This window comes from Microcebus murinus, chromosome 2 (genome assembly GCF_040939455.1).
Source record: "Microcebus murinus isolate Inina chromosome 2, M.murinus_Inina_mat1.0, whole genome shotgun sequence".
In the NCBI taxonomy this organism is placed as follows: Eukaryota; Metazoa; Chordata; class Mammalia; order Primates; family Cheirogaleidae; genus Microcebus; species Microcebus murinus.
The window spans coordinates 98,732,763-98,802,463 of record NC_134105.1 but is presented as its reverse complement, the minus strand read 5'-3'; the positions used below and the strand labels follow the sequence as shown (position 1 = coordinate 98,802,463).

Below are 69,701 nucleotides of genomic sequence, written 5' to 3'. Positions count from 1 at the left end.
AATGGTGTAAAACAGATGGAATGGATTTTGAGTGGACCAACTCTCACTTAGCTGTCTTAGCTGCCCCTCCCCCAGAGCAACATATATTTTTAAAAGACATCCCCTTACTTCAATCTGCAAACAAAATGTGGGATAAAGGCGGGCGCGGTGGCTCACGCCTGTAATCCTAACTCTCTGGGAGGCCGAGGCGGGCGGATTGCTCGAGGTCGGGAGTTCGAAACCAGCCTGAGCAAGAGCGAGACCCCGCCTCTACTATAAATAGAAAGAAACTAATTGGCCAACTAATATATATAGAAAAAATTAGCCGGGCATGGTGGCGCATGCCTGTAGTCCCAGCTACTTGGGAGGCTGAGACAGAAGGATCGCTTGAGCCCAGGAGTTTGAGGTTGCTGTGAGCTAGGCTGACGCCACGGCACTCACTCTAGCCTAGGCAACAAAGCGAGACTCTGTCTCAAAAAAAAAAAAAAAAAAAAAAAAAATGTGGGATAAAAGAGCATAACCTAGTAACCTCCTCAGAGTGCATGTTTCTGGAAGTGGAGAAAGGAATGGGAGTGTGATGAACAGAGAAAATAATGAAAGACAAGAAGGGCCATGCTCAGAGCCTCTACCAGAGTGTGCCCTGAGCCAAGGGGCATGATTACCTTCATCCTATGCACCTGAGAGCTAAGAACATATATTAACTAATAAGGGACATGGAATTTCAAAAACGCTATAGGAAAACAGAAAATGTATTCAAGCAGACCAGTCTAGTGAGGAAAGGCAGGAAGAGATTTTAAAAACCAAACACCAGAAACCACACAATGCAGTAGTGGAAGTGAGAGTAGTTACTCCAATAATCCCCAGCATAACACTAATGGCTGCGAATTATAATGGATCTCAATCTCTCTGACTGAATATAAAAGGAAATTCTAGCTATAGCAGTTTGTTAGACAGAAAAGGGTTAAATATTAAGAGCAGTACAAATCTGTGCCAGGCCTATTGTAAACCAAAGAAGGAAAATGGAACATGAATACCGGACAAAGGCAAATGGCAAAAGAACACTTTACATTAGATAGAGGAGTGATATCCTAGCACCTACCCAGAATTGAATCAAATCAAATCGAATTGTTTTTCCCTGAACTGGTAGCCTTGAGTGGCCCACAAGGGTGCAGTGAAGGAAAGATATCTTGGAGTGAAATGTTCATTTATTCGCTCTTGTGTAGGTCTCTGTAAGGCGAAAGAATTTAAAAGCAACATTTGATCCTCAGCCCTTTCCAGGGACTGGAAAGAGATGTTAGGAGGAGAGAAGCCCAGTTACACCCAGATCTTCTGGAGTAACCCAGGCTCACCCCCGACAGGCCGGCTTCCCCACCCGTGGTCACTGGGTTCTGAAGGCCTGTTTGGGAAAAGAAGTGTTGTTCGTCTCAGGGTTGGCAGGTACATAGAGATGCGAAGGCAAAGAATATATCAGCAAGTGAGGAAATGAGCTTTCCAGCGTCTCAGGCCAGATGGAGGAGCAGAGACAAAAACTGTTCCTACAGAGGTTTGTTATGCGGTTGGTACAGGGTCTACTTCAGAATTAGGCTTTTTCAAGTCAGATGTTTCTTTTTTTTTTTTTTTGAGACAGAGTCTCACTCTGTTGCCCAGGCTAGAGTGAGTGCCGTGGTGTCAGCCCCACTCACAGCAACCTCAAACTCCTGGGCTCAAGCAATCCTACTGCCTCAGCCTCCTGAGTATTTTGGACTAAGGGCAGGTGCCACCATGCCCAGCTAATTTTTTCTATATATATTAGTTGGGCAATTAATTTCTTTCTATTTATAGTAGAGACAGGGTCTCGCTCTTGCTCAGGCTGGTTTTGAACTCCTGACCTCGAGCAATCCGCCCCTCTGGGCCTCCCAGAGTGCTAGGATTACAGGCTCACGTGAGCCACCAGGCCTGACCAAGTCAGATGTTTCTGTCCAAAGCCAGAACTTTGTGTGTTGCCTTGAGGTAGATCTCCTATGCGGACCTTTCGTTTGGGGGTCTGTTTGTTGTTGTTAGTTACGTTTTCTAAAATGAATACAGAGAAAATTGTAAAGCTGCTTTTTCCAAGTCTTTCTTACAAGTCTATCATTTGAAATGTAGGTATGTGTTCATCTCTGCATCATTGGTAGTTCAATAGTAGAATTCTCGCCTCCCACGCGGGAGACCCGGGTTTGATTCCCGGCCAATGCAGCTTCTCCTGTAACATGAGTGGTATGTTCACGTTTACTATGGTGCCTATAGCTCAGAGAAGGCAGGTCATTTTCAGCTTCTGCCCTTTCAGATCACCTAACCGCGGCAAGAGAAAGAAAAGAGATCCACTCTGTACCCTTTTCTGGTTGTATCTGTAAGGAAGGAAGACTTTAAAGATTTCTCTTGGCAGGGATTTTGCAGAGACAGTCTCTCCTAGAAGCAGCAAATGATTCGTTGGTTAGTGGGGTCTTGCATATTTCATCTCCAAGCCAGTGTTACTTTTCTTCTCCCTCCTGGTGGATCCAAAGAGTCATCTGTTCACTGATTCTCTTCTTGGATCTTGGACAGACCATTGGACCACCTCTCACTATGGAGTGAGGATCAAGAAATGAAATTCCCAAAAGGGGAGCAGCTGTGGGGTGTGGCCTACACCCCTTGCTGGGGAGGCGTCAGGGGCCTGGGGAAAGGGGGAGGAATCGGCCTGGAAGTGAGGGGAGCCTGGGGAAGAGGGCCTTTGGACCTTTGGAAGACCCCAGTTGTGTTGGTAAAATTAAGAATGAGCCTTGACCCAAGGTGCAGAGCAGCACGCCTCCAAAACTTATCTCTATCACCTTTGTTTTTTTATTCTCCACCAGGAAAATCTTCCCTTCAGGAGATTACTTTTCATGCTTATGGTTAGGCAGCATGGGGAGGAGGCCATGACAGTCACTAGCTCTGGAGGCTTGGAGGAGAACACTCTGGAAAAGGAAAGCCCAGGGATCATCTGGTTTGTCCACACCTGTCTTCCTCAACAAACTCTTTTCCTCAGTGAAGCGGATATGGGTTCCAGGTGTCACATGGTGGCTGCAGCACATTGGTGGATTAAGTGCCACTGATAAAATTCTTTCTTGAAGAGATAAGAAATGCAAGTGGCAAGAGCCAAACCAAAAATGCTTTTCTCTATCTTCTTCCCTCTCTGCTACCTATGAACATTAACGTCCACACACACCAGTTCAAGATATCCTTTGGCAAGTCACGATGGCTGACATCTGTAATTCTAGCACTTTGGGAGGCCAGGGTGCGAGGATCCCAGGAGCTCAAAACCTGTCTGGGCAATAGCTAGACCCCTCTCTACAAAAACAACAAAATAGACTTCCACCTCTATGGAGGCTTACACTTTTTCACAGTTCCTGTAAGCCATATTTCCTTCTTGCTTTTAGAATTCTTCCAGGGTCGATTGTGAGGAGCTGGTCAGCTGTCCAGACTAGTTCAGCATCCTGGGTCATTTGTCTGGTTTGGGTATTGGGGTAGAGCTTGCCTCATAGAACAGAGTTCAGACGTGTTCCCTCGGCTTCTAATTTTTGGAAGACCTTGCAAAGAGAATTGGCATCATTTCTTCTTTAAATGCTTGATAAAACTCACCAGTGAAACCATCTAGGGCTGGTGCTTTATTTTGGAAGGTTGTTAATTGTCCCATCAATTTCTTTAATACATACTATTTTAGTTATTTTAGTTATCTATTTTAGTTATCTCTTTCTCCTTGTGTGAGTTTTAGTAGACTGTATCTTACAAGGACTTGGTCCATTTCATCTAAGTTATCAAATTTGTGAGTAGAGAACTGTTCATAATTGTCCTCTGTTATCCTTTAAATGTCCACGAGATTAGTAGTGAGGGCCCTTCTTTTCTTTTTGATATTAGTAATTTATCTCTTCTCTGAATATTTCTTGGTTAGCCAGATAGAGGTTTATTCATTTTATTGATTGCTTGAAAGAACTAGATTTTGGTTTTGTTGATTTTCTCTATTAATCTCCTGTTTTCCATTTCATTGATTTTTATGCATTCTTTTCTTCTGATTCCTTTGGATTTAATTTGCTTTTTTCTTTTTTTTTTATTTTCCTAAAGTGTAAGCTTAGATTATTGGTTTAGATCATTTTTGTTTGCTAATATATGCATTCAGTTCTTGAAGTTCTTTCTTAGCATTACTCTTGCTGTATCCACAATTTTTTATAACTTGTTTTTTTCATTTTCGTTCAGCTCAAATATGCAGTTTCTCTTAGACTGTTGCTCGACAATTGTATTATTTAGAAGTGTGTTGTTTAGTCTACAAATGTAGGTTTTCCAGCTATACTCTATTATTGATTTCTCCTTGAGTTCCACTGTGGTCTGAGAGCATCCTTTGTATGATTTCTATTCTTTTAAATGTGTTGAAAGGTATCATATGGGCCAGAATCTGGTAGACCTTCCTTACCCACAGCCTATTTTCCTCCCTGCTACCTTCAAAAGGAGAGTCGGACATGAAAGTCCTGGTGCTCTGAGGAGCAGTGACATGCTCCTGAGGCAGCCAAGTCCCCACAAATTAGGGAGTGGTGGCCTCACCCTGGCTACAATGCAGAAGTGATCTTGAAATGCACCTTTGCAATGTGACAATGTGTTGGGAGATGGTCCCCAGAGCCTGGGCAGTGGATGAGGTTGTCAGGACAAGGTTGTCAGGATGAGGCAGGAGGGGAAGCGCCCAGGGGCAGAAGGGGACAAGCACCAACCCCTCTGTGTCCAACCTCAAAAAATGACTCAAGGGATGCAGAAATGGAGAGAGCATGGATGGAAAACTCTGTCAAGCTAGGCTTCTGAACCCTGAACTGGTCTCTGTTCTTACTCCTACAACCTGCCACACCTATAGTAGTCCCATCTTTGTTGATGGAAAATCCATCTTTCCATATGCTCGGTCCAAAAATCATAGAGTTTTCTTTGCCTGCCAATCTTCCTCTAACACCCTGTATCCAATTTGTACAGAGTTCATGTTATCCTGAACAGTCTTGTCTGGACTTAAATCTACACAACCTCCTTTATTCTGGTCTATGAACTTGGGCAAGCAATTCTTCTCATAAAGGATTGATTGAACTCAGTACCCTGGATTCACTCTAACTCCAGGGTCTCAAACCTAAATCCCTTAATTATAAGACTGTAGGATTGAGCCATGTCTGTGCCAATTCTTTGATTCTAGCCTCCAAAGCAGTCTTTCCAGACATATCCTCAAGGGGCTAGTGGAGGGCTAGACAAAATTTATGAGGAAGGGCTGCTCTTGCCCCCAAGAAGATTTAGGCAGAGTTCTGAAATCACCGGGAATTCCATTTTCCTTTATTGGATGAGAAGGTTCGTAGTTTTCCCCTAGCATTAGGCAGCACCAGATCTGAAAAAGATATCCAATAATGTTATTCCTTTGCTTCAATGTTCTTTCTCCAAAATAGCATGACTACAGTCCTCCCTAGAATCATGACCCTCTTATAAGCATCACTGTTGCTTGCTATCATCATCTTTCTTTCAGTTTGTCACCTGTTTGACCTACACTCCTTCTCATATGGCTACGCTCTCCGTTCAGGTGTGCTTTCCGAATCACAGAACGAGCAATAACCGCAGCCTTGCTAACTAACACTTCTCTTGGTCCCACCACCAGGCAAATGTCACTGGATTTGACAGGTAAAGGACTGTCCCTGTTACTTGGTGTTAGGGACTGAATTATCATCTTCAAAATTCACATACCCAAAGCCTAATCCCAATTGTGTCTGTATTAGGAGATAGAGCCTTTAATGAGGTAATTTAGGTTAATGAAGACATAATGATTTAAGTATGATATCTATCTAAGAAGAAGAAAGCCCAGAGATCTCTCTCTTTCTCCATACAGATTAAAGGCCATGGGAGAACACAGCAAGAAGGCAGCCTTCTGCAAGCCATGAAGAGAGGCCTTACCAGAAACCAACCCTGCCAGCACCTTGATCTTGGACTTCTGGCTTCCAGAACTTTGAGAATAATAAATGCTCTCTGTAATTGTATGTAATTTCATGTCTGCACGTAGTACCACAAGATCAGGCAAAACGGAAAGATGGAGAAAAAAAGAAGGTGGGAAAGATATAAAGTTCCAAAATTACATCCTCTACTGACGTGCAGACCTTAGAAACTTTTCCAGAGGAGGCTGCACCTTGTGTGTTTCAAATGTAGTCTGAGTACACAATCACTTCAAAAACTAAGGCAACTTTGCCAATTTTTCCCATCTCATGCTTGGGGAAAGAAGTATTTCAATTACCCATTCTCATATTCATTGAAGAAAATGCTCTGAGGTTGATAAAGAATGTGGTGTTTCCAGGTATTATTGCCTTTCTCTGTGCCTAGAGTGTCATCTTCACTCTGCTAGTCCATATTTGACCATAAGTTGGAATCCCAGCAAATCTTAACTGCCTCTGAGAAACCTGATATGAGATGTGGCCAATCTCAAACTGTCAAACGTGTACAGAGATTAGTATGGTATTTGAAGAGAAGCCCCATTACAAAAAGTCAACTAGAGCTATGGGCGATACTTGTAAGTTTCAGCCCTGGCCTGTACCCAGGTTCCCCTTCTGCAGCAAGTGTGTAGGCTAATGTGCATGGATCTTCCAGCTGCTCATTGTCCCTACCTCATGGCCTCAAAAGCAGTGATCAGCTAAAAGAATTTGTGTAAAGTACTGAAGGGAAAGTAGTCCAGAAATACATGAGAAGATAAAGGTTTCATAAAATAGATATGTAACCCTACATCTGTCTAAGAGGTAGAAAGCTGTTCTCACTCTAACAAGAGAAAGCTGTATGATCTGCAATGTCATACCTATTTTGGGCCCAAGAGACACTGAGGTTGCAAGGCCACATGGTCAACTGAATTCCAAAGTATGACAAAGCCCTCCACGGAGGATCAAATACATGAAACATGTCATCTTTGGGAGATAATGGAAGGAAAATAAAAGCTGAGTCCTCTCTGCTCAAAAAGCTAAGCCACAGCTGTGTAACTTTCTTTATTTGCTTTTGAAGTCTTTTACTTATCGCTCTGGCTAAATGAATGACTTTTTTCACAGTGACCTATGGTCCTATTTTGATCAAGTACTGTAAACTGTCTTTGATGTTTTTCATAAACTTCCAAAAACCAAATTCTAATGAAGCCTTTTTGATCTCAAACTAACTTTGAGAGCTTCCAGAGGGCCCCTTGGATATCTACAGAGAGTTTATTCTCTCTCCTTCTAAGGAGGGGGATATTAAAGTAGTCAGGCCTGTTTGAAATGTTCAATTTGCATGGGAAGCATTGTCAAATAAGAATGATGTTTTACCTTCTTCAAGTTATATTTGTATAGGGATATATGTTATTAATGAGTGTCCCAGAAATTGTATGAACCCCCCAAGAAACCTAACACTGTGTGATATATTAGTCATAATTCTAATTATTATCTTGCAATATTGTATGCCACAGAGGTTACCAAATTTCCTTGTCAGTTACATCATTATTTTGCTGCACTCTCATCAGATTTGTAACTATGGCCATTTTCAGTCTTGTCATCCACATAGAGTTAATTGTTTTGCTCTGATGTTTTCCTGAAAGCATTTGCAAGTAACTATAATCCTGAACTGTTTTGTCTTTGAGGAGATACATGGAAAGAATTGACAAATACAGGTTTCTAACTTCAAGATGCTACCATTAGACTGGGCAACAATATCCAGAATTCTAAGGAAGAAACTGATTAGTTCAAGATCAAGTGGCATAAGAACTAATTAATGTGGGACTAAAAGAACTGGTGAAGGCCGGGTGTGGTGGTTTACCCCTGTAATCCTAGCACTCTGGGAGGCTGAGGCAGGAGGATCGGTCAAGGTAAGGAGTTCAAAACCACCTGAGGAAGAGTGAGACCCCATCTCTACTAAAAATAGAAAGAAATTAATTGGCCAACTAAAAATATATAGAAAAAATTACCTGGGCATGGTGGCACATGCCTGTAGTCCAAGATGCTCAGGAGGCTGAGGCAAGAGGGTTGCTTGAGCCCAGAAGTATGAGGTTGCTGTGAGCTAGGCTGATGCCATGGCAGCTGGGGCAACAGAGTAAGACTGTCTCAAAAAAAAAAAAAGAACTGGTGAAGACAAATTATGGTTTCTCTATGGCCTTTTGTTGGAAACATAACTTGTTCTTAAAGTCTTGTTTTCCATATTTAAGGAAAACTTTTTCTTTTCTCTTAAGCTATCTATAGCTTATAGCAATTAGGTAAAGTATACCTTTGTGAGCAAAGATGAAACAATTACTTTTTTTCTCTCCTAGATCCTTTCAGAATTTGGTAACTAATCCTGGGTAAATTTACTTTCATGGTGAGGGGGAAATGCAAGTTTTCCGCCACTTAACAGAAACATTGTACTGGCTTGGAGGGCTGGGCAAACTGTTACAAAGTAGATCAAGCAGGTAGCAAGATAATTACTGAGGGGGATGTGGGAAATGCCCCCAGCCTCCCTTTCTTGAGTGCCTCAGCAGTTTCTTTCCTTGAAATGGGCGGCTCAAACTGGCCCTGACTGCTTTAGAGCTGCTTTTGTTGTCCTATAGTGCCCTTTAGCTAACTGTAATAGAAAACTATATCATTGGCATGACATGGGCTGCATGACAGCATGTGATGATGGTCCAGTGCCTGCCTGACTTGTTTCACTGAGAATGCTTGTTCAGTGAAGAAGATACATTGTAAAAACTTTGCATGGCTCCTTGGGAAGAGATTTAAAGCAACAGCACAGGGTGGGCAGATGCAGATATTGCTAGCAAGAAGGTCACATGGAAGATATCCTGTGCCGTCTAGGTGCAAGCACCCTTATAAATAACCTCTAATAAACTCATCTAACTCGACAAGCTGGGCTTGTCTCAGTCATTCTTTGGTCTCTCAGGTCCCTCTCAGGTTTGGGGTGGGCAGGGCAGCTTTCTATACTGTTCTGGGATTTTTCAGAAAACACATGGAAATATAGTTATTTGCATAAGTTCAGTAAGAATCTGTTTTATCGGCTGGGTGCAGTGGCTAGAGCTTGTAATCACAGCTATTTGGGAGGCCAAGGCAGAAGGATCACTGGAGGCTCAGGCATTGGAGACCAGCCTCAGCAACATAGCGAGACACCACTAAATTAGCTGGGCATCGTGGCACAGGCCTGTAGTCCCAGCTACTGGGGAGACTCAAGCAGGAGGATCCATTGAACCCAGTGGTAGAGGTTGCAGTGAGCTGTGATGGCACCACTATTGTCTAGCCCAGGCAACAGAGTGAGACCCTACATTCTCTCAAAGGTCTAAGTGCATGTTCACAGCTTCCAACAGTAGGGGAGATGGTTTCACTGTGAAAAACAAGTTGAGCAGCAATAAGCCTAATCTTGCGATCTATGAGTCCCATGCCGATAAAGACAAACCAGCCATGATGATGACAGAAAGTGGCACTTATGCCCAAATTTGGGTCAAGCTCTGATAAAGGAGAGACTAGCTAAAAGGAAGGAATTGTTACAAATATTTTTTCTTTTTAAATTGGGAGGCCGTGAGGCTGAGAAGGCCCAGGCCTTTAGGTTGCTATGTAAGCAAACTGAAGCCCAATGTAAACAGTAACACAACACTAGAGGCTTTACCAATCAGACAGCACCAACCAGCCTCTAACTAAGGACTTTCTGCTCTAACCAATCAAATATGTTTCCTTTTTTTGTTTTTGTTTTTTGAGACAGAGTCTCACTCTCTTGCCTGAGCTAGAGTGTGGTGGCATCAGCGAAGCTCACAGCCACCTCAAACTCCTGGGCTCAAGCAATCCTCCTGCCTGGCCTCCCAGACTGCTAGGATCACAGGTGTGAGCCACTGCACCTGGCCAGATATGTTTTCTTTGTCATGCTTTTGTGAACACTTTATAAAAGTTTCCTCTCTCACCCCTCCCAGAAGAGTCCTGAGCCACTTTCAGTCTGCCTGATCTTGAATCACTGAATTCACTAATAGTCTTTAAAATATGAATGTGCCTAGGTTTATGTTTTAACAATCCAAGGCCACCCTTGAGAACTTTCCTGCAAAATACATGGATTAGGCCGGGCGCTGTGGCTCACGCCTATAATCCTAGCTCTTGGGAGGCCGAGGCGGGCGGATTGCTCAAGGTCAGGAGTTCAAAACCAGCCTGAGCAAGAGCGAGACCCCGTCTCTACTATAAATAGAAAGAAATTAATTGGCCAACTGATATATATATAAAAAATTAGCCGGGCATGGTGGCGCATGCCTGTAGTCCCAGCTACCCGGGAGGCTGAGGCAGAAGGATCACTCGAGCCCAGGAGTTTGAGGTTGCTGTGAGCTAGGCTGACGCCACGGCACTCACTCTAGCCTGTGCAACAAAGTGAGACTCTGTCTCAAAAAAAAAAAAAAAAAATACATGGATTATCATTTTGAGATATAATATGGATTTTCATCTATTACACATGGAAATATTTAGTGAGGCAACATTTTGTGAACATAAATACTGTATACACCATAAAAGACCTTGGGTACACATACACTATGAGCCAGCAATGAGTGCTCTTGGGTGCCTTGACACAAGTACACTTTTTAAAAACTGTGCAATTTTTGGGTTATGATTCTTGAGAAATTGGAATGGAATGAACTTGGCCAAGTTCTCAGGAAACGCACTGTGCCTGGATAAGTATCAGAGCTCTGACTTGGGCCTCAAGAGTATGTGGTTGATTTTGACGCCACCTCTATGGTCAAGCTCCCTGGAGTGTTGCTTGTGGGGTTAAAAAGTATGCCTGGTGGCTTGGTTGGTGGGAAGTACAGCTCCTCCAGTAGACTTCTGTTTAGATAAGTCAAGGATGCGGAGCATTTGAGGGTTCCATGGTGTAATGGTGAGCACTCTGGACTCTGAATCCAGCGATCCGAGTTCAAATCTCGGTGGGACCTTTGTTCTTTAATTGGGATGAAGACTTTTTCCTTAAAAAAAAAAAAAATCCCTTAAATGGAATGTGGTTTGGGCTTCCTGGTCCCCTCCACGTCCTGGTTCCCAGGAAAGAAAAGTTTCTGTCCAGGTTCCCGCGTCCTTCCTGTGCCTGGCGACGCCTCCCGAGCACCCTGAGCTCTCTGGCCCCTTACTCGGAGGCTGGGTCCCAGAAACCGGGTTCTCACAGTGGTGAGTCTACACTGGAACCGCCGCCACATGGAGTCGGGACGACAGAGCCCGGGGCGTCCCCGTCATCGGCGAGCCCACCGGGCCTCGTGCAATGGGTCCTGGGGGCCCCACCGCCCGGGGCCCCGCGACACAGCAGGTCCCCACGTTCTGCTTGGGGACCCTCGGGCCTGGGGTGCGGGAGGGTTTCCTCCACTGAAAGAGCTGCCGCCCGGAATCCTAGACCCCGAAGTCTCTTTCACCCCGGGAATGCGGTAAGTGCACCAATTGTCTTTTCGGTACTAAACGGTGTTAATAAATAAGACTTTCGCCAGCACTAGCTCAGCCCCTGGGGACTGCGTCTTTGGGTCGATGGTCGGAGACCTCACTTGGGAGAAGTGCTGTGTTTCACTGGGATGGCCGACTTTATTGCAGATTGTAATTTATTCTGTTCTTCATATTCAGGTTTTATTCAGAATTTCTAGCTGCCCAGTCCCGACTGCGGACACTGGGGCGGGACCGCGCGGATCCTCGTCTCCCGCCCGCGCTCGGCCGCGCCGCGCAGCCGATGGAGCGCGGAGCTCCGCGACCGCGGCCGCCGGCGGCTCCTGGGGCAGCGGGCCGGGCCGCGCCTCCCTGCGTCCCCGGCGTCCGCTCCACGGAGAAGACGCCTCCGGAGGGGACCAGAGGGGAAAGTTGTCCTCTGCCCGGCGGCAACCTGAGGACGGGCTCCGTGGCGGGTTTCACTCGACTACAGTGTTCTCCAGGGGCCGCGGAGCGTCTGTCCGGCTCTGACACTTGCAGCTGAAGGCGGCTCCGAGGGACCCGAACAGCTCGCTTTGGGGAGCTCCCCTGGGAGGACGCGAATGGAGACAGGCGGGGGCCGGAGAGAGCAGCCGGGGAGGCGGCGGGGCGGGGAGGAGCAGAGGGAGGGAGGGAGGGAGGGAGAGGGCGGGGAGGGCAGGGCGGGCGGCCGAGGCCCCTCGCCCCGGAGGGCTCCGGTCCTTTACCGACCCGCCCCACGGCCCGGTGCGGTTCCGCACGGATGTCGCGCAGCGCTTGCCGGGCGTTTGTTCCTGCAAACGCGTTTCCCTTGCCGGTTCGGTCCCGAGGGGGCCCGGTGGTCTGCAGGCGAGTGGAGGCCAAGGCGGGCGCCGTGGGCTCCCTGGGAGCTGAGGGCAGCGAGGGAAACGCGCGCACTCCCCGCTTTTCCCCTTGCAGGCGGGTCTGCAGGGCCCGGGATGGAAAACTGGGAAAATCAAGGAATAATCATATTTATTTCGAGAAGAGGAGCTAAATAGGCAAACTGGCGCATGAGCTGAAAGTGGTCATTGTTAGGTCCGGAACCGAGAGACACACGCGAAGCCTCAAGTGTAGCAAAATGCTGTTTCCTTTGAGCATCTGGCTAGATGGGTGGAGGCCGCTAAGGGCGTCCAGGAGAGAAAAGGGGAGAGCTGTAGGGTTTTATAGATTTCTTTTTTCTGGGAGGAGTAAATAAATTCTTTTCAAACAACCGGGAGGGATAAGGAAAGTAAGTGTCCACGGTCACTCAGCCAGTGAAGTAGGATTTGAAGGCAGGAATTTGAACCTGAGGCAGCCTGGTTCCAGAAGACATTCTCAGAACCTCTGTGTTTCTGCATCTTTTTTTCTCCTAATAAAAGAGAAACATATATGGCAAAAATGTTTGAAAAGAAATGTAAGTCTGTATACGTCTTTTGAAGAAACTCTACATGAGAAATTATATGACAGGCATAAAACTGTTCTAAATATATTCATGGTCCTCCTGCCTCCCAGCATCCTCCTTATCTCAAAACTGCTCCCCCCCAAATCATCAACTTAAACAGAATTCCTGCCAGAACTGGGTCTTTCCACCCCTTTACCTTTTCCTATCACCTGCCCTACACCCCTTTCATACCTATTCTGTTCTTTCACTTCCGGTTCATTCCATTTAATTTCTAATTATGAAAAATAAGCTGGGTGTGGTGGCTCACGCCTGTAACCCTATCTACTCTGGAGGCTGAGGCAGGAGGATTGCTTCAGCCCAGGAGCTCACGGCTGCTGTGGGCTATGACCATGCCACTGCACTCCAGCCTGGGTGACAGAGCCAGACCCTGTCTCAAAAACAAGAACAGAAAAGTAAATAAATAAAAGAACCATCTAAGGCTAAAAATAAAGACATCAAGATCTGAGTGATTTCCTTCTTGCTCTTTAAAATCAAATTTATTAAGGTGTGATTATAAAATGGTACAATGCATTCATTTCCAGTTTAATAACACTTCTATTACTCCAAAACGTCCTCTTGCGCCCTTTGCCATCAATCCCCTCACCACCCCCTGTCCCAGGCAATCAATGATCTAGTTTCTGTCATTACACCTATAGTTTTGCCTGTTCTAGAAATTCTCCTTCTCTGGCACCACACTGCAGGTACTCTATCACTCAGCATGACATTTTTAAGATTTGTCTGGGCTGTTGTGTGTTCCAGCAATTTGTTCCATTTCACTGCAGAGTAGTATTCCTTTGGCTGAATACATCACAATATGTCCATTCACCTCTTGATGAACATTTGACTCATTTCCAGTTTGGGAACTATAAACAAAGCTGCTAAGAGCAAGTCCTTTTTGTGGACATATGTTTTATAAAGTCCATCTTAAATTTGTTATTCTTTAATACTAGCTTACTCTGTAAATGGATATTACATCCAGAAGTACAAAATTCATTGAAATGTTACAAAGGCCTCAAGCAGAAGTCTACAGTTTTCTTTGTTATAGTTCATAATTAAGGGGAAAAAACTTATCTTGGATATTGTTTCCTATCAGCAAATCCTTAATGTAAGGCACACAGTATGCTAGGCATGTTATTAGCTTTTCTCATCTAATCTGTGCAACAGCTCTATGAGGTATTTAATACTTAATATTACTATTTTCCTATAACACTTGCAAAATTGAGGCTTGGCAAATTGAAAGAGCTGGTCCATGATCAAACAGAAGGCACACGGTGGCGCCAAGGCCTTCCCAAAGGCAGACAGAAGCTAATGTCTCTGGAAGCCGAGAGCCAAGCAGTTCTGAGCCACTGCATTGGTCGGCTGCTTTCGGTCAGAAACTCCCGGATTAGGGACGCGGAGCCTAAGTTAGTGATGACAGCCCTGAGACCAAGGACATTTCTTAAACACTCTAAAGGCCCGAGTTTTCTCATCGGTAAGGCACTCAAAGTTGACTTTGGTCTTGGTTCATATAGTTTATATTTGAACAAGGAAACCTCCCGCTGCCGTGGAGAAGTACATGGCTCGTCTTCATCAAACTAGATCAGTCCTCAGGACTGACGGCTTCTACTTGCAATTTCCTGGGCGCCCTGTCGGATTTCTCAGGACCTGCCCACGGCGGCACCGCCCCCTAGTCCGCCACGGGCATGGAAACTTCTGAGTATCGAAAAGCGAAGTCCCCGGGCCTGGCAGCCACCTGGGGACGCCACGGTCTTCCCGCCACCGTCCTGCCTTCTCTGTTGGCCAGGACTTTACACATCAGAAGGCGGAGTGGGGTCAGAGAACACCGCACCGGGGCCGAGGCTGGCGAAATGCCCAGCGCGGCCAGCACGAGACCTGGGCTTTCTTCTAAACTGAGCTTCGATACTCGGGCATTTTCAGATAGGGAAAACACACATCACGAGCTGCTGGCAGTTAAAAAGATACCGTTCCTAGTGCCCTCTGAGAAGGGGTACTAAGGAAACGTCCTAATCTGGTAGGGAACAGGCTGCGGAGGCCTGTCAGCTGCGAAGTGGAGGCTGAGCGCGAGCTACTGTTTCTGTCTACGAAGGTGAAGAGCGGAGGGCCTGAGCGAAGACGCGGCTTTGGGGCGAGAAGGATGGGTCAGCGTGGTATCGAGAGTTGGCTGGCAATGGACGTAGGCTGTGGAAGCAAGACAACAGGCAGCTGTGACTTAAGAAATGAAGTCTGGGGGTACTCACCGCCGGCTGCGTCCACCAGAGCGGCGGCTAGAGCCGAGGCCCGAAGGGGTGGGCGTGGCGGCCGCGGGACCGCAGCCCCCTCTATTCCCTCTTCTCGCGGAGCGGCGCCGCGTCGCTCCCCTCCGCCACCTGCGGAGCCAGCGCCTCCGCCCCAGTCTTCGGGCAGTGACAGTGGTGGCAGTGGCGGCAGCAGCAGCAGTAGCATCAACAGCCCAGACAGGGCCAGTGGGCCAGAGGGCAGCTTAAGCCAGACCATTGCCGGATCCAGTCCTAACACCCCTCAGCCCGTGCCCGAGCGAGCAGTCTGCACTGTGCCAAGGCCCTTACTTCCACATCAACCAGACCCTGAAGGGGGCCCACTGCCAGTCTGCAGCACGGAGGACGGCCTCCGACATGATGTGCCGGCAGTTTCTTGCCTTCTGTGAAGGGACAGCGCTGTGCAGATTGGATATTTCAATTTGTGATTTGTTTTAAAAAACATTGCACACACACACAAAAATGCCTGTTTGCTTTTCGGTTTATATTTAAAATTGGTTAACAGGCAATTGTTTACTTGTGGTTTTGCTGCAGTATTGCAATTTCAAAGGGGCTTTGGAGCCTTTTTTTTATAGGATTCTTCTGAGGGAGGGTGTCAAATCCATGTCAAGGTAGTGGTATGAGGAAATCTCATCTGTGTGTTGGATCCATAGTATGTCTAATTCAGACTGATTTCCAAATCTGTCAATTAGAAATTCTACTTTATGTAAAATGGCCTTTTAAAAATGAGGGATCTTCAATTTTTTTAATTCAATAAACTAGTAAAGAGTATCTAGTTTCCATGAAAAAAAAGAAAAGTCTGAGGAAAGAGTCCATAAAAGCAGGGTGGGTAGGGAAATCGCCTGGCACTGGCCTCCCGGCTCTAAGAGGGAGACCGGTCCAGCTCCTCACAAGACGTCCCATCTCACATTCTACAGAGCCCGGCAGGGCAGGGCGCCAAGACTTGGGTGAGTCTGGGGTTCTGACCTGCACGTGGCCTCGAAAAATATCTGCAAGATCTGCAGGACGTCCAAAATGCCAACGACAGACCCGGGACACCCGACAGTCCTAAGAGATTTGCAATAGTTTTCCTCTAGAGAGTATTTTAAGCGGTTCGCGGAAACAATACCAAATACCGCTAGGACAGAATAAAAAGTTTCCCAAGAAGCCAGTGCTTGCTTAGAGAATAAGTTAAAATACGGCCTTTATCTGCACGTACAAACACATCTTTTGTTTCCATAAATACATAGAATTACTAGTGAACCTTACCTTACTAGATATTATCACTGAAAAACAACCAGGATTAACACTTTTTTCACAAAGCCCATCAAGTTGCAAGCAATTCATTACCACAGTAGTAACTTCTAAGTCTGTTTTTTAACTTCGCGAAACCAGGGGAGAGCGCGAACGCAGTCCCCCACTACCACAAATTATGCAGTCGAGTTTCCCACATTTGGGGAAATCGCAGGGGTCAGCACATCCGGAGTGCAATGGATAAGCCTCGCCCTGGGAAAACCACCTTCGTGATCATGGTATCTCCCCTGCCAGGTAAGTATGAGTTGCTCACCCCACGCCACCACACACCCTCACACGCCTCACACTGTACACACACGGTCACTTGGCGCCGCGCGCTCCCCCGGACCCCCTACCCCTCCCACACGCCCACTGCACTCGCTTCCCAGAAACGCTCCTGGACTCGCTCCCACCCACGCCAACCCGACCGCCTTTAAGCGCCAGGTGCCCACGCGGCAGCCCCCGCGCTGCCTCATCTGCATAGCAGACGCCCCATCCGTGATGTCACCCAGGCGTCCTTCCCTCCAGTCCCCTCGGGTCCGGGCAGCGCTCTCCGCCCCACCCCCACGCCGTCAGCCGGCCAACCGGCGCGCGGGCAGCCGGTGGGGGAAGTGACGTCTGCGTCTCGCTCCTTCCCTCCCGCCGCACCCGGTTAGGGCGGTGCGACCAGTCCGGGGCCTGGTCCCGCCCAGCTGAGCGTGTTCTTAAGCTGTGTCCCGCCGTGGGCGGTTTTTGGCCGCTTTCTTGAAATAATGCCTTCTCATGCGTAGAATAGACCGTTTAGGATGACGAAGGGAACTGGTTCCTTTCAAATACGGTTATCTTTTCGATGTACCACTCTGTATTTATCTTTATTTTTTAACTTATTTTTTTGAGACAGAGTCTCACTCAGTAGGCTGGGCTAGAGTGCCGTGGTGTCAGCCTAGCTCACAGCAATCCCAAACTCCTGGACTCAACTGATCCTCTTGCCTCAGCCTCCCGAGTAGCTGTTGCTGGGAGTACAGGCATGCGCCACCACATCAGAGTATTTTAAGTACTTTTTTTTTTTTTTTTTTTGAGACAGAGTCTCGCTTTGTTGCCTAGGCTAGAGTGAGTGCCATGGCGTCAGCCTAGCTCACAGCAACCTCAAACTCCTGGGCTCAAGCGATCCTTCTGTCTCAGCCTCCCAAGTAGCTGGGACTACAGGCATGAGCCACCATGCCCGGCTAATTTTTTTATATATATTAGTTGGCCTATTAGTTTCTTTCTATTTATAGTAGAGACGGGGGTCTCGCTCTTGCTCAGGCTGGTTTCGAACTCCCGACCTCGAGCAATCCACCCGCCTCAGCCTCCCAGAGAGCTAGGATTACAGGCGTGAGCCACCGCGCCCGGCCTATTTTAAGTACTTTTAATAGAGATGGGGAGGGGGGCGTCTCACCCTTGCTCAGGCTGGTCTCGAACTCCTGACCTCAAGCTATCCTCCCGCCTCAGCCTCCCAGAATTATAGGATTACAGGCATGAGCCACCCAGCCTGGCCAAGAAAGAATTGAAACCTGTGAACTAAAATAAAATCTTAAGGCATCCCCCCACAAGGGGTGACTGAATGGACTCCCTCCTGGCCAAGAGGATACCCTAAAACTGAATTGTCTGCCAGGAGGAGGGAGATCAGACATGCCTCATCATGCCTCCCTCCCTTCTTGGAGATACCCTTAGTAACTAGTTAACAGGCTTAAATCTACAAGACCTACAGGTCCTCAATTTACCCAACAAATATATGTCTCAAGTATATATACATAGCTTGTTTCTGATTACAGACTTATCTTAAAACACTCAAGCCTTTAGACAGAAGCTTCACTTTTTAACCCATTGCAAGTCAAAGAGTTTTTAAACCCACCTACAACCTGTAAATACCCTCACCCTGGAGATGTCCCACATTTTTCAGGCCAAACCAATGTGTTGATTTATGACTTTATGTGAAATTCCTGTCTCCCTGAAATATATAAAACCAAACTGTAACCCAATCACAGCATGTCCACTTGCTCAAGGTTTCTTGGGCATGGTTCTGGGCCATGGTCCTCAATTTTGGCTCAGAATAAACCTCTTTAAATTATTTTACAGAATTTGACATATTTTCCAAAGCAAACACCAAAGCACCAGAGCAAAAGGAAAGAAATTTATTAAGCAAGTACACCTCCAGACCTGGGGGGGGCAGGGGGGTTGGGGAGGGCCAGTGTCAAGAAAGATTTAGCAAGTGACAGTTTACTCCATAAGAGGGGTAGGAGTGGGCACAAGTCCCAGTGGACAGTGACTCTTGGGTCTCTTTGGGTCTCTCCTTTTCTTCCGACTTCCTCATTCTTGTGTTGCTGTCTCCCTGGCCAATGACAATGTTATCTCCTCCCATCCTTCTGCCTGGAAGTCATGGCTTCCAAAACTCAGTGGGGAAGGAGTCAAGCTGCCATGCTAACCTATGACAATGATGGTAAAATGAAGTCAGATTCATTTGAGGACTCTCTTGTTCACTGCACAGGCACCTTCCATAGGACTTTCCCCAAACACGAGCAGGAAAATGTATCTGTAATACGATGGGTACAATCGCAGCTCAACCACAGCTTTTGTTTACAATTTTGTTCCTATTGTTCTTTGCTACCTGAGTTCCTTCTGCCACCTGTGTTCTCTATCCTAATCTCTTGCCTCAATAGTATTGACTTTATGTGCATTGGGCAGCAAGCCCACCGTTCAGTAACACTCCTCCCTTGACTTATGGAAACTGCTTGTGATTGCCACGACTAGCTGAGTGAATTCACCTGTTAATGCCACACCTGACACTATAACCCGCACCCTATAACTTAGTGTAGAGCCAATCATTAATCAGTGTTATTTCTGTCAACCACTGAGAATTCCTGACAAAGAGCTTTGTGTCAGTCCACTCTGTCTCCCTTTTTTACCTTTAAAAATCCACTTGACAAAACAGCAACTCATCGGTGGCTGGGCCTGGAGGACAGCGGCAGCAGAAGCGACAAGCGGTGGTGGGAGTAGGGCGGAGAGGCCGGTGGGACCTGGGCGCCAGGTAGGGGTGAGAACAGAAGTTGACTCTTCATCACACTGAAACCATTAGGAAAAATCCTTGTGGTTAACAGCAGAGGCTTCAGAGTGTAACCTGTACTCGGGCCTAGAAATTATTTTAAATGGCGGCTGAGGTGTCTCAAGGTGAACTCGTCCATCCTAAGGCACTCCCACTTATAGTAGGAGCTCATCTGATCCACATGGACAAGTTAGGTGAAAAGGTAGAAGATAGCACGATACCGATTCGATTCGTTGAGCTGTGAATTCTACCCGGGAAACTCCTCCCAAAAGCAAGCTTGCTGAAGGGGAAGAAGAAAAGCCAGAACCAGACATGAGTTCAGAGGAATCTGTCTCCACTGTAGAAGAACACGAGAATGAAACCCTACCTGCTATATCTAGTGAGGCACAGCAGCCAAAGGGAGAACCTGAGAATGAAGAGAAGGAAGAAAGCAAGCCTTCTGAGGAAACCAAAAAGGATGAGAAAGATCAGCCTAAAGAAAAGGAGAAGAAAGTGAAAAAAACAATACCTTCTTGGGCTACCCTTTCTGCCAGCCAGCTAGCCAGAGCCCAGAAACAAACACCAATGGCTTCTTCTCCACGTCCCAACATGGATGCAATCCTAAGCAGGCCATTAAGGCATGCTTCCAGAAGAGTGGTGCATCAGTGGTTGCCATTCGAAAATATATCATCCATAAGTATCCTTCTCTGGAGCTGGAGAGAAGGAGCTATCTCCTTAAACAAGCACTGAAAAGAGAATTAAACAGAAATCATCAAACAGATAAAAGGAAAAGGTGCTTCTGGAAGTTTTGTTGTGGTTCAGAAATCAAGAAAAACACATCAGAAATCCAGAAACAGGAAGGAGCTCTGCAGTGGATCCAGAACCACAAGTAAAATTGGAGGATGTACTCCCACTGGCCTTTACTCGCCTTGTGAACCTAAAGAAGCTTCCTACAGTCTTATCGGGAAATATGTGTCTCAGTATTATCCTAAGCTTAGAGTGGACACCAGGCCTCAGCTGTTGAAGAATGCTCTGTAGAGAGAGGCCAGTTAGAACAGATAACTGGTAAAGGTGTTTCGGGAACATTCCAGCTGAAGAAATCAGGGGAGAAACCCCTGCTTGGTGGAAGCCTGATAGAATATGCAATCTTGTCTGCCATTGCTGCCATGAATAAGCCGAAGACCTGCTCTACCACTGCTCTGAAGAAGTATGTCCTGGAGAACCACCCGGGGACCAATTCTAACTATCAAATGGATTTGCTGAAGAAAACCCTGCAGAAATGCAAAAAGAACGGGTGGATGGAACAGATCTCTGGGAAAGGGTTCAGTTGCACCTTCCAGCTCTGTTTTCCCTATTACCCCCAGCCCAGGAGTTCTGTTTCCAAAGAAAGAGCCAGATGATTCTAAAGATGAAGATGGGGCCGGGCGTGGTGCCTCATGCCTGTAATCCTAGCTCTCTGGGAGGCCGAGGCGGGCGGATTGCTTGAGGTCAGGAGTTCAAAACCAGCCTGAGCAAGAGGAGACCCCGTCTCTACTATAAATAGAAAGAAATTAATTGGCCAACTAATATATATATATAAAAAATTAGCCGGGCATGGTGGCGCATGCCTGTAGTCCCAGCTACTTGGGAGGCTAAGGCAGAAGGATTGCTTGAGCCAGGAGATTGAGGTTGCTGTGAGCTAGGCTGACGCCATGGCACTCACTCTAGCCTAGGCAACAAAGCGAGACTCTGTCTCAAAAAAATAAATAAATAAATAAAGATGAAGATGAAGATGAGTCATCAGAAGACTCTGAGGATGAAGAGCCACCACCTAAGAGAAGGTTGCAGAAGAAAACCCCAGCCAAGTCCCCAGGGAAGGCTGCATCTAAAGTCTCATCTGGCCAGTGGGGGGAAACTAGGCCCCTGCCCAAGAAAGCCCCTCCTAAGGCCAAAACTCTAGCCAAGAAAGCCAGATCCTCACCCTCAGTCATCAAGAAACCTGGTGGTGGCTCTTCAAAGAAGCCTGTGGCCAATGTGAGAAAGGAAGTGAAATTGCCTGGCAAAGGCAAATCCACCATGAAGAAGACTTTCAAAGCAAAAAAGTAAATTTTATAGGAAAAAGGGTATCATGATGAAATTAAAAATCTTTATTTTCTAAAAAAAAGCAACTCAAAATACTATATTGCAAGAAAAAATGAAAATGAAAAAAATATTTAAGAAATTAAATAAAAATCTACTTGAAACTGTTGCTAATCAGTGTAAATTCAGGGCTCCTTTATCACAGTGGGTAGTTTCGAGGACAAACTGAGTGGCACACCAAGTGGCACACGGAGAGTCAGAGAATCAAAGTTTATTTGCCAGTGGGCTCAAAGGGGTCTCACCACCAATTTTGAGCCCTATCTATCCAATTTTTTGCCACTTTTATTAAGTTGGTGTGGTCTGAGGGTTGGGGTCTCATATCGCTAAGATAATAGGTTAGTTGATATGTCAGGTAATAGATTAGTATTATGTTGATATGCCAGGTAATAGATTAGTTGACGTGCCAGGTAATAGGTTTAGTGTTATGCTGATGTCCCAAGTAAAAATGGGGGTTTTCCTTATCAAATAGATTGCCACATCTTCCAGTGACCTAACTGGCCACTATGCCACAGACCTTTGCTTTATGGTCTCCAAAGGAAAACCCTCCATTAAATGTTCTGATTTGAGAAACAAAATAATCTACTTATAAATGTTCAAATAGTCTTTGAATTAGAGATCCCAATTTTGCTCTACTTTCTCAGTGTTGTGGATTATAGTTACATATAGAAAAAGGTGATCTATTTATCCATTAAGTCCTCAAATAAAATTTCCCCAAGATATTTTTGTCAAATTTGGATGATTTGCTTCTGCCTTTGCAGAATACAAAGTGTTATCATAAGATAAGCATTAAGGTATGGCCATGGAGGCCATGGAGGAGAGGACAAAGTCCCACACCATGCCTGAGAGTTGTCCAATCATCTCTGCTGGGGCAGCAGTTTTGTAAAATGCTGTATTTGCAAAAAAACCCTATAAAACTGATGAAATTAGGTAACAGTCTCTATAACACCACTAGTGGTAAAACCAGTATGGATGGCTGGTTTGCAGTCACCTGAGTGAAAGGGTGTAAATTCACTAGGTGCTCGCATAAGGTGGAGAAAGATTTCTCACACAGAGTTCAGGATATACAGAAGTTTATTTATCTTCCCAAGAAAGAAAGAGAAAAGAAGAAGTGAATGGCCATGGCACACAAATGAAGACATAGAAATGCCAAGCAGCTGAGGGAAAGCTATTTGGAGTTTTGAAGGGTAAAAGTGGCTTTTGTCCCCCTCTTCTTTAGCAAACTGATAACAGAAGCTGCAGCAAAGCTGTAGCAGATGTTCTTTACTTTCTCTCTTTTCTCTGTGAGGCTGGCTTTTCAGAGTCCTTGGAATCTGGTCCTGGGAGGAACTGAGGCAGAGACCTCCTGCCCCTATTGTCCACTTAAAGATCTTCAGGCTGAGAAAAGGAAACTTAGAGATGAGTTAGGCCGAAGGTGTTTTAATTAAACAAAGGGGGTAGTGTAGTTGTATCCATTTTCTCTTCAAAGGGGCAATTATGTTCTATGAGTTTATTTCTTTTGTTTGATAGTTTTTCTCTGTTAGGTAGATTATTAGTAAGCCACCTTTCACTGAGCCTTCTCTCTCCTTTCGTAAATGTATTTTCTCTATGACATTGGATGGCTTCAAATTTTAATTGGAATGCCACCTCACAAAGATAACCATATTTGGAAAGAACCAGTTGAAAGGACAGCCTTGCTAACAGATGTGAACTAAAATAAAATCTTAAGTCTCACAGCCCCCACTGGCTGACTGAATGGACCCCCACATGGCCAAAGAAATATCCTAAAACCAAATTGCCTACCAGGAGGTAGGCAATGCCTCCCTTCCTTCTTGAGGACATCCTTTGTAACCCATTAACAGGCCTAAGGGTATGCAAGAGAAACCTGCAGGTCCTCAATTTACATAACAAATATATATCCAGTGACTTTGATAAACAGATCCTTATGTTAAAACATTCCTTTAGACAAAGCTTCATGTCTTTAACCAATTACAAGTCAAAGAATCTCTCTTTTTTTTTTTTTGAGACAGAGTCTCACTCTGTCACCTGGGCTAGAGTACCGTGGTGTCAGCCTAGCTCACAGCAACCTCAAACTCCTGGGCTCCAGCGATCTTCTTGCCTCAGCCTCCCAAGTAGCTGGGACCACAAGCATGTGCCATCATGCCCGGCTAATTTTTTTTTTCTATGTAGTTTTAGTTAGCAATCAATTTCTTTCTATTTTTAGTAGAGACCGGGGTCTTCCTTTGGCTCAGGCTGGGTTTGAACTCCTGACCTTGAGGGATCCACCCGCCTTGGCCTCCCAGAGTGATACAATTACAGGCCTGAGCCACTGTGCCAGCCCAGCCAAATCAAAAATCTTTAAATCCACCTATGGCCCACCTTTTTGGGCCAAACCAATGTATGCCTCCCACATATGGATTTTTGACTTTACCTGTAACCTCTGTCTCCCTTTTAATGTGTAAAACCAAAGTGTAACCCAGCCACAGCGAGTCCACTTGTTCAGTGCTTCTTGGGCTTGGCTCTGGGTCATGATCCTCAAATTTGGCTCAGAAGAAATATCTTTAAAATTATTTTACAGGGTTTGGCTTTTTTCCCGTTAACACAGACTAACAAGAAAATAAATTTCTGACAGCATTTTTAAAGTGATATAAATTCTGCCTCTAACATTAGTAACATAAATATCTCTCCTACAGAGATGTTTACCAAACAATTTTAAAAAGCTGAAGAAACAAAAGAGAATAAATCCTCATTGACATTTGCCCCAGTTGGTCAATTCACGTTCTAAAAGATAGTCTTTAGGAGAGAAAACAGGTAAACAACCTGACTGTCATTAAAAAATCACTGCCTGTAAAAAGTTTTTTTTTTTTTTTAGCTTGTTTAAACATCCTTGGAGAGTTCCTAGACGGACAACATAGACACAAGTTTCCCACCTCAAGAAGAAACACCATCACGCCTTTAATCCTAGCACTCTGGGAGGCTGAGGCGGGCGGATTGCTCGCCCGTCTCTACTAAAAATAGAAAGAAATTAATTGACCAACTAAAAATATATATACAAAAAATTAGCCGGGCACAGTGGAGCATGCCTGTAGTCCCAGCTACTCGGGAGGCTGAGGCAGGAGGATCGCTTTCGTCCAGGAGATTGAGGTTGCTGTGAGCTAGGCTGACGCCATGGCACTCACTCTAGCCTGGGCAACAAAGTGAGATTGTCTCAAAAAAAAAGAAGAAGAAGAAGAAGAAGAAGAAACACCAGATGCCTCCTGCTATGAAGAAAAAAAGAAAAAAATTAATTTCTGTTATCAGTTTGCTGCATGAAAAACAAAAGAAGATGAACTCAATATTTTCTCAGCAGTCTTCTCCTAATGGGACTACGATCATAAATTTCCCCCACCCCTCCTCAGCCTGCCCTAATAAAGAGTCAGTCAGAGTCCTTTTCGTCTCAGCGCCAGCGCCTCTCTTATTTCTGGTGCTGTGCTCTCCTTTTCTTCAGAGAAAGAGTGAGATAAACTTTGTGCTTCTTTCTATCCTAAACTTTGCCTAAAAAAACCTGTCTCACCTGTGTGCAAACTGCACTCCCTAACACTGGTTCCCTTTGCCATGTTAAACATTCTAGTCTACGCAAGAAAATCGTTTACTTCACGAGGGTACACAGGCCTGACAGGCCGCCAAGAAGGCCCAGGGCAGGACACAGCTTAAGAACTCGCTCAGCTGGGCGGGACCAGACCCGAGACTCCGCGCACCGCCCCAACCGGGCGCGGCGGGAGGGAAGGAGCGAGACGCAGACGTCACTTCCCCCACCGGCTGCCCGCGCGCCGGTTGGCCGGCTGACGGCGTGGGGGTGGGGCGGAGAGCGCTGCCGGGACCCGAGGGGACTGGAGGGAAGGACGCCTGGGTGACATCACGGATGGGGCGTCTGCTATGCAGATGAGGCAGCGCGGGGGCTGCCGCGTGGGCACCTGGCGCTTAAAGGCGGTCGGGTTGGCGTGGGTGGGAGCGAGTCCAGGAGCGTTTCTGGGAAGCGAGTGCAGTGGGCGTGTGGGAGGGGTAGGGGGTCCGGGGGAGCGCGCGGCGCCAAGTGACCGTGTGTGTACAGTGTGAGGCGTGTGAGGGTGTGTGGTGGCGGGCGGCGAGCAACTCATACTTACCTGGCAGGGGAGATACCATGATCACGAAGGTGGTTTTCCCAGGGCGAGGCTTATCCATTGCACTCCGGATGTGCTGACCCCTGCGATTTCCCCAAATGTGGGAAACTCGACTGCATAATTTGTGGTAGTGGGGGACTGCGTTCGCGCTCTCCCCTGATAATGGCGGTCTGAAAAATAGACGTTAATAGCTCGAACGACGCTTGGTTAGGATTAGAGTGTGTCTGGTTGCTACTTTCAACACGGTTAGACGAAGTGATTTGTCATTGGGGTTTACTTAGTCGTTCTGTTTGAAGCTATTTAGTATGTTATTCTCTGCTTTTAAGTTTTGCAAGAATGGGGTGTTTTGTGTTTTATCATTGCTGTTTATAGTTTTTTTGTGCTTTGTTGCTTTTTTAAAGCGAGGTCTATGGTTTTGAGCCATAAAGTTTGGCTAGTTTTGTAGTATTTAATAGACATATTTGTTTTGTTTGGTCTCCTGATCTGGAGCAATCCTTCCTCCTCAGACTTCTATAGTGCTGGCATTACAGGCGGGAGCTTCGTTGAACTTCAGGGCCTTAGTCTGTGCTTGTTTTCGCGATAGAGAGCTGTGTTGCTGTGGCGGGTCTCCTAAACTGAACATTTGGATGGGCTGTCGCGGATGGTCACAAGGTGGTTTCGCTTTTGGTGGTTCGTGAAAACCTTTGTGTTTTCAGGGCTTTAAGAGTTCTCTCTTACACTTTACACCGCTGATTTTTCAGCGCAGGCTTCAGGGGAACATGTTTTTTTCAATTACAGGCTTTGGGGGTTTCCATGAATTATGGTTTCACTTGGCCGTGCCTGTTGCTTACTTTATTAGAGCTTGGTATTTTACAAATTCGATTTCTTTGTTTTGTTTTGAGACAGAGTCTCGCTTTGTTGCCCAGGCTAAAGTGAGTGCCGTGGCGTCAGCCTAGCTCACAGCAACCTCAAACTCCTGGGCTCAAGCAATCCTCCTGCCTCAGCCTCCCGAGTAGCTGGGACTACAAGCATGCGCCACCATGCCCGGCTAATTTTTTCTATTTAATTTCTTTCTATTTATAGTAGAGACGGGGTCTCGCTCTTGCTCAGGCTGGTTTTGAACTCCTGACCTCGAGCAATCCACCCGCCTCGGCCTCCCAGAGTGCTAGGATTACAGGTGTGAGCCACCTCGCCTGGCCCCTAAAGCACTCTTTAACATTTCTATTAATGTGGGAGCTTACACCAGATTGGATATAACACATCCCGGCTGGAATCCTGTGCAGACCCTCTTATGGACAAACTGGATGCGTGGAACCCACAAGAAAAGAAAGGCTAGAATCTGCCTGTGTCTCTCATCGCTTCACAACTTCCAACTTTAATGGTAGGAGAAACCTGCAGGAGATGCTCTTCCTCAAGAAGCAAAACACCCATCAGTCCTAGGTTAGAGAAGCTGAACAAAAATCCAGGAGGAGCTGCAGTTGCTGCAAGCCAGCCTGCTGCCCCATGCCCACAAGGTGAGCCAGCAGGTAAAGGACAAGATATACTATCTGTAAATAAGTCTCATGCCCTGCCCTGCCATTTCCAGGGTACAAAAGAGTAGGGCCAGCCACTTGAATTCCACCTCCCAAATGTATCCTTTGGCCCAAGCTAACCTAGAACTATGCAGGGATGGGAATCCTGGGACATGTGTGTCCAGCTTAGCAAAATTGACATGTTACCAATCCACCACAGTCCGCCTCTCATTGATTTGATATCCTCCTCCTTGTAAAACCATACTTACTTAGCTTTCAAATAAAGACAATAGTAAAATCATATTTTTCTCATTCAATGAAAATACAGCAACTCTTTCCCCAAATAGTCTCCTATTTATCTTTAGCATAAAGTCTCCTATTTATCTTTAAATGATGTTCGCTCCTTTTCTGGCCGAGTCACGTTTCACACTTGGTATCCTCTAACTTAAATACTGAGATAAAAAGTTAACTCCTAATGAACACATGTTATCTTGTAGGGGGATGGGATAGAAGAAGAGAAAAATATTGGTTAATATATACCCAAATGTATTCATCTCAAAATAAAGAAGAAATACCCATAACTATTATAGTCTTCATTTCTGCAACTGTAACTAGCAGTATGTATGTATGTATGTATGTATTTCTTTTTTTCTTTTTTTGAGACAGAGTCTCACTTTGTTTCCAGGCTAGAGTGAGTGCCATGGCATCAGCCTAGCTCACAGCAACCTCAAACTCCTGGGCTCAAGTAATGCTGCTGCCTCAGCCTCCCGAGTAGCTGGGACTACAGGCATGTGCCACCATGCCCAGCTCATTTTTTCTATATATATTAGTTGGCCAATTAATTTCTTTCTATTTATAGTAGAGACGGTCTCGCTCTTGCTGATGCTGGTTTTGAACTCCTGACCTTGAGCAATCCACCAGCCTCGGCCTCCCAGAGTGCTAGGATTACAGGCAGCCCACTGGCAGTATTTATTTTTTCCTACTCTGTCTGCTAGGGCTCAATAGAGAAAGAAAGGTTCTCTTCCCCCCCCCCCCCCACCACCACCACTTATTTTTTATTTGTATATATTCATGGAGTGCAATTGCAATTTTGCTACATTGATATATTGCATCATGGTGAAATCAGGGCCTTCAGTGCATCCAACCCTGGAGCAATGCACATTGTACCCACCAAGCAACATGTCATTTAACTGCATCAGACAAATCTGGTTAAACTTTTATGTAAGGAAGTTGTAAGATATGTTCTTACTTGCCAGGGACCTCCAGGCTTAAGATCACATAACCTGAGCATGCTCAGATGAACCAAGCGTGCAATCACACGTGGAGCCTAAATGCTCAGACCGAGGGGTGGGGGCTGAATTAAGAAGCAAACACTATATGGCAGATCCAGGATCCAATCAGAACAAGCCCTGGTATCATTCCATGGCAAGATCCTATTAGATCATGCCTCATTACTCTCTGACTATAAAACCTGCCCCAAATCCTAGCTTGGGAGAGACAGATTTGAGTCCCACTCCTGTCTCCTTGTTTTGGCTGCCTAACAGTAAACCTTTCTTGCTGCAAAAACCTGGTGCTTCAGTGTTTGGCTTTACTTAACATGCAGGCAAATGAAGCCAATTTGTTTCAGTTACACCATTGTCCACCCCCCACACACACCCATACCCCTAATCCCTCCAAAACTCCATTGTCCATCATTCCACACTCTGCTTCCATGTGTACACATTATTTAGCTCCCACTCATAAATGAAGACATGTAGTACTTGTTTTTCTGTGTCTGCATTGTTTCACTTAAGATAATAGCCTCCAGTTCCATTTATATTGCTGCAAAAGACATGATTTCATTTTTTAATGACTGAATAGCATTCCATTGTGTATATATACCACATTTTCTTTATCCAGCCCTCCATTGATGGGCACACTTATGTTGATTCCATATCTTTGCTATTGTGAATAGTGCTGCAGTAGGTACACTAGTGCAAGTATCTTTATATATATTAATTTCTTTTCCTTTGGGTAGATACCCAGTAGTGGGATTGCTGGATAATATGGCAGTTCTACATTTAGTTCTGTAGTGGGATTGCTGGATAATATGGCAGTTCTACATGTAGTTCTTTGAGAAATCTCCATGTTTTAGAGATAGCACTAGTTTACATTCCCACCAACAAGTGTATAAGAATTCCCTTTTTCCATATCCTCACCAACATCTGTTTTTGAATAATAGTCATTCTTTTTTTTTTTTGAGACAGAGTCTCACTTTGTTGCCTAGGCTAGAGTCAGTGCCATGGCATCAGTCTAGCTCACAGCAACCTCAAACTCCTGGGCTCAAGGGATCCTCCTGCCTCAGCCTCCCAAGTAGATGGGACCACAGGCATGTGCCACCATGCCCAGTTAATTATATATATATATATATTAGTTGGCCAATTAATTTGTTTCTATTTATAGTAGAGACAGGGTCTTGCTCTTGTTCAGGCTGGTTTCGAACTCTGGACCTTGAGCAGTCTGCCTGCCTCGGCCTCCCAGAATGCTAGGATTACAGGCATGAGCCACCTCACCTGACCTAGCCATTCTTATTGGTGTAAAATGAAATCTTGTAGTTTTGTTGTTTTTTTTTTTGAGACAGAGTCTCACTTTGTTGCCCAGGCTAGAGTGAGTGCCATGGCGTCAGCCTGGCTCACAGCAACCTCAATCTCCGGGGCTCAGCGATCCTACTGCCTCAGCCTCCCGAGTAGCTGGGACTACAGGCATGCACCACCATGCCCGGCTAATTTTTTGTATATATATTTTTAGTTGGTCAATTAATTTATTTCTATTTTTGGTAGAGACGGGGTCTCGCTCAGGCTGGTTTTGAACTCCTGACCTTGAGCAATCCGCCCGCCTCGGCCTCCCAAAGTGCTAGGATTACAGGCGTGAGCCACCACGCCCGGCGATATCTTGTAGTTTTAATTTGCATTTCCCTAGGCTGGGCACAGTGGCTCACAACTGTAATGCTAGCACTCTGGGAGGCAGAGGCGGACAGATTGCTCAAGGTCAGGAGTTCAAAACCAGCCTGAGCAAGAGTGAGACCCCGTCTCTACTATAAATAGAAACAAATTAATTGGCCAGCTAATGTATATAGCAAAAAAAATTAGCTGGGCATGGTGGCTCATGCTTGTAGTCCCAGCTACTCGGGAGGCTAAGGCTAAAGGATCACTTGAGCCCAGGAGTTTGAGGTTGCTGTGAGGTAGGCTGATGCCACAGCACTCACTCTAGCCTGGGCAACAAAGTGAGACTCTGTCTCAAAAATTAGTTAATTAATTAATTAATAATTTGCATTTCCCTGATGATTAGTGATATTGAAATTTTTTCATATGCTTGTTGGCTATATGTTTCTCTTCTTTTGAAAAATGTCTAATCATGACTTTAGTTCATTTTTTTTTTTTTTTTAAATATTTTTATTATTTTCTTTTTCTTTTTTTTTTTTTTTTTATTTAACCTGGGTCCTCTAGGCTATAGTTCATTTTTTAATGGTGATTATTTTTTGTTCTTTTTGTTGAGTTCTTTGTAAATTCTGGATATTCGTTCCCTATTGGATATATAATTTGCAAATATTTTCTCCCATTCCATAGGTTGTGTGTTCACTCTTCTGATTATATCTTTTGCTGTGCTTTGTAGTTTGAGTCCCATTTGTCTATTTTTGTTTTTGTTGCCTGTGTCTTTGAGATCTTAGTCATGAATTCTTTGTCTAGACCAATATTCAGAAGTTTTCCCTAGGTTTTCTTCTAGTATTTTTATAGTTTTAGGTGTCACCTTCAAGACTTTAATCTATCTTGAGCTGATGTTTGTATGTGGTGAGAGGGATCCAGTTTCATTCTTCAGTATATGGCACTCCAATTTTCCCAGCACCATTTATTGAAAAGGGTGTCCTTTCCCCAGTGTATGTCCTTGTTCACTTTGTCAAACACCAGTTGACTATAAGTATGTGGCTTTATTTATGGGTTCTCTATTCTGTTCCATTAACCTATGTGTCATTGATGTATGTGTATCATGCTATTTTAGTTACTATAGCCTTGTAGTATAATTTGAAGTCAGACAGTGTGATGCCTCCAGATTTGTTCTTTTTGCTAACAATTGCTTTGGTTTGGGGGACTCTATTTTTTTTTTTTTTTTTGAGACAGGGTCTCACTTTGTTGCCCAGGCTAGAATGAATGCCATGGCATCAGCCTTGCTCGCAGCAACCTCAATCTCCTGGGCTCAAGCGATACTACTGCCTCAGCCTCCCGAGTAGCTGGGACTACAGGCATGCGCCACCATGCCCGGCTCATTTTTTTTTTTTTGTATATATATTTTTAGTTGGTCAATTAATTTCTTTCTATTTTTGGTAGAGACGGGTCTCGCTCAGGCTGGTTTCGAACTCCTGACCTCAAGCAATCTGCCCGCCTCGGCCTCCCAAAGTGCTAGGATTACAGGCGTGAGCCACTGCGCCCGGCCTGGGGACTCTATTTTGTTCCATATGGACTTTAGAATTAGATTTTCTAACTCTGAAAAATGACATTGGTATTTTTATAGTGATTGCATTGAACCTGTATATTGCTTTGGACAGTGTGGTCATTTTAATGGTGTTACAGCTGATATATGAGCATGACATGTTTTTCCATTTGTGTCACCTACAATTTCTTTCATCAGTGTTTTATAGTTTTCCTTGTAGAGATCCTTCACCTCCTCAGTTAAATGTATTCCTAGGTATTTTAGGTATTTTTTTTTTTTTTTTTTTTTTTTTGAGACAGAGTCTCACTTTGTTGTCCAGGCTAGAGTGAGTGCCGTGGCGTCAGCCTAGCTCACAGCAACCTCAAACTCCTGGGCTCGAGCGATCCTTCTGCCTCAGCCTCCCGAGTAGCTGGGACTACAGGCATGAGCCACCATGCCCGGCTAATTTTTTATATATATATCAGTTGGCCAATTAATTTGTTTCTATTTATAGTAGAGACGGGGTCTCGCTCTTGCTCAGGCTGGTTTTGAACTCCTGACCTTGAGCAATCCGCCCGCCTTGGCCTCCCAAGAGCTAGGATTACAGGCGTGAGCCACCGCGCCCGGCCTAGGTATTTTATAATATTTATTTTTGTATCTGTTGTAAATAAGATTCTAATTTATGATGGTTTTGATTTCTTCACATCCTCAGCAACATATGTTATTGTCTGTCTGCTTTTTTCTTTTTTTTCTTTCTTTCTTTCTTTCTTTCTTTTTTTTTAGACAGGGTCCTGGGCTAGAGTGCAGTGGCCTCATCATAGCTCACTGCAGCCTCAAACTTCTGGGCTCAAGCCATCCTCCTGCCTCAGCCTCCCAAGTAGCTGAGATTACAGGTGCTTGTCACCAGCCAGGCTAATTTTTCTATATTTTGTTCAGACAGGGTCTCACTTTTGCTACTCTTGAACTCTTGGTCTCCAGCAATCCTCCTGCCTCGGCCTCCCAAAGTGCTAGGCATGAGCCACCCAACCCAGGCTTGATCGTACTACTTTTGATCAGTAAGAGAGACCTGGGTAGTGGATAGAAACTGTTGGGCAGAGGTGGGGTTGGCTAGGGGAGCAACTCTATTCTCTCCCAGGCCTCTTGGCCTTTCTCTGTTCATTTCCATCCAGACTTCAATGGAAAGAAAGAATGTCCAGGATAGACAGGTCTTTTTCAAACCACCCTAAAAGGTGCCACTGAGATTTACCATGGATCTACTCCTTTAGTCCTACCACTGAAAGTTTCAAACTTTCCACAATTGTGGGTGCCTTTCTCCAGTCATTAGGCACAAGTGACAGTTCATGGGGCCCAAGAGCAGAGTCTGTGCCTCTGCTCTTCCCTTCCTCAGCAAGCCCCAGTTCTTCCCCTCTTCTCTGGAGGCTCTTGAGAAGATAAGAAAAGTGGGCCCAAACACCACATGTACTCACCAGCAAATTGGTTTCACTGATCAACACCTAAGTGGACATATAGGAATAACATTTATTGGGTGTCTCGGAGGGGGGAGGAGGAGATGGGTATGTGTGTGTGTGTGTGTATAATGAGTGCGATGCGCACCCTCTGGGGGATGGACACACTTGAAGCTCTGACTCGAGGAGGGAGGGGAAGAAAGGGCAATATATGTAATATGCTGAAATTAAAAAAGAAAGAGGGCCGGGCGTGGTGGCTCACGCCTGTAATCCTAGCACTTTGGGAGGCCGAGGCGGGCGGATTGCTCAAGGTCAGGAGTTCGAAACCAGCCTGAGCGAGACCCCGTCTCTACCAAAAATAGAAAGAAATTAATTGACCAACTAAAAATATATATACAAAAAATTAGCTGGGCATGGCGGTGCATGCCTGTAGTCCCAGCTACTCGGGAGGCTGAGGCAGTAGGATCGCTGAGCCCCGGAGATTGAGGTTGCTGTGAGCCAGGCTGACGCCATGGCACTCACTCTAGCCTGGGCAACAAAGTGAGACTCTGTCTCAAAAAAAAAAAAAAAAAAAAAAAAAAAAAAAAAGAAAGAAAGAAAAGTAAGCCCACAGGACATGCATATTGATAAATACAGAATTAGCCAAGCTTATTATTGTGGGAAAGAATCAAAACAGCTCCAAGGCTATAGCGTACTTTCAACTATTTATATGGAATTACAACTATGGTTGTAGGCTGGCGCGGTGGCTCACGCCTGTAATCCTAGCACTCTGGAAGGCCGAGGCGGGCGGGTTGAGGTCAGGAATTCGAAAACCAGCCTGAGCAAGAGCGAGACCCCGTCTCTACTATAAATAGAAAGAAATTAATTGGCCAACTAATATATATAGAAAAAAAATTAGCCGGGCATGGTGGCTTGTGCCTGTAGTCCCAGCTACTCAGGAGGCTGAGGCAGGAGGATTGCTTGAGCCCAGGAGTTTGAAGTTGCTGTGAGCTAGGCTGACACTACGGCACTCACTCTAGCCTGGGCAACAAAGTGAGACTCTGTCTCAAAAAAACCACAAAAACCTACGGCTGTTATACATTATCCTAGTTTTAGTAAAAAGCATTACTCAATTTGTGCCAATAATGCTAGTTAGCTTACTGCCGTCCTAGTTCTTCAGAATTCTTTATCATTACCTGCTACGGATGCCGCGACAGTGCACCTACTTGAGACAATACAAACGGGTGAGTCGCAGTGTCCGTCAGTCCTCCGTAAGGCACAGGGCGCGGCCGGCTCCCGGGCGGGGAGGGCTGTTGCGGAGTCGCAGTCCCTCGCCCCAGTCCCTCCGGGGCAGTGGTTTGTCGTATTTTCTCCCCGCCGGTGAGGCGCAGGATCTGTGCACCCCCCGCCACCCCGCTACCACGCCGGCCCGCGTCTGCACGCGGCAGTCGCCAGGTGCAAATCCAAAGGTTGACTCTCAAGGCATTGCCAGCTTTAAACACTTACAAGAGGAACATCTGTTTTCAAATTATAGAGCACCAATCACACATAGTTACGCGGCGAGCCCGGCAGGACGCTGAAGGAGAGTGATGGAAATTACTTTTTTTTTTTTTTTTTTTTTTTTTTTGCTGCTCTGTCGCCCAGGCTGCAGTGCAGTGGTGTCATCATAGCTCACTGCAGCCTCAAACTCCTGGACTCGATCCTCCCGTCTCAGCCTCCTGAGTAGCTGCGACTACAGGCACGCGCCATCACCCGGGACAAGCTTGTTATAACCAAGCTGATCCTCGAACTCCTGGGCTGAAGCAAATCTCCCGGGGCCTTGGCCTCCCAAAGCGCTGGAATTAAAGGCGTGAGCCACCGCGCCCGGCCCTGACCGAAATTGTTCAATGAAAATAGACTCAAGGCATGTTCGTTTTCTGCTGGCCTTTTTCTTTAGTACCCCCCTCGCGCCCTGCCCCCTCACCAGGCTGTCCCAACTCCCGCCCACTTTCCTCCTCTTCAGCTTTCCCTGTTCACTCCCTCCCCAAGGACCGACGACCCCGGGCTGAGGCTGCCGCCCTGTCCCGGGTGGGGGGCTCAGTTCGGTTCCAGCGCGCCTGTGTCCAAATGTGGCACCTTTGCTGGATTCCAAATCAGCTCCGGGAATACAAGAACCGCTGCTGCCTTTGAGACACAGTTCACGTCTTCACACTCCGGAGTTCCTCGTAGGACCAGAAGCTTAAAGCCCAGCCCGGAATGCTTGGTCCTCCTAAAGTCCTGCGGTGGGATGCCTTCATCCATCGCGGCTCTCCTGGACACCCACTCGGGGCCACGCCGGCTCTGGGTGAAGGGCTGCACCGTATGCAAACCCCAGGTTCCTGCGGGGCGGCGCCGACCCCGGAGGGCCCGAGGGTGGCGCGCAGTTCTCTCCTTCCCACGCGCGCCCGCCGGCCCAGGCCTGCGGACAATACCTGTGAGCACGGGCAGCCAAGCAGAGCTAAGAAGGGGACAGTGGGTGACTTCGGCAGGAGAAGCTGCGGTCGGTCGTCTCCTGTGGCGGGGGTGGCGTTTGGCTGTCTGAGTACCTTCCCCAGCTGACCCCGGCCCGATATATGTTGTCCAAACGTGCAAACGACACGACTCTTGGCCTCAGTGTCTTCCGCATCCCTGGTCTGTCAAAGGTGCGCAGTTGGACAGGCCACAAAGATATAAGGAACATATGCAGCCAGAGGTTAAAAATAAATTTCTGGGATCAGCAATTGAGTAAAATACGTTGGGCCTTGGCGTCTCTGTGGCGCAATCGGTTAGCGCGTTCGGCTGTTAACCGAAAGGTTGGTGGTTCAAGCCCACCCAGGGACGTGGCCTTTTACTTGCTCAAGGTCCTTTCTAGCTAGCTAACTTAAAAGCAACTTCAGGTTTCTGTTAAAGACTTTAATCCTCTGGACATCTGTCGGTTGTAAATCAGATGCCAAAATATGATGCACAAAGACTCAAGTTCCACAAAACTTTCTAAAAGGAGAAATATTTCAGCAAAAGTGGTTTTCCAATAGATCCCTTGTCTGGGGTTTTAGAGCTTACCCCTGGAACCACTGCACATATTTTCCCATTCTAGAAGCTGGTACATCCCTGGAAACCTGAACATTCCAAGGATAGAAAATAAGAAAACCCCAGTCTTTTGGTGGAGCCTCAAGTTCTGGGTGGAAATATTCGTTCTGTCAGGATGTAACTTTGAACAAGTTACTAAATTTTCTGTATGTCCATTTTTTTATCTATAAAAGAGAGCAAAAGGTATTTTAGGTATTTTCCTAATGGGTTACTCTAACATTTAATGAGAAATTCACATAAAGCATATGGGCACTTAAATATTCATTAAATGTTAGCTACTATAATAATTTTCAGTGGGATCATCATCACCATTTTCATTATTTACCTCAGCCATTTAAACAACTGCATATCTTATCATGGTATGCATGGACCATCATATATTTAAACATTCCTCAATTGATGGGCATGAAATTGTCTCTGATGTTTGTTCTTATAATTATTCAGAGAACATCCTGATAACAATATCCTTTATCACTTGGGCAAAGATTTCCTAAAATAGATTCCTAGAAGGGGACTTGCTTGATCAAAGTATTTGTACATTTCTAATTTTGCTAATTCATGCCTAATTGACCTCCAAAAAAGTTGTACCTAGTCATATTTCCACATTCTAAGAAAATATTCTTTTCTTGGCAACACTATCTAACATTTAATAACAGTACAAACCTATCCCTTTTGTTTGGGGAATGTTATTGTTTATTGGTCTCACACTTTGCTCTGAATCTTTTTTTTTTTTTGAGACAGGGTCTCACTCTGTTGCCCGGGCTAGAGTGCCCGGGCATCAGCCTAGCTCACAGCAACCTCAAACTCCTGGGCTCAAACAATCCTTCTGCCTCAGCCTGCCGAGTAGCTGGGACTACAGGCATGTGCCACCATGCCTGGCTAATTTTTTCTATATATATTAGTTGGCCAATTAATTTCTTTCTATTTTTAATAGAGACGGGGTCTCACTCTTGCTTAGGCTGGTTTCAAACTCCTGACCTTGAGCAATCTGCCCGCCTCGGCCTCCCAGAGTGCTAGGATTACAGGTGTGAGCCACCAAACTCGGCCTGTTTTGAACTTCTTGATCTATTTTAATACACTGTGCTGGGCACTCTGTGAGCCCTGTTAGTATAGGAATTTATATTTCTTGGTACCATTCCAGAGATGTTTATGTATATACAGGTAAAAGTGTATAATTATTTCCTGCAACCACCACCTCCTTTTTTTTTGAGACAGAGTCTAGATCTGTCTGGGGGGCTAGAGTGCCGTGGGGTCAGCCTAGCTCACAGCAACCTCAAACTCTGGGTTTAAGCAATCCTCCTGCCTCAGCCTCCAGAGTAACTGGGACTACAGGCGTGCACCAAGATGCCGGCTAATTTTCTTTTTCTATTTTTAGTAGAGATAGGTTTCACTCTTGCTCAGAGTGGTCTCAAACTCCTCAGCTCAAGAGACCCTCCCGCGTCGGCCTCCCAGAGGGCTAGGATCCTGCGCCTGGCCATAATTTATTTTCTTTATATGCTTGCCATTTTTATTGGGCTATTGGTTTGTTTCTTTTTTTTTTTTTTTTTGAGACAGAGTCTCACTTTGTTGCACAGGCTAGAGTGAGTGCCATGGCGTCAGCCTAGCTCACAGCAACCTCAAACTCCTGGGCTCAAGCAATCCTGCTGCCTCAGCCTCCCAAGTAGCTGGGACTACAGGCATGCGCCACCATGCCCGGCTAATTTTATATATATATATATTAGTTGGCCAATTAATTTCTTTCTATTTATAGTAGAGACGGGGTCTTGCTCTTGCTCAGGCTGGTTTCGAACTCCTGACCTCGAGCAATCCGCCCGCCTCGGCCTCCCAGAGTGCTAGGATTACAGGCTTGAGCCACCGCGCCCGGCCTGGTTTGTTTCTTATTGGTTTGTAGTTCTATAAATATCAGGGAAACGAGCCTTTTATGTATGATGTGTGTTCTAAGAATGGAGATGTTGAGAATGGCATGGTAGGCCGGGTGCGGTGGCTCACGCCTGTAATCCTAGCACTCTGGGAGGCCAAGGCGGGCGGATTGCTCAAGGTCAGGAGCAAGAGCGAGACCCCCGTCTCTACTATAAATAGAATGAAATTAATTGGCCAACTAATATATGTATAGAAAAAATTAGCCAGGCATGGTGGCACATGCCTGTAGTCCCAGCTACTCGGGAGGCTGAGGCAGAAGGATTGCTTGAGCCCAGGAGTTTGAGGTTGCTGTGAGCTAGGCTGACGCCACAGCACTCACTCCAGCCTGGGCAAGAAAGCGAGACTCAGTTTCAAAACAAAACTGTTCCTTAAAATTATTGATTTGAGTCCCTTTTTCTAATATATTAATATTACAATTCTTTTAAGTATTTTGGTCTATTTCTGGACTCTATTCTATCATGTCTATTCATACATGATATCACACTGTTTAAATTATTATAATTTATGCCATCTTAATACTTCATAAGGCTAATCCTTCCTTATTCTTTTTTTTCCTCAAAAGGATGACTCAGATATTATTCCTTGCTATTTTCTATTTGAATATTAGAATCACATGGCCCAGCTGGGATAAAAAAGAAAAGAAGTCTTTGATATTTTATTTATTTTTATTTATTTATTTTTTTGAGACACAGTCTCTCTTTGTTGCCAGGCTAGAGTGAGTGCCATGGCGTCAGCCTAGCTCACAGCAACCTCAAACTCCTGGGCTCAAGCAATCCTACTGCCTCAGCCTCCCGAGTAGCTGGGACTACAGGCATGCGCCACTATGCCCGGCTAATTTTTTCTATATGTATTAGTTGGCCAATTAATTTCTTTCTATTTATAATAGAGACGGGGGTCTTGCTCTTGCTCAGACTGGTTTCGAACTCCTGACCTCGAGCAATCCACCCGCCTCGGCTTAGAGAAGTGCTATCTTTATGATGTTGACTCTCCTATCCAAGAACATAGTATATATTGGTTAATAAGGAAGGAAATTGCCCTAATGCAGTGATTTCTGAACTTGAGCATTCATCCAAAATCACCTAGGGAGCTTGCTAAGTCATGGATTGTTGGGCCCAGTCCTCAGTGTTTCTGATTCAGTAGGTCTAAGGTGGGGCTTGGGAATTTGCCTTTCTCCCAAGTTTCCAGGTGATAATGAAGATCCCTGTCTTGGCACCACACTTTGAGAGTAATTGGCCTAGCATGTGTTAATTTTGGAGATGGCTGGGGTGGGTGGGTGGCTGTGTGTGTGTGTGTAAAACTAAGGCATATTCACAAACTTGAAAAAAGAAAGTAAAGAAAGTACTGGTAAATGTTCCCTAGGGAGAGATAGTGGACGATCTGCATGAGGAATTAATTAAAAGGAATGTCCGCGTTGTTGTAGAGAAATCCGTCGAGCGGTGCCGTGCTTGGCTCACCTTGCAAACCAACTTAACCCACCCGACTCATGCCAACAATTAAAGGTAATTTAGCAAAAACAAATGCGAGGCAAACAACTTCAGGCTTTGGGGGTAAAGCAAAGTTCTCCAGTGAATCAACAACTACCTCAAAGCACTCGGGCGCAGCCTTCTGGAGAGGCAGTAAATATCCATCAAATAAGACTGTGGCTGTGAACTCCCTACTCGCCTGCTCTGCTGTTCCTGTACCTTCGTTCCTCCGTCCCTGGTCGTCGCTGCTCTCCTCCGCCCCGCCCCAAGTCCTTTTCTAGGGCTCTCTCCTCTTTTCCTTTCGGGACCTTCCCAAACGAGTTGCGCTGTACAGCCCTTTACGGCTGACGAAGGTTTCAAAACCTAAAAAGCACAGACAGATGCTCCTTAGCTCCCAGCAGAGGACATTTTAACTAGCGAAGAAGGCCCTTTAAAACCTCATCAGTGGCGGAAGCATTGTGCACAGGAAGGAAAAACCAAAAACCTCATCCAAAATTTCCCACCGACGAGCAGAGGAGTGTTTCCATGTGGTCGCGCCCTGAGGCGTCTTCCCCTTGGAGCAGAGTCCGGGTGGGACAAGGGGAGCCCGGCGGTTCTGGGCTCAATCCTCGGAGCTGCTCAGCTCGTCTCACCTTTGCCGAGGAAGGAGTCGGCGGTGGATTAAAAACACCCGGTCTTCTCAGACGCCGGAATCCCCGGTCAGGTTCCTCTGTTTTGATGAACTTAGAGCGAAAAGAAGCGATTTCTGGAATAATTTACTAAAGTTTAAAAGAACAGTGACCGCAGCGGCGATTTAGAAGTTGATTCTGTTAGTAGCTGGCCCAAAAGATTAAAAGGGAAAATAAGACCGAAAGTAAAGAGAAAAAGAAGGCAACCGCTGCGCCCAACGTGGGGCTCGAACCCACGACCCTGAGATTAAGAGTCTCATGCTCTACCGACTGAGCTAGCCGGGCGCCGGTGGTTAGAGCTTACCCACTGAGGCCCATTTTCCTTTGCCAGGGCGAATGATGTAGTTTAGCGCGAAAGAAGTTTCGGAGTCCAGAAATTAGTGGATGCAGTAACAGCTTTTTACCACTGAGGAACCCGAGGCTTAGAAAGAGTGTTGGGGGCTGCGTTGGGCCAGGCGGGCTCGCAGGAGGACTCGGGAATCACGGGTTCCGCCTGAAACCTCAGTGTTTTCGCAGATTCCTTCTAGCGAGGGAACCTCCTTACCAACTGCGGGAGGTGGGTGTGTGGAGACGAGCGCGAGCACACGTGGATTAGAGGAGCAAACAGCCGCCTTCAGGGAGCAGGAGCGGCGCCGGGACTCGTGCTCCCCGGACCTTGGGGCTGCAGTTCCTGCCTCCTTTTCGGTCCGAAACCCTTTTCTCCCCTAAACTACGACAACCAGGGGGGTGGGGTGGGGAAAGATAGGTCCTATTCACTATTCATTTGGAGCACAAGTTTGCTTTTAAATACTAAAATTTTCTGTTGCCTAAGTAAAATATCACGGTCATTACGTGTAAAATTACCACCGAGATCTAAACTTGGATGGATTCAAAACCTCAGGTGTACGCGATCGCCGGAGCTTTCACTCCACACTCTCCGAAGCTTTCAGTGCCGGAGTCAACCTGCGAAGGGTTCTCTCCTCTCCAGCCTTGCCCCAGCTCCGTGGATCTCCGTACTTCCCTGAAGCGTCTCTGCCTGGCCTGGCCTGGTTAGGTTAGCTGCGGTGAGCGAGCCGCGGAGTGAGCGGACTGGAACTATGTATCCACCCCCTTCCTTGACTGCGCCTCTGCGCCGCTGACTTGAGCAAAGGCAGAATTACTCACTCACAGAATTGTGTCACTCTTAAAAGGTCGAAAAGTAAGCTACCAAGATGGGTTACGGTCACATGCCGTGACTCGGATTCGAACCGAGGTTGCTGCGGCCACAACGCAGAGTACTAACCACTATACGATCACGGCGCGCCACTTGGAAGACAACGCGTTTGGTGTTGGGTTTAATGCCTTTTGAAAGAGGAATGCCTGCTTTGTGCCGTTGTTTTATTTGCCAAGTTCGTAGAGTCGGCATTAGACAGAATCCCAAACGTTTCCATTCCGCAACCTTGAAGCTACGGCAGCCGAATCTGGTTCTGAAACTAAATTCCCCGATGCCGGCGTCGCCCCCTCCGCTGGGCGGCGGCATGCCCAGGTCCTGACTAGAAAACAGAAAGCCGCGGCGGCAGCCCGGATCAGGTTCCCTGTCGCCCCTGCTCTTCCATCCCCGCCCCCCACTCTCCACCTCGCCTCCCACCCAAACAATCTAGTCGTCTCGCGCAAGGGTCACAGAGGCAGCCCCGTTGGATTTTCCTAATTACATCTCCAGCCCGTGCCCTGGAATTGAAGTTTCTGTCCCCAGAATGGTGGAACCGGAAGAGAAGCGAGTTGGTGAGATGAGGAAGGGGGTGAAGGCCCCTTCTTTCTTGCTGTTTTCATCATTCCAAGTAACGCTGTGCGCTCTCTCTTTGGAACTGCAGGCGCCTGTGCTGATTTCCTTGTCCTGAATCCTCGGTAAATCAGGCACTCTGGCAGATTCAGACAAATCCAACCAGCCTCTATTGCAGACACTTCCCCTAAAGACTCCCAAAGGATAACCGTAAACTCGTGGGTCGCCAGCAGCCGAACCCAGCAGACAGACGGCTCGCCGAGCAGCTAGGAAAATACCCAGAGGCTTGCTCTGCGGAAGGAAAGGCTGCATGGAGGCAAAGTCTGATGACTTAACTGTGGTCAACAGCCATTTTCTTTGCTCTCCGCTTTGCTGGGCTTCTCAGTTTCAAAGTTGGTAGGAAAAAACAAAAAACGCCCTCTATTGCGTTGGCCGGGAATCGAACCCGGGTCAACTGCTTGGAAGGCAGCTATGCTCACCACTATACCACCAACGCAATCAGAAACGACTTTTAGTTGATTTTCTTATGAGGATTCATCGTCAAGTCTTGGTCCTGTAATTTATTTTGCATTTCATTAAGGGGAATTTAGACCACAAAGCCAAAGGAGAAAGAGAAAGAAGCTCTCTAGGATTTCTCCGATTAAAAATTCTGTGGTAGTTTCTAGTTTCACAAATTTAAAGAAAGTCAATTCTAGTTCCTTCTATTGTCATTTGAAATGAGCCTTTGAAATCCAGTGAACCAGTTAAGATTCTGCTGTGGGAGTTATCTCTGTACAACACATCGTTACCCATTTGAGAGTGTTTCCTTAGGATAAATGCATAACGGGTAAAGTTGCTTTGAAAAGATATACACATCTTTAAGCTTTGAATACATATTGCCAAACTGCTGTGTGGAAAGTTATCAATTTTCACTATTTAATGAGTATTACCAAATTACATCAGTAAATGGATAGCATCATTCTTTTCATTTTTACAAAAGTGGAGGATAAAAATATGGAGTCATTTTAATTTGCATTTATTTATTACTACGAAGGTTGATCATTTTTCATAAGCTTACCAATTATTTGTATTAGATTTGAGACTGAGTCATGTTGCTTTGTCTGTTTTTCTATTGGGTATTTATATTTTTCCCTACTGATTTATACCAATTTATCATTTATCTTTTAATACTATTTATGAGATTGGGTGGGGGGCAGAAATTTTTTGGTTTTATGTAGTCTAATCTATCAGTTTTATCCTTTATGATTTCTTTGTTTTTATCTTGAAAAAGTCCTCTCTAGCCCAAAATTAAGAGAATTATTCACTAATATTTTCTTCGATCTTATTAACAGTTTCAGTTCTTGGATTTAATTCTTTAATACGCTTAATATGTGGTATAAGATAATAATTCCACTTCTAGAAATTTACCCTAAGGAAATATCCAGAGATATACCCAAAGATACTGCTACACAGATGTTCATCAAAGTGTTATTTCTAAAACTATAATTTAAGGGGAAAAGTCCAGAAATATGATTGATTAAATCCATTTTGATAAAAAAATGAGGTTTTAAAAAATTATATTTACATTATACATTGCTGCTGAGAGTGTAAATTGGTATGAACTCTATGGAAGGCAAAGTGGAATATCTAACCACAAAAATACATACCTTTTGAACCAGCATTCCAATTCCTGGTATTTATTCACATACATGCAAAATGAAATATGTACAAGACCATTTGTGGCAGAATTTTTTGTAATAGCAAAGGGTGAGAAATAACCTAAGTGTTCATCAATAGGAAACTGACTAAACTAATTATGAAATATCCACACAGTGGAATGATGTGTCATAAGAAAGAATAAGGAGGCTCTTCATGTCTAATCTGTAACTACTTCTAATATATGTATATATATATATATTTTTTTTTTTTTTTTTTCGTGGACGAGGTTCTGGGGCCCCAAGACAGGGAGGCCCCAGAAGTCACCCTAAAATATATTGTTAAATGAAAAAGTCAAAGCGCAGAAAGCGTGTATAGATTGCTACCATTTGAGCAAAAGGAAGAGCTTGTTTAAATATATATACACAAGTTTGCATGCCTGTACAGGGGTGAAAAGTAAAAAATTCTTTCCCTGACCGGGAATCGAACCCGGGCCGCGGCGGTGAGAGCGCCGAATCCTAACCACTAGACCACCAGGGAGGTTGTTACTAGCACTTTCTTAAGTTTATATCATGCTCACTAAATGTGTGTTTCCGCTTGTACTTCCAATTTTTCATGTTCTTACATTTTCATTATCTAGGTTTTGCGATCCTCGAATGCTGGGCTACGTCAGACTACTCACTATTTTTATCTTAGAGTAAAAAACATTGTGAAAGAATTCCCAAGCTCGGCTCTCAGAGCCGAGGGAGGATTGTGTATACATGATCACAGTTCCCAAGACCAGAGATGAAGGTCGAGAGAGAAAAGCGAAAAACAGAGAGGAAGCTCTCACCCTCTTGTAGTTGCAGTGCTTTCCTGAACTGTGACCAGTAGAAAAATAAGGTCCCCACCTGGGTCTTTGCCAAAAACAACCAGGAACTTTTTCCTTAAGAAATATAAAGGACGTCATGTGACTAACGCTGGGAGATCCTGCGCCTATTGTAGTTTTTCATGTCGTGTGAATTTACACCGAACTTTGTAGGCTAAAATGAGTATTACAGACAAATGACACTCAGTCTACGGGTGCTTGGTGTCCAGCAGGATTTGAGCTTCAGTTGGTAGTGGGAGACTAAGAGAAGTGAATCTTGTAGCTTTAAAATTGTTAAATATGAGGAAGAAAGAGAAGGAATGAGGAGAAAGAAAGATTGCGTGCATGGACTGAAGGAACTTTTAAAACGATCCCCATCAATGTATTGCAAATTAACTTTATGTGAGAGGAAAAAAAGCAAACGTGGCAAAATGTTGACAATGAATCAGCTTTTCGGCATTTTCAGCTTTTCTGTAGGTTTGAAATTTTTAGAAACAAAAAGTTGAGAAAAACAAAAATAAAATAATCAAAAGCCTCCTCTCAGGTCTTTTTTTTGGTCAGATGACCACCATGTGATTAACTCTGTGCCCTTGAATCCAAATAGAATTTTTTTTTTTTTTGAGACACAGTCTCACTCTGTTGCCGGGGCTAGAGTGCTGTGGTGTCAGCCTAGCTCACAGCAACCTCAAACTCCTGGGCTCAAGCAATCCTGCTGCCTCAGCCTCCTGAGTAGCTGGGACTACAGGCATGTGCCACCATGCCCGGCTAATTTTTTCTATATATATTAGTTGGCCAATTAATTTATTTCTATTTATAGTAGAGACGGGGTTTCGCTCTTGCTCAGGTAGGGTTCGAACTCCTGAGCTCATACGATCTGCCCACTTCGGCCTCCCAGAGAGCTATTACAGGCGTGAGCCACCATGCCCCGCCCGCTGGTCTTTCTTTTTCCCTTATATACCTCAGACTTGGAGCTGAAGGAGCCAGCAACCTAGAAATGCCAATAGGAGCAGCCAAAAAAATCCCTAACAAAAGCCTGTTCTCTCTTAGCCAAAGGATCAGGAATGAGGCAGCCTAACAAAACAGAAAATTTTTAGACAATAACTGCTCTATTCCAGCCAAACACCACAGAAACAAACTGTGGCTCACTCTCATCCATTCTAGAAGAGACTGAATGAATGGAGTACCTGGACTTCTACTCTCAGCAGGCCTGTAAAGAGGCATCCCTCCCCTTTCCTGCTGGGGTGGTATCAGAGAAAACTTAATAGAGATTAGGGGCTTTCACCGAAAGTCAGGGTAGTGAGGATGAGGGTAGTGAGGCTACCCTCATCCCCTAGTGTCAGTGGAGGTCATGTGGGGAGCAGTAATGAGGTACTTCTACCTCTCCTGGCCAGGTTGGTATCAATGCAGCACCAGTAGGGACTGGAACTCCTACCTCTACCCAGCAGTAATGAGAAGCAGAATAGAGACTCACATAAATATACCCAAGTCATCTTTTTTTGTTTTTACAAAGGTGCAAAAGCAATTCAATGGAGGAAAGATAATTTTTTCAACATTCATTGCTGATGAAATTAGACATCCATAGGCAAATAATAATAATAAAAATAAAACAAAACCTCAACCTAAGTCTCAGACCTTAATACGTTTTTAAAAACAATAAAAAATATGGAACACTTCACGAATTTGCATGTCATCCTTACACAGGGGCTATGCTAATTTTCTCTGTATCATACTAATTTCAGTATATGTGCTGCCAAAGCAAACATAGACCTTAATACCGTCTACAAAAACTAACTCAAAATGGATCACCAACTTAAATGTGAAGTGTAAAACTTTTAGAAAAAAAAAATAGGAGAAAATCTTCATGATCTAGGACTATATAAAGACTTGACACCAAAAAAAAAAAGACTTGACACCAAGAGCACAATCAATAAAAGGAAAAACTGATAAATGATAAATTAGACTTCATTAAAATTAAACACATTTGCTCTGCAAAAGATCCTGCTACAAGGATGAAAAGAAAAGATACTGGCCAGGTGCGGTGGCTCATGCCTGTAATTCTAGCATTCTGGGAGGCCGAGGCAGGCAGATTGCTCGAGGTCAGGAGTTGGAAACCAGCAAGAGCAAGAGCAAGACCCCATTTCTACTATAAATAGAAAGAAATTAATTGGCCAACTAATATATATAGAAAAAATCAGCCGGCATGGTGGCACATGCCTGTAGTCCCAGCTACTTGGGAGGCTGAGGCGGCAGGATTGTTTGAGCCCAGGAGTTTGAGGTTGCTGTGAGCTAGGCTGACGCCACGGCACTCACTCTAGCCTGGGCAACAAACTGAGATTCTGACTCAAAAAAAAAAAAAAAAAGAAAAAGAAAAAGAAAAGATACTGATTGAAAAAAAATATTTGCAAACCACATACCCAACAAAGGACTATTATCTATGATGTATAAAGAACTCTCAAAAAAAAGAACCCAATGAGAAAATGGTAAAAAATCATGAAGGGACATTTCACCAAAGAGGATATACAGATGGCAAATAACCACATGAAAAGATGTTGAACATCATTAGCCATTAGGTAAATATGAATGTAAACCACAATTAGATATCACTACACATCTATGAGAATGGCTTAAATAAAAAACAATGACATCTTGGGAGGCCGAGTCGGGCGGATTGCTCAAGGTCAGGAGTTCAAAAACCAGCCTGAGCAAGAGCGAGACCCCGTCTCTACTATAAATAGAAAAGAAATTAATTGGCCAACTGATATATATATAAAAAAAAAAAATTAGCCGGGCATGGTGGCGCATGCCTGTAGTCCCAGCTACTCGGGAGGCTGAGGCAGGAGGATCGCTTGAGCCCAGGAGTTTGAGGTTGCTGTGAGCTAGGCTGACGCCACGGCACTCACTCTAGCCTGGACAACAAAGTGAGACTCTGTCTCAAAAAAAAAACAAAAAACAAAAAAAAACAATGACATCAAATGCTGATGAGAATAGAGTGAAACTGCCTGTGGGAATGTGAAATAGTGCAGCAACTCTGGAAAACAGTTTGGCAGTTATGTTTAAAAACTAAATATGCAATTGCTATGTGACTCAGCATCTGCACTCCTGATCATTTAACCCAGAGAAATAAGAACATATTTTGTGTACACACAAAAACATGTACACAAATGTTTACAGCATATTTATTAATAATAGCCAAAAACTGAAAACAAGCAGATGTCCTTCAAAAGGTGAATGGTTAAACAAACTGTGGTACATCTATAGAATGAAATACTATTCAGTAATAAAAAGGAAAAACTACTGATACACCTAACAACCTGAATGAATCACCGGAGCATCATACTGAGACAGGGCCTCATTTTGTCACCGAGGCTAGAGCACAGTGGTAAAATCATAGCTCACTACAGCCCCAAACTCCTGGGCTCAAATGATCCTCCTGCCTCAGCCTCCTGAGTAGTTGGGAGTATAAGCGCACACCACTGTGCCAGCTAATTTTTCTATTTTTGGTAGAATCTCTCATTCTTGCTCAGGCTGATCTTTAACTCCTGGGCTCAAGCAATCCTCCCATTTCAGCCTTCCAGAGTGCTGGCATTAAATGTGTATGCCACTGCACCGGGCAGGATTTTTTTAAGTTCTCCAAATAATTCTAACATGCAGCCAAGGCTAACAGCCACTGCTTTAGGCACTGGATTGTGCATTTTTCCATGAAGCACTATATTACATTTGTCCTGCATCCAGTAGTTACTTTTTATTTCTATATATTTTGTCTTGATGGCAAGACTGCAATATCCTAGAAGGCCTTAATTCTGTCACATATTTCTAGAAAATTCTATGGTCAACATTTGCAGGCTGGGCATGGTGGCTCACGCCTGATTCCTAGCACTCTGGGAGGCCAAGGCGGGTAGATTGCTTTGAGCTCGGCAGTTCAAGACCAGCTTGAGCAAGAGAGAGACCCATCTCTACTATAAATAGAAAAAAAATAGCCAGGCAACTAAAAATAGAAACAAAAAAAATTAGCCAGGCGTGGTGGCTCACATCTGTAGTCCCAGCTACTTGGGAGGCTGAAGCATAAGGATCGCTTGAGCTCAGGAGTCTCAGGTTACTGTGAGCCTAGGCTGATGCCACAGCACTCTAGCCTAAGAAACAGAGTGAAACTCTATCTCAAAAAAAAAAAAAAAAATTAAAAAACCATTTGCAGAATTGAACTAAGACAACTAGTTGAGAATATTCCTGGCTTGGCATCAAGATTCAAGTTAAGGCCAGGCTTAGTGCCTCACGCCTGTAATCCTAGCACTCTGGGAGGCCGAGGCGGGAGGATCACTCAAGGTCAGGAGTTCGAAACCAGCGTAAGCAAGAGTGAGACCCCCCGTCTCTACTAAAAATAGAAAGAAATTGCTGGACAACTAAAAATATATAGAAAAAATTAGCTGGGCATGGTGGCACATGCCTGCAGTCCCAGCTACTCGGAAGGCTGAGGCAGGAGGATCGCTTGAGCCTAGGAGCTTGAGGTTGCTGTGAGCTAGGCTGATGCCACGGCACTGTAGCCCAGGCAACAGAGCGAGACTCTGTCTCAAAAAAAATAAAAAATAAGGGTGACTTCTGGGGCTCCCCTATCTTGGGGCCCCAGAACCTCGTCTGGGAAGAAGAATTAAAATTTTATAAAAAATTACAAATAAAAATAAATAAATAATATAAATAAATATAAAAATAAAAAGATTCAAGTTAATTTTGATTAATTAATATAGTCCACATCTAAGATGGAACAGGGGAGGGAGATGAAATCGAACATTTGTTGAGAATGGCAGAAATTATCCTTGTTATAGCAGGATCTTTGTCTGATTAGCAATAAATGTCTAGGGACAAAAAAATACAAGGCACGGCAGTCCAGGTGCAGTGGCTCACGCCTGTAATCCTAGCACTCTGGGAGGCCAAGGCGGGCGGATTGCTTGAGGTCAGGAGTTGGAAAGCAGCCTGAGCAAGAGTGAGACCCGTCTCTACTATAAATAGAAAGAAATTAATTGGCCAACTAATATATATAGAAAAAATTAGCCAGCCATGGTGGCACATGCCTGTAGTCTCAGCTATTTGGGAGGCTGAGGCAGTAGGATTGCTTGAGCCCAGGAGTTTGAGGTTGCTGTGAGCTAGGCTGATGCCACAGAACTCACTCTAGCCTGGGCAACAAACTGAGACTCTGTTTCAAAAAAAAACAAAACAAAGATCTGGAGATTATCTAATCTGTTCTACTATCTCTCACATACTTATTCTCACACACTTATTGGAATCTGCATGTTTTCTGTTTTCCTTCTCATCATCTAAACTCAGCCACTTGTGAACCTATAGAAAATGTTACAATGCAGAGTATTGGTTTCCATGTCAGATAAGTCTGGATTTGAAATGGGCTATGCCACTTTCCAAATTTACAGCTTTGGGCAAGATAGTCTCTCTGAGCTTCAGCTTCCTCATCTATAAAATGAGATAAGATCTACCTTTCAGAGTTGTTGAAAGGATTAGAAATACCATCATGTAGATCACTCAGCTTGGCATCTGACACCAACAAATGTTCAATGATACTGTTATTCAAACTACTTTCTATGATTATTAATATGATTACCCTTGTCAAGTTAGATCTATTTTATTGTGTCTCATGACAATGCTCCCTACCCATTTCTGAGACTTCTCCCTTACTGACTGTAAAAACCAACATCATACCCTTTTGCTGTGTTTCTCTTATCAGTTAACCTTGTCTGGGCCCCTCGATGCTTTTAAAGGTGGCTATACCTTCAGTCATAGGTAGGATATTTTATCCTAGTACAAATGGTATACAAATTAGTAGCTGGTATCCAGCCCATTAAACTACCTTTCCTAATTGCAAATTCTTTTCAGCCTCAGAACACTGAATGAGCATGCAGTAACTTAAAACTGCAATATAAATAACTTCAAAGGGGTAAAGGGAACAGGTCTATAAATGGCATGGGAAAGATCTAAAGGATTTGATCCATGCTCCAAATCAACCTAAGTGGTGCCAACAAAGAGTTAGCGATCATCCTCTAGAGGAGTAGGGAACCTTTTTCTTTTTTAATATTCAGACTTGAGCCAGTTTATAGGGAACCTTTCTCTATTAAGAGTCATGAACTGGCTGGGTGAGGTGGCTCACGCCTGTAATCCTAGCACTCTGGGAGGACAAGGCAGGAGGATCGCTCGAGATCAGGAGTTGGAAACCAGCCTGAGCAAGAGCAAGACACCTGTCTCTACTATAAATAGAAAGAAATTAATTGGCCAACTAATATATATAGAAAAAATTAGCCGGGCATGGTGGCGCATGCCTGTAGTCCCAGCTACTCGGGAGGCTGAGGCAGCAGGATTGCTTGAGCCCAGGAGTTTGAGGTTGCTGTGAGCTAGGCTGACACCATGGCACTCACTCTAGCCTGGACAATAAAGCAAGACTCTGGGCCTGGCATGGTGGCTCACGCTTGTAATCCTAGCACTCTGGGAGGCCGAGGCGGGCGGATTGCTCAAAGTCAGGAGTTCAAAACCAACCTGAGTGAGACCCTGTCTCTACTATAAAAATAGAAAGAAATTAATTGGCCAACTAATATATATATATATAAAATCAGCCAGGCATGGTGGCTCGTGCCTGTAGTCCCAGCTACTCGGGAGGCTGAGGCAGGAGGATCGCTTGAGCCCAGGAGTTTGAGGTTGCTGTGAGCTAGGCTGACGCCACGGCACTCACTCTAGCCTGGGCAACAAAGCGAGACTCTGTCTCAAAAAAATAAAATAAAATAAATAAAGCAAGACTCTGTCTCAAAAAAAAAAAAAAAAGAATCATGAACTTATAGAAAACAGACTAGTTTAAGCCTTATAAGGAAGAGAAACACAAAAGAAATTATTTCATCTACTTGAAAAAATAGACATTGGGCCAGACAGGTGTCATGGCTCACACCTGTAATCCTAGCACTCTGGGAGGCTGAGGTCAGGAGTTCAGGAGTTCAAGACCAACCAGAGCAAAAGTGAGACCCATCTCTACTAAACAGAAAAATTACCCAGTTGTCACTAAACATAGAAAAATTAGCCAGTCGTCATGGCATGGGCCTGTAGTCTTAGCTACTGGGGAGGATCACTGGAGCCCAGAAGTTTGAGGTTGCAGTGCTATGATGACACCACAGCACTCTACCCAGGGTGACAGAATGAGACTCTATCTCAGAAAATAAAATAAGATAAACATTGATAAAAGTAGTAAAAATTAGTCTCAAAAACAATGTCTAAGCATCAGCAAGTCCTATAGACTTTACCTGCAAAATATATCATAAGACAGACCACTTCTCATCATTTCCATGGCTGCAGTCAGAGTCCTAAATGGCTTAATCTGCTTCCATTCTTCCTCCTCTCCAAAACCATTCTGTACAGAGCAGTGAGAATGACCTATGTTTAAAATTGAGATTATAATATTTTGTTCTTTATTTACACTTTTTCATTTCTTTTTCTCCTCCTTTCTCTTTTTTTGGATTAAATTTTTTTGTCTTGTTTTATTATTTTAATTCCTTTTCTTCCTCTTTTGGTCCAGAAATAATACCTTTTTCCCCCTGTTATTTTGGTGGCAATGTTTACGATGCATACTTACATAATAATTAAAGCATAGATTCAATCAATTTTGATATGTTCCTTCAAACACTATGAGAGTCTTGGACACCTTTAGTAATAATTCCCATTCTATCTTATGTATTATTGTTGTAATGTTTACTTCCAACAGTAGTCATTTTTTTTTTTTTTTTTTTTTTTTGAGACAGAGTCTCGCTTTGTTGCCCAGGCTAGAGTGAGTGCCGTGGCGTCAGCCTAGCTCACAGCAACCTCAAACTCCTGGCTCAAGCAATCCTCCTGCCTCAGCCTCCCAAGTAGCTGGGACTACGGGCATTCGCCACCATGCCCAGCTAATTTTTTGTATATATATTAGTTGGCCAATTAATTTCTTTCTATTTATAGTAGAGACGGGGTCTCACTCTTGGTCAGGCTGGTTTTGAACTCCTGACCTCGAGCAATCCGCCCGCCTCGGCCTCCCAGAGAGCTAGGATTACAGGCGTGAGCCACCGCGCCCAGCCCCAAAAGTAGTCATTTTTAAGATACAGTAATTGTTTAGCTTTAGCCGTGAACTTATTTCTTTGTTTATCATTCTTTTTCCCATCTCAATCTGTCCTTCTGGGCTCAAAGTCATTCTTTCCATAGTAAGTCCTTTAAAAGTTCTTCTAATGAGGATCTATTGTTGGTATTAATAAATTCCTTCAGGTTTTGGTTTGTTTGAAAGTGTTTTTTTGGTTTTTTTTTGAGACAGAGTCTCGGTTTGTTTCCCAGCCGTGGGGTCAGCCTAGCTCACAGCAACCTCAAACTCCTGGGCTCAAGCAATCCTCCTGCCTCAGCTTCCCAAGTAGCTGGGACTACAGGCATGAGCCATAATTTTTTCTATATATATTAGTTGGCCAATTAATTTCTTTGTGTTTATAGTAGAGACGGGGTCTCTTGCTCAGGCTGGTTTCAAACTCCTGACTTTGAGCAATCTGCCCGCCTCAGCCTCCCAGAGTGCTAGGATTACAGGCGTGAGCCACCACGCCCAGCTTGTTTGAAAGTGTTTTACTCATCATAGCTCACTGTAACTCAAACTCCTGGTCTCAAGCAACCCTCCCACCTCTGCCTGCCAAAATGCTAGGATTACAGGTGGGAGCCACCGTGCCCAGCCTATTTTACTTATTTTTAATTCTGGAATAATATTTTAGCTGAGAATAGAAGTCTAGGTTGGCAATTATTATCTCTCAGCTTATCAAAGCCACACCACCACTATGTTTTGAACAAAATAGAGATAAAACCAAACACAAAATGGCCAAACATCCCCTCTTCTAACATGAGTAATTGCAGCTTTTTTTTCTTTTTTGAGAGAGTCTCACTCTGTTGCCAAGGCTAGAGTGCTGTGGCGTCAGCCTAGCTCACAGCAACAGGCATGCGCCATGTCTGGCTAATTGTTTCTATATATTTTTAGTTGGCCAATTAATTTCTTTCTATTTTTATTTTTATTTTTATTTTTTGAGACAGAATCTCACTTTGTTGCCCAGGCTCGAGTGAGTTCCGTGGCGTCAGCCTAGCTCACAGCAACCTCAAACTCCTGGGCTCAAGCAATCCTACTGCCTCAGCCTCCCGAGTACCTGGGACTACGGGCATGTGCCACCATGCCCGGCTAATTTTTTCTATATATATTAGTTGGCCAATTAATTTCTTTCTATTTATAGTAGAGACGGGGGTCTCGCTCTTGCTCAGGCTGGTTTCGAACTCCTGACCTCAAGCAATCCACCCGCCTCGCCCTCCCAGAGTGCTAGGATTACAGGTGTGAGCCACGGCGCCCGGCCTCTATATAAAAATTATTTAGATATCCAATCACTGAAACTTCTCAACAATATTTAATCCAAAATTGGCTCTCACTACTCTAAACTCTAGTTCACAAATATCCAACAAAAGCCCAAAGGATGTAAGAGGCTCCTCCTAACTTTCCCTTAGTGAAATGGTTCCATAATTCCTTTAGGGGCTTTCTCTTCCTTGCTATAGCAAGCCAAACAAACCCAACTTTTTAAACTACAGGTTCGTTTCTGGAGGTGTTTGGTCAATGGGCTTTGATGAGGATGATGGTCAAATTTCTCCAATACCAATTGACTATGTGAAGAATATATATGTGTGCACAAATATGTATGTATAATATATATAACATATTATATAAGAATACACATTATATTTAAATATTTTATATATAAACATAAATATTAAATAAAAGTGTACAGATACATATCAAAAGGACCACAGATGACTTTGGATTTAAATTTTTATTATAAAATTTTCAAACAATTACAAAAAGAAAGAGACTAGTATAATGAAGCCCTGTGTGTACATCACCCAGTCTCAACAATGATTAATTTCATGTTTCAATCTTGTTTTATCATTACCCGCAACCACTTCTCCCTAGCCCTGGATGATCTGGAAACAAATACCAGGCCGGGCATGGGGGCTCACTTTTGCCCGTAATCCTAACACTCTGGGAGGCCAAGGTGAGAGGATTGCTTGAGCTCAGGAGTTTGAGACCAGCCTGAGCAAGAGTGAGACATCTCTATCAAAAAGAAAAAGAATAAATAAATAAAATAACAAAATCCAGCCAGATGTTGTGGCACACACCAGTAGTCCCAGCTACCTGACAGGGTGAGGCAGAAGGATTGCTTAGAGCCCAGAGTTGGAGCTTGCAGTGAGCTACAATGACATCACTGCACTCCACCCAGGGCCACAGAGTGAGACTGTCTCAACAGAAATCCCAGATATCGGCTGGGTGCGGTGGCTCACGCCTGTAATCCTAGCACTCCGGGAGGCCAAGGCGGGTGGATTGCTCGAGGTCAGGAGTTCGAAACCAGCAAGAGTGAGACCCCGTCTCTACTATAAATAGAAAGAAATTAATTGGCCAACTAATAGATATAGAAAAGATCAGCTGGCATGGTGGCGAATGCCCGTAGTCCCAGCTACTTGGGAGGCTGAGGCAGGAGGATTGCTTGAGCCAGGAGTTTGAGGTTGCTGTGAGCTAGGCTGACACCATGGCACTCACTCTAGCCTGGGCAACAAAGTGAGACTCTGTCTCAAAAAAAAAAAAAAAAAATTCCCAGATATCACAAGATATATCTCTCAAAGATAAACATTTGTTTTTTATTTCGGCACATTATGGGGGTACAGATTTTAAGGTTTCAATAAATGCCCATTCCCCCTGATAAACACTTTAAGTACCACTTATCACACCAAGTATTCATCAACATTTAAATTTCCCCAATTATCTCATTTTTGTTTTGTTTTGTTTTCTTGAATTAGGATCCAATAAAATCCATACTCTGTTTGATGTCTAAGTTCCTTTCAGTCTATAGGTTCCCTCTCCATCTTTTTTTGCTTTCAATTTATTTGTTAAAGAACACAAGTCATTTGTCCTGTAGGGTATTCTCACAGTCCTAATTTGCACCTCTGAGGTAACATTTGATATGGCCTCTTGTGATTAAGAGAAAAATTAAAGTTGTCAGATACACATATATCTAAGAAGAGTATTGCGTGGGTTTCTGAATTAAATGTAGAGCCAATTGGTAAAATGCCTTAGTGGTACTATTTGGAATCAGTCCTTGGGTTAATTTTACTTGGCAAATACTTAAGGATGATGATCTCAGATATTCCTATGGCTGCAAACACCTGACATGCCTAAATCCCTTGGTTGCAATATCTTAAATGCACAAGATTACGTTATTCCACAAAAGTACCTTTCTGAATGTCTTTTTCTCTCCATTTATCTCTCCAACTCCCCCTCCCTTATGGTTTAGTAACCTTCAAAAAATTCTATTTCCAGTCTTTCTTCATCTCTTTACCTTTGTTAGCCTTCTCCCCTAGCAACTCAGGAGTTTATATTTTGTATGTATTATTGAGGGCGTGGGAGGAAGAATTGCTGTATGAACTAAGGTAATGAAAACAGAGGAAGTAGGGGGATAGACAGCTGCAAGGATCTGAGCTGGATAGACTGAACGAACCTTCATCCTAAACAACTCAGAGCTCACATTTCTTCTCTGGACAGCTGGCTTTTTTAGTCCTTCTAAAATACTCTGTCTGCACAGATGTGGGAGGGGCTGTATTACCTCTGCTATGGATCTTATTTAAAGTCAGCTACCTCCCAGATGACCATTTGTAGAAACTAAATGTAATATTCAATATAGCAAAGATGAGGGTGGTAAACAAAATGCATCCAATCACCCGCTATAATTTTTAAAGGCCAGGAGCTCGTTATTAAGAATGCTGGAGGACTGCCTGGAGTAGGCAGTGACTGGAAGTCATACAAGCTGGAATTGGACACCTAACTTGTCTATCATATTTTTCTTCCCACCTCCACTTGGCACCCAATACTCCATATTCTTTCTAATCCTCCTACCCTCCCCACTCCCCCCACTCCCACACCCTACCCCCACTAACGTTCCTGGAATTTTGGACTTAGCTATTTTTAAAACCGTCAACTCAGTAGCCACCTCCCTCCCTGCTCAGCTGTCCAATACTCCGGCCAGCCATATACTTCCCCTGCCCCCCACGCCAAACCTTCTCTGGCTCCCTGACCTCAGTGAGACTGCAGCCGGATCTGGGGACCTGGGGGAGACATGGAGAAAGAGACGGGGACCCCCTGGCTGGAGCTGACTGACAGAGTAGGCAACCATGGCTGGAGAATTGGATATCAGAGTAATGTTTGACCTCTGGAAACAGTAAGTCAAAATGAAATTGCAATTCCTTTAATAAGCTTTTGGACTGAAATTAGACTTTTATAAAATTACAGACACCTACTTGGATATCTCTGGTCCAAAGGCTAGGACCTCTCCCTATCAAGGTGCCCCAATCTCCATTTCTCCTTGTGTCTCATTTCCTTCTGGCCTCTGGCCTCTAGCCATTTGAAGTTTAATCCTGTGTCTCTCCTCGGGCAGTCTTAGCTCCCGCTTTACTCTGTTACCTCAAGATTTCTGATGAAATTTTAGGAGTTCTCCACACTCTCTATTCTGTATTTTTCTCACCAAGGCCAAATTTGGCCTCAGATGATTAGTCACTGACACCCTTCTAGCCTGCCCTACTTAGCAATGCCCTTCACATTGGGATTCCAAGGGTGGGGGCTACTCCTTGTAAATTATTTCTCCCCACAACTCCAGTCCCTCTAGTCTATTCTCCCTCCTGGGACTCTTCTCCCAATCATATCCTTACCCCAAGAGAGGGGAGTTCTGCAGGAGGGAGTTACTCCCTGCACAACCCCTGCCCTCATCAAAAGACTGAAAACTTCTGAATTTGCAAAGGGGAGATCAATGGAAAGAATGGGTCTTCAGTAGGGTTTGGAAAAATACAAGAACTAAGAAAAAACAAGTATTGATTCACATGCTTGGTTTGCATCCTATTATTCAACGAGAGAGAGGGATTATAACTCTAGCTCCCTAGAGCTGATAAAAGAGATTGGTTCCCTTTTCATTTGAATACTGATGTTCTAGAGGGGGAGGGTATTCCACCTTTACTCCTTGTGTTCTTCTGACACAAAGAAGAAAGAGAAATTAATACACCTGGAGAGTGTCCCTTCTGATAGAGAAGGACAGATCACAGGTATATTTCTTTTCTTTTTTTTTTTTTCTCAATGCATCCCGGCATATTATGGGGGTACAGATTTTAAGGTTTCAATAAATGCCCTTTCCCCCCCTCCCCTCCAGAGGTATATTTCTGAAATATTTTCATACCCTAATTCTATTGGAGATCTCACTGGTGACTGGTATTTGATCCCCATGAGTCCTCCATTTTTGACATATCTGCTGTTTGGTGGCTCAGGATGGGGCAATACAGTGGACTTTGCCCCCAGAGTTCACTCAACCTTCTCTCCACCCCCACCTAGGGTTATTGCACAAGGGCCTTGAAAGTGCCACAGGAGCAGGGCACAGAAGCTTAATAGCCACATTTATATTTGAGGAGTCCCATTCTCCCCAAACTCTAGTCTGTTCATCCTTTTCTCAATCTCCCCAGATTCTCTTCACATCATCCTGACCAGTCTTCAACTCTTCTCTCTCCCCATGCCCAGCCAAATTTCTTTTTTCAGTCACTTACAGGACGTGCGGTCAAAATTCACTAGGTAGGAGGGTCATCAGCTGGGAAGAACCGGCGCCTGGGGGGACCAGGCTGGATAGGTATGGGGGATCCAGGCCAGTCCTCTGGTCCCCGGTCCCCCCATGGCAGTCCCCCAACTCTAAGCACTCTCACTCTCCTGCTGCTCCTCTGTGGACATGGTAAGGAAGGGCCAGGGAGGGGGGTGGGGAAATCCAGAGGGTAGGCTGCTATGTAGCCTTGGGTATGCGAGCATGTGTGAGTGAGGAGTGAGGAGAGACAGGTGCTGAGGAGTCCTAGTCACTCGCCCTACTCCCCAAATAAGTGTATTTTATTTCCCATTCCACTTGGGGAATGGAACTGGGGAAGCCCTTGATTGACAGGGAGAAGAGACGCAGGCTTACACATTTTTAGTAAGGCCGAGTTAAGAAAGGACTAGGGAAGTGGGGGTTGGGTAGGGGAAGGCCCTTAGTTGGGTTTTAGGAACTTCTGAAATCCCTTGATGAGATCTGGAAGAGTTATGAGCATACTCTAACAGAGCAGAGGTCTGGGAACTGTCTCACAATCCTCTCCCTTCCGTCCTCAGCTCATTCTCAATGCAAGATCCTCCGCTGCAATGCAGAGTATGTGTCGTCCACTCTGAGCCTTAGAGGTGGGGGTTCATCAGGAGTGCTTCGAGAAGGAGGAGGAGGCGGCGGCGGCGGCGGCGGCGGCGGCGCGGCTACCGGCCGAGGAGGTGGAGGGGTGGGCTCCGGTGGCCTCTGTCGAGCCCTCCGCTCCTACGCGCTCTGCACTCGGCGCACCGCCCGCACCTGCCGCGGGGACCTCGCCTTCCATTCGGCAGTGCACGGCATTGAAGACCTGATGATCCAGCACAACTGCTCTCGTCAGGGCCCTACGGCTCCTCCCCCGCCCCGGGGCCCAGCTCTGCCAGGTGCTGGACCTGGCCTCGCAGCCCCGGACCCCTGTGACTATGAAAGCCGGTTTTCCCGGCTGCATGGTCGTCCCTCTGGCTTCTTGCATTGCGCTTCCTTCGGGGACCCCCATGTACGCAGCTTCCACCACCACTTTCACACGTGCCGTGTCCAAGGAGCTTGGCCCCTGCTGGATAACGACTTCCTCTTTGTCCAGGCCACCAGCTCCCCCGTGGCACTGGGGGCCAACGCTACCACCATTCGGAAGGTCAGGGACTCAATTTTCCTCCAGACCCACTTCGTGAAAATCTCTCATGGTTACTCCTCGGTACCACTTATTCCTCATTCCCACTACTCCACAGCAATGTTCCTTATTCCCTTCTTTCCTCAACCACTCCCCTATCTTGAATCACTCCCTCCTACCGAACACTTGCTCCAGTAAATCACTTCCCTTGATGGGAATTTCACTCAAATGCAGAAAACACTGGAGAGAAAGTTGGGGAGAGTAGACTTGAGGAGTTTCAGAAGGGAAACTTTCTTCTTAGGAGTTGCTGAGATTGAGTAGAGAGCAGGGTTAAGTAGAGATAAGGCAATACTGAAACATGAATAGAAGAAGGAATCAAGGTTTGATGGCCAGGAGAAGCCTTGCATCTCTGTGCTTGGATCACATCCCTGACTGTATGAGGTCTGATTGGGGGGAGGATGCACTGAGCCCAGAATGAACTATTTTCCCTCTTGCCCTCACAGCTCACGATCATATTTAAGAACATGCAGGAATGCATTGATCAGAAGGTCTACCAGGCTGAAGTGGACAATCTTCCTGTAGCCTTTGAAGATGGTTCTATCAATGGAGGTGACCGACCTGGTGGCTCCAGTTTGTCTATTCAAACTGCTAACCCTGGGAGCCATGTGGAGATCCGAGCTGCCTATATTGGCACAACTATAATCATTCGGCAAACAGCTGGGCAGCTGTCCTTCTCTATCAAGGTAGCAGAGGATGTGGCCAGGGCCTTCTCAGCTGAGCAGGACCTGCAGCTCTGTGTTGGGGGATGCCCTCCAAGTCAGCGGCTCTCTCAATCAGAGCACAATCGTCGGGGAGCTATAACCATTGATATTGCCAGACAGCTGTGCAAGGAAGGGCTTCCAGTGGAAGATGCTTACTTCCATTCCTGTGTCTTTGATGTTTTAATTTCTGGTGACCCCAACTTTACTGTGGCAGCTCAGGCAGCTCTGGAGGATGCCCGAGCCTTTCTGCCAGACTTAGAGAAGCTGCATCTCTTCCCCTCTGATGCCGGAGTTCCTCTTTCCTCAGCAACCCACCTAGCCCCACTCCTTTCTGGGCTCTTTCTTCTGTGGTTTTGCATCCAGTAAGTAGGCCAGCAATCCCATGACTGGTTTGGAAATGATTTGGGGATACAGAGTGGCATGGAAGAACATAAAGAATCACTAAAGGAAATAATAGGGACTAGAAGATACATGAAACAATGACATTTATCCAGAGTTAGATGAGGCTGCAGTTCACAGTCAAAACAATCACAGAATAAGGATTCTGCAGAAGGTTTCTGCATTCCAGACCTCTGTAGGTGCTCTCCACCAATGTTTTCAGTCCTGTTTATAGGAAGCAAATTGCTCCAATCCATCTATTCCAGAGATCACCCCTACAAGCTTAGCGGTTAGGTGGGGTCCTAACAATCAATAAATTAAGGGTTGAGTTATTTTAAGAACCAAGAACTGAAAAAGGAATACATGATCATTACCCATAAGAAACTCAAAAGAGGAGGAAATATGGAAAAAAGTTTATGATGAATATATATGGGTAAGGTATATTCTGCTTTCCTACTTCAGAAATGAAGTGGGTGTTATCTGGATCTTAAGTGAAGGGAGTCTCTGCTTTTGGAGAACAGCACAGATAAGGACAGAAGCCATCATCCCCACCCCTAACTAATCTATTATTAAAACTATGAATTCTTCACACTATCCTGTTGCCTATGTTGAATCTCTTCATAGATGCTTGAAATGGAGAACGGCAATACATTCACACCACTGAAAGAGGGCTCAGAAATACCAAGTATTGTTTCTGTCCTCAGAGAGTTGACAGGCTAGTAGAGAGACAAAAGTGATTCACATTAAGGAATGATGAGTGTGTAATGAGTCACTAAATTCTACGGTACTGTGAATTCAGGTGGGAAGATGATTGATGAGTAGTAAGAGGTAATAGAGAAGATAGGATTTGAAGTGAGCCTTGATAAATCAGTAGGATTTGAATGTTAAAGACCTTCTAAACAATGGAAACTGTCTGGAATTATGCATAGATTCATATTTCAGGGAGGAAACCAGCAAGACTCAAATGAAGTAGACAAAGAGTAACAGGACAGAAGATTAGATGGGCAGAGGCCAGATTATGAAGCACCTTAAAACTGGAGTCAAGAAGATTAAATTTGACTAATAGCTAACATTTACTGGCGCTTAAAATCTGGCAAGCAATGTTCTAAACACTTTTAAAATATTACTTCATGGCTGGGCAAGGTGGCTCACGCCTGTAATCCTAGCACTCTGGGAGGCCGAGGCGGGTGGATTGCTTGAGGTCAGGAGTTGGAAACCAGCCTGAGCAAGAGCGAGACCCCCGTCTCTACTATAAATAAAAATAAATTAATTGGCCAACTAATAATATATAGAAAAAATTAGCCGGGCATGGTGGCACATGCCTGTAGTCCCAGCTACTTGAGAGGCTGAGGCAGCAGGATTGCTCGAGCCCAGGAGTTTGAGGTTGCTGTGAGCTAGGCTGACGCCACGGCACTCACTCTAGCTGAGGCAACAAAGCAAGACTCTGTCTCAAAAAAAAAAAAAAAAAAAAGGAACAAAAAAATATATATTAATTCACTTAACTCTCTAAGAAAGGTAGTATTATCTCTACTTTTATAGGAAACTGAGGTATAGAAAGATTAAGCAATGTGCCTACAGTTACATAACTAATAAATGGCAGTTTGGATCCAGAGACTTAACTCTTAACCATTATACCATACCTCAGCCTCCCAGAGTGCTAGGATTACAGGTGGGAGCTACTAGGCCCGGCCCCTCCTATATACTTTAAATCATCTCTAGATTATTTCTAATACCTAATACAATGTAAATGCTATGTAAATAGGTGTTATACTATATTTTTTATTGGTGTGATGTTATTTTTAAATTTTTTCCAAATATTTTTTTTTTTTTTTTTTTTTTGAGACAGAGTCTCGCTTTGTTGTCCAGGCTAGAGTGAGTGCCGTGGCGTCAGCCTAGCTCACAGCAACCTCAAACTCCTGGGCTCGAGCAATCCTTCTGCCTCAGCCTCCCGAGTAGCTGGGACTACAGGCATGAGCCACCATGCCCGGCTAATTTTTTTATATATATCAGTTGGCCAATTAATTTCTTTCTATTTTTAGTAGAGACGGGGTCTCGCTCTTGCTCAGGCTGGTTTTGAACTCCTGACCTTGAGCAATCCGCCCGCCTCGGCCTCCCAAGAGCTAGGATTACAGGCGTGAGCCACCGCGCCCGGCCTTTTCCAAATATTTTAATATGTGTTTGGTTGAATCTGCAGATGCAGAACTAGTGGATACAGTGAGCCCAACTGTATATGTATTCAGGGGAGTATTGTCAAGTGGATGGGACTGAGAGGAGAGGGGGAAGATAATGTTGAATACATGATTAGATCAGGAAGGGCAGGCCCTAGGTGAATGAGTATCTGAATGGAGAGGCTGAGACCAGAAATCGGGGGAAGATACTAGATATAAAAGTTAACTTTGGGACTGCAAACTAGTTTCCAACCTCTGTGGAAAGCAATATGGAGATACCTTAAAGTGATACAAGTAGATCTACCATTTGATCCAGCAATTCCACTACTGGGCTCTACCCAAAAGATCAAAAGTCACTTTATGAAAAAGATACCTGCACTCGAATGTTTATAGCAGCACAATTCACAATTGCAAAGCTGTGGAAACAACCCAAGTGCCCATCAATTCATGAGTGGATTAATAAAATGTGGTATATGTATACCATGGAGTACTATTCAGCTTTAAGAAACAATGGTGATATAGCACCTCTTGTATTTTCCTGGATACAGCTGGAACCCATTCTACTAAGTGAAGTATCTCAAGAACGGAAAAACAAGCACCACATGTACTCACTAGAAAACTGGTATCAATGGATCGGTGTCGGGCAGGTGGGAGAGGGGAGGAGGGGATGGGTATATACAAACACAATGAGTGAGATGTGCAACGTTTGGGGGATGGTCATGCTTGAAGCTCTGACTCAAGAGGGGAGGGAGGCATGGGCAATATACGTAACCTTAAAACTTGTACCCCCATAATATGCTAAAAGAAAAAAAGAAAAGTTAACTTCCTTCATAATTTAGTTTAGAGCAGCACTGCTACTTTAGAACACCTCGACCAGAACAGCTTCTCTTTTCAATATTTTTTCTATAAATTAGATTCCTTCGACTTTCAGCTTTTCCCCCTTTCTCAACTCTCTCTTGGCTTTATATGAGAAGAGGGTAGCTTTTGTGGTGACATCTACCACCTCAGCTTCCCTTACCTGCTCAGCTCCACAAGCAAATCTTTAATGGCTTTCTGTTTCCTTGACAATATGGTATAGTGGTTAAGAGTTCAGTCTCTGGCCAGGCATGGTGGCTCATACCTGTAATCCTAGCATTCTGGGAGGCCAAGGTGGGTGGATCGCTCGAGGTCAGGAGTTGGAAACCAGCCTGAGCAAGAGCAAGACACCTGTCTCTACTATAAATAGAAAGAAATTAATTGGCCAACTAATATATATAGAAAAAATTAGCCGGGCATGGTGGTGCATGCCTGTAGTCCCAGCTACTCGGGAGGCTGAGGCAGCAGGATTGCTTGAGCCCCGGGAGTTTGAGGTTGCTGTGAGCTAGGCTGACACCAGGGCACTCTAGCCCAGGCAACAGAGCAAGACTCCATCTCAAAAAAAAAAAGTATGCAGGAGGATGTGCGCAGGTTACATGCAAATACTACACCATTTTATATAAAGGACTTGAGCATCCTTATATTTTGGTATCTAAGGTATGGGAGTGGTTCTGGAACCGATCCTGTTCATATACCGAGGGATGACTGTACATACTCTGACCAGGGTTTACCACACAGGGTATTCTATCTGGTATGCCATTTCAAATTTCTTCTTCAATTCTTTATCCCCTATTCCCTCCTCTTCAACTCCTCTAATGACCACAGCCACTCTGCCATTCCCTCAAAGCAATCTCTATGCTTTCTGAAATAACCTTTAGCTAATCTAGAAAATAGTCTGCTTTAATAGAAGAAAATAGGAGAGCAGGGGACATATCCAGGGCTGCCCTTTCATTTACAGATAATATAGGTATTTTAACTCAAAACATCTTTTAAAAGAATTGCTCAGTATTGGTTCCTGAATTGGTTCCCTTAACAGAATAACTTTATCCCCTGGGTTTGGGAATTTCAAGTTAATTGAGAAGAACTTCACAGCCAACTGGTGAATGAGATTCTTTCATGGTACCTGTCATGTAACACTCTTCCTTTGCCCAGACTTAGGGTTGGCTCTATTACGAATGAAGTATTCAAAAATACATAGCTCAAAAGAAGCATATGAAAAGATGCTAAACATTATTATTTATTAGGGAAATGCAAGCCAAATTAAAATCACAATGAGAAAATACAATATACCCAATAGAATGCTTAAAATTAAAAAGACTAACAATATCAAGTATTGGCAAGATGTGGAGTTCTCATATGCTGTTGATGAGAGTATAAAATGGTACAACCACTTTGTAAGATGGTTTGGCAGTTTCTTTAAAAGAGGGAGTGTAGGTATAGGGAGGGAAAAAAAAAGATAAGCATACATTTACCATACAATCTAGACATTCCATTCCTTTGACCCAAGAGAAATGATGACATCTGTCCACACAAAAACTTGTACACAAATGTTCATAACAGTTTTATCTATAATAACCAAAAAATGGGAACCACCCTAACGTTCATCAAGAAGTGAATGGAGGCCGGGCACGGTAGCTCGCCCCTGTAACCCTAGCACTCTGGGAGGCCGAGGCAGGAGGATCGCTCAAGGTCCGGAGTTTGAAACCAGTCTGAGCAAGAGTGAGACACTGTCTCTACTAAAAATAGAAATTAATTGGTCAACTAAAAATATATAGAAAAACTTAGCCAGGCATGGTGGCTCGTGCCTGTAGTCCCAGCTACTTGTGAGACTGAGGCAGCAGGATTGCTTGAGCCTAGGAGTTTGAGGTTGCTGTGAGCTAGGCTGATGCCACAACACTCTAGTCCAGACAACAAAGTAAGACTCTGTCTCAAAAAAAAAAAACAACTCCTGATACATGCAACAACATGGATGAATCTCAAAGTAATAACACAAGTGAAAAAAGCCAAACCTTTCCCCCCTATAAAAGTACATACCATTTGCTTCCATTTATATAAAATTATATTAAATATAAATTAGTATATAGTGAAAGATCGATGATTGCTTGGGGACAGGTGGAGGGAGGGATTACTTACAAAGGGGCATGAGGAAACTTTTGGGAGTGACAGACACGTTCATTATCTTGATTGTGGCAGTGGTTTCAAGGGCATAAATATGTCAAAACCCATAAAATTATACACTTTAAATATATGCAATTTATCACATATCAAGTATACTTCAATAAAGCTGTAATTTTTAAAAAATGGGTAACCCCTTTCCCTTTTCCTTTAGTGGAACAGATAAAAGACTTAGAATGACCATAGCAAGAAAAGGAAAATTAAAATAGAGACTTTCCTTCCTCTAGGAAATACAGAAGAGAATTACAGGACAAAGGAAAGAGAATATTTAATGATTTTATATTCTCTCCTCTACTCCTATCACAAGGACATTCCTGCCTCCAGAATGTCATCCTCAAAGTCAGAGACCATGGAATGGAGATTATCCAGTTTCAGAACATCTACCAAACCTGTGACTCATAATTCTGCTTTCCACTTCACCAAAAGTCAGCAGGTGGCGCTGGTGGCTAAAATGTTACTCAAGGGGGAATGAGACAAATCTCCAGGAACAGGAAAATTAAGGATTATCTGATAAAGAGTCTCAGTCTAGCAAGCAAGCTGAGTGCTTGTGTGGTCATGTTTCAGAAATGGGTTGCCCTTGAAGCATGGCTGACTGACTGAAGAGCAAATTGCAAAATGCAAAGTTCTCTCACTATTTGAAAGGGTGGTGATGGAACTATAACAACAAAAGAATTGGGAACTGTAATGAGGTCAACTGGATAGAATCCCACAGAAGCAAAGTTGCAGGGATATGATGAATGGAGTAAGTGCTGATGTGTAATGACACAATTGACTTCCCTGAATTTCTTACAATGATGGCAAGAAAAATGAAAGACACAGACAAAAACAAATTAGAGAAGCATTCTGTGTGCTTGGTAAGGATGGTAATGGCCGTATTTGTGCAGCAAAGCTTCACCATGTGATTACAAACCTTGGAGAGAAGTTAAGAGATGAGGAGTATAATGGAATGATCAGGAGGTAGGAGGATGCTGATAGTCAAGTAAACTATGAAGAGTTTGTACAAATGATGACAGAAAAGTGAAGTCATTGTACAGAACAGCTTAAACTTCTTGTACAAAATTGTTTACTAGTCTTTTCTTTGTAATTTCTCTACAAAAGTTTTCCGCCTACTGTCAAAAAAAATATGCATGACTTGTGCTCGCTTCAGCAGCATATATACTAAAATTGGAACGATACAGAGAAGATTAGCATGGCCCCTGCACAAGGATGACACGCAAATTCATGAAGTATTCCGTATTTAAAAAAAAAAAATGCATGACTGGTCTTTGAGCGACAACAATGCAAGATGGCAACCACTGTTGCCTTGAGGGTAAAAGTCCCTCACAATTTCTGACTATTGGAAGAACTCTAAAAATGTCAGAAAAGAATAAGAGATGAGGTCTTCTAGACCCCAGCACAGTTAGCTGTGTTCTAGAAGATGACGAAGACATGACACTTACAAGATGGATGGGGATGAAAATTGGGCCTCCAAGAACAATTTATGAAAACCAGGTATACTGCCTTAAAATAGAATATGGACCTAAATACCCAGAAGCACACCCTTTTGTAAGATTTGTAATAAAAATTAATATGAATGGAGTTAATAGTTCTAATAGAGTGGTGGATCCAAGAGCAGTATCAGTGCCAACAAAATGGCAGAACTCATAAAGCATCAAAGTTGTCTTGCAAGAGCTTCAGCACCTAATGATGTCTACAGAAAATTCTATGAAATTCCCTCAGCCACCTGAAAGACAGTGTTATAGCAGCTAATCAAAAAGAAAAACCATAGGCCCTTCCCCTTCCACCCCATTCGATTTAAGCAGTCTTCATTTTCCACAGTAGTAAATTGTCTACTGTGTTTCCTCGAAAATAAGATCTACCCATAAAATAAGCCCTAGCAGGATTTCTAAGCATTTGTGCAATATAAGCCCAACCCCGAAAATTAGACCCAGTGATGGGCATGGCTACACAGCGTATCTGCATAACCCATGCATTTCATTGCAGAGCAGTAAAGACAATGAGCAGCCCTTCTCATCTGCCCCATGAGAGCCCTATCGCTCAATGTGAGAGATTGGGGCCAATGGTTCTAAAGGAAATAGAGTCGCAAGAAATTCAGGATGGAATTCCGGGTTTGGAGACTTAAGATGATGTTCCAGAAGAAGACAACATAACTATATTTGAATAAATGCAGATTGTTGTACTATGCTTAAAACAAATGACACATCCCCTGAAAATAAGCCCTAGGGTGTCTTCTTGAGGAAAAATAAATATAAGATCCTGTCTTATTTGGGGGGAAACACGGTAGATATGTCTTGTAGACCTCAAAGTACTGGAAAGGAAACTCCCATTCAAAGGCAATTTATCTTAAGATACTGTAAATGATACTAATTTTCTGTCCATTTGAAGAATATAAGTTGTGCTATAACAAATCATCCTGTCAAAGGTAACCACTGTCCACATAGTTGAACTTCTAGGATTAAGAAAGTATATTTAGGCCTGGTGTGGTGGCTCACACCTGTAATCCTAGCACTTTGGGAGGTTAAGGCAGGAGGATTGCTTGAGGTCAGGAGTTTGAGACCAGCCTGAGCAAAATTAGGAGACCCCCATCTCTGCTAAAAATAGAAAAAGCTAGCCAGGCAACTAAAAATAGAAACAAACAAACAAACAAACCAGGCTTCGTGGTGAGTGTCTTTAGTCCCAGCTACTCTGGAGGCTTGAGCCTAGGAGTTTGAGGTTGCTGTGAGCTAGGCTGATGTATGGCACTCTAGCCCGGGCAACAGAGCAAGACTGTTTCAAAAAAAAACCAAAGTATATTTAAATTGGTTCCCATCTTAACTGGTGGGGCACATCTAACTCAACTGTGAAAAGACACATCCCACGATCACCTTGTGGCTGATTACATGGCCTGGGGTCTCTGCCTTTTCTCTTTACTCTTCCCTCTGCCTCCTTCCCTCCCTGAAACAACCCTCCAGCTTGTTAGAGTAAATGTGAAGGTTTCAAGTTGAAGCCTGTGGGACTACTGAGGGGTGTGTGCTTTCCCTGTACCCCTGGGCATAGATTGTAACCCCTCTGCTCCCCTCTGAGATTGGCCTTCAGTGAGGAATTCAGGTCTTTCCCCATATCTTCTCTCCCCCACCTTTATCAAGGGGTGCTGCTTTCTCCTCCCTCCTCCTCAAGTCCCTCTTTGCACTGTCATCACCCAACACTTTCCACAATACTCTGTTACCGAAAACTGGGCCAGGGGCTGGATCAGAAGAAGGAGAACAAGTAGTTTGAGGAGGAAGGAAAAGAGTTTACTTTGCAGGCAAAGGAAGAAAAATGGCAGACCTTCTTTTCTTAAAATCCAAATCTGTCCTGCACACTCACAGAAATACAGTTTTAAAGGATGGGTTCTCAGCTTCAGGCAATTACAGTTGATAATTCTGATCATACCATCTCAGCTGACCTCCATCCAGGATTTCCCTTTAAACAGGTTGGGCTGGGCCATCTCCTGTTGTACAAATAAACAAAAGACTTACCCTGCCCCTCCCAACCACTGGCCTGATGCAGGCTTTAAAGACAGAAAATATCTTTTTTTTTTTTTTTTGAGACAGAGTCTCACTTTGTTGCCGGAGCTAGAGTGCCAAGGCATCAGCCTAGCTGACAGCAACCTCAAACTCCTAGGCTCAAGCAATCCTACTGCCTCAGGCTCCAGAGTTCCTGGGACTACAGGCATGCGCCACCATGCCTGGCTAATTTTTTTTATATATATACTTTTAGTTGTCCATCTAATTTCTATTTTTTTTTTAGTAGAGACGAGGTCTCACTGTTGCTCAGGCTGGTCTCAAACTCCTGAGCTCAAATGATCCTCCCGCCTCAGCCTCCCAGAGTGCTAGGATTATAGGCATGAGCCTACATGCCCTGCCTTAGCTCAGGTTTTGATGAAGTGAAAAGAAAAGTCACCAAGGTTCCTCAGACCTACCAGCTCTCAGAGTCCTTGGCGGCTAAACTTGAAGAAAGCCCACATGAAGACATTTATAAGCATGTCCAATCCCTCTGAATTGTTTTCTTTTCCTGTAATTGCTTTTGCTTTTAAAAATTCAAAAAGTTTTGAATAGAGCTCTCATGTGGTCATCTTTGCAATCCATTGAGGTCTAGTTTGGAATTTGACAACTGGAACAAAAAAAACCTCTTGAATTCAGTGCATACTTTGGTTTTGGTGCTGCTGTTTCTCACACCCTCAGCAGGGTTCCAGAAA

At 44.5% G+C, this 69,701-nt stretch overlaps 1 protein-coding gene, 11 non-coding genes and 3 pseudogenes across 14 annotated transcripts; 9 read left to right on the top strand and 6 right to left on the bottom strand.

Annotated features, from left to right (window-relative positions):
- Positions 1-2,119: 2,119 nt before the first annotated feature.
- Positions 2,120-2,193, top strand: TRNAG-CCC (transfer RNA glycine (anticodon CCC)). The gene has a single exon. It is a non-coding gene; the product is annotated as a tRNA-Gly (tRNA).
- Positions 2,194-10,816: 8,623 nt separating this feature from the next.
- Positions 10,817-10,888, top strand: TRNAQ-CUG (transfer RNA glutamine (anticodon CUG)). The gene has a single exon. It is a non-coding gene; the product is annotated as a tRNA-Gln (tRNA).
- A 5,569-nt stretch (positions 10,889-16,457) lies between these two features.
- Positions 16,458-16,621, bottom strand: LOC142869617 (U1 spliceosomal RNA). Its single transcript, XR_012918212.1, has one exon. It is a non-coding gene; the product is annotated as a U1 spliceosomal RNA (small nuclear RNA).
- Positions 16,622-19,413: 2,792 nt separating this feature from the next.
- On the top strand, positions 19,414-21,491 carry LOC105869848 (heterochromatin protein 1-binding protein 3-like; annotated as a pseudogene).
- A 4,135-nt stretch (positions 21,492-25,626) lies between these two features.
- Positions 25,627-25,790, top strand: LOC142869616 (U1 spliceosomal RNA). Its single transcript, XR_012918211.1, has one exon. It is a non-coding gene; the product is annotated as a U1 spliceosomal RNA (small nuclear RNA).
- Positions 25,791-35,752: 9,962 nt separating this feature from the next.
- Positions 35,753-35,826, top strand: TRNAN-GUU (transfer RNA asparagine (anticodon GUU)). The gene has a single exon. It is a non-coding gene; the product is annotated as a tRNA-Asn (tRNA).
- Positions 35,827-40,335: 4,509 nt separating this feature from the next.
- Positions 40,336-40,408, bottom strand: TRNAK-CUU (transfer RNA lysine (anticodon CUU)). The gene has a single exon. It is a non-coding gene; the product is annotated as a tRNA-Lys (tRNA).
- A 921-nt stretch (positions 40,409-41,329) lies between these two features.
- On the bottom strand, positions 41,330-41,401 carry TRNAH-GUG (transfer RNA histidin (anticodon GUG)). The gene has a single exon. It is a non-coding gene; the product is annotated as a tRNA-His (tRNA).
- An 884-nt stretch (positions 41,402-42,285) lies between these two features.
- On the bottom strand, positions 42,286-42,357 carry TRNAG-UCC (transfer RNA glycine (anticodon UCC)). The gene has a single exon. It is a non-coding gene; the product is annotated as a tRNA-Gly (tRNA).
- A 1,607-nt stretch (positions 42,358-43,964) lies between these two features.
- On the bottom strand, positions 43,965-44,036 carry TRNAE-CUC (transfer RNA glutamic acid (anticodon CUC)). Its single transcript has one exon. It is a non-coding gene; the product is annotated as a tRNA-Glu (tRNA).
- A 1,963-nt stretch (positions 44,037-45,999) lies between these two features.
- Positions 46,000-46,102, bottom strand: LOC142869724 (U6 spliceosomal RNA). The gene has a single exon (XR_012918297.1). It is a non-coding gene; the product is annotated as a U6 spliceosomal RNA (small nuclear RNA).
- Positions 46,103-56,399: 10,297 nt separating this feature from the next.
- Positions 56,400-60,881, top strand: HJV (hemojuvelin BMP co-receptor). 3 transcript variants are annotated; one of them, XM_012761961.3, is made up of 4 exons: positions 56,400-56,627; positions 57,986-58,172; positions 58,577-59,172; positions 59,652-60,881. In XM_012761961.3, the coding sequence occupies exons 2-4, from the start codon at positions 58,076-58,078 to the stop codon at positions 60,273-60,275; spliced, it is 1,317 nt and encodes a 438-aa protein (XP_012617415.1). In that variant the 5' UTR covers positions 56,400-56,627; positions 57,986-58,075; the 3' UTR covers positions 60,276-60,881. The 3 variants fall into 3 exon arrangements, with proteins under 3 accessions (XP_012617415.1, XP_012617414.1, XP_012617416.1); XM_012761960.3 differs by having other exon boundaries at positions 57,968-58,172; XM_012761962.3 differs by lacking the exons at positions 56,400-56,627; positions 57,986-58,172 and having other exon boundaries at positions 58,818-58,924.
- A 5,288-nt stretch (positions 60,882-66,169) lies between these two features.
- On the top strand, positions 66,170-66,506 carry LOC142869567 (uncharacterized; annotated as a pseudogene).
- A 113-nt stretch (positions 66,507-66,619) lies between these two features.
- LOC142869694 (U6 spliceosomal RNA) lies at positions 66,620-66,726 on the top strand. Its single transcript, XR_012918268.1, has one exon. It is a non-coding gene; the product is annotated as a U6 spliceosomal RNA (small nuclear RNA).
- Positions 66,727-66,761: 35 nt separating this feature from the next.
- Positions 66,762-67,234, top strand: LOC105869839 (ubiquitin-conjugating enzyme E2 variant 1 pseudogene; annotated as a pseudogene).
- The last annotated feature ends 2,467 nt before the right edge of the window (positions 67,235-69,701 follow it).

What these genes read in the sequence shown, in the direction of transcription:
- HJV (XM_012761961.3), top strand. Translation starts at nt 58,076, where the DNA reads ATGGGGGATCCAGGCCAGTCCTCTGGTCCCCGGTCCCCCCATGGCAGT. An exon ending in GCTGCTCCTCTGTGGACATG is followed by an intron (nt 58,173 to 58,576) that starts GTAAGGAAGGGC and finishes TTCCGTCCTCAG; the next exon opens with CTCATTCTCAATGCAAGATC. An exon ending in ACGCTACCACCATTCGGAAG is followed by an intron (nt 59,173 to 59,651) that starts GTCAGGGACTCA and finishes TTGCCCTCACAG; the next exon opens with CTCACGATCATATTTAAGAA.